Source organism: Papilio xuthus, unplaced genomic scaffold (assembly GCF_000836235.2).
Source record: "Papilio xuthus unplaced genomic scaffold, Pxut_1.1 DF826949.1, whole genome shotgun sequence".
NCBI lineage: Eukaryota > Metazoa > Arthropoda > Insecta > Lepidoptera > Papilionidae > Papilio > Papilio xuthus.
Window position 1 is genome coordinate 3,512,477 of NW_013531700.1, and position 72,089 is coordinate 3,584,565.

General features: G+C 33.1%; 3 protein-coding genes across 3 annotated transcripts; all 3 read right to left on the reverse strand.

Moving 5' to 3' along the window:
* Positions 1–13,999: 13,999 nt before the first annotated feature.
* LOC106120676 (succinate dehydrogenase [ubiquinone] iron-sulfur subunit) lies at positions 14,000–15,022 on the reverse strand. The gene has a single exon (XM_013316045.1). It carries the CDS (start codon positions 14,917–14,919, stop codon positions 14,047–14,049), a length of 873 nt encoding a protein of 290 aa, XP_013171499.1. The 5' UTR covers positions 14,920–15,022; the 3' UTR covers positions 14,000–14,046.
* A 12,468-nt stretch (positions 15,023–27,490) lies between these two features.
* LOC106120667 (facilitated trehalose transporter Tret1-like) lies at positions 27,491–31,887 on the reverse strand. The gene is made up of 7 exons (XM_013316034.1): positions 31,728–31,887; positions 31,169–31,324; positions 30,193–30,395; positions 29,463–29,649; positions 28,697–29,079; positions 28,512–28,623; positions 27,491–27,975 (listed from the first exon to the last, which is right to left on the reverse strand). The coding sequence occupies exons 1-7, from the start codon at positions 31,771–31,773 to the stop codon at positions 27,695–27,697; spliced, it is 1,368 nt and encodes a 455-aa protein (XP_013171488.1). The 5' UTR covers positions 31,774–31,887; the 3' UTR covers positions 27,491–27,694.
* A 17,867-nt stretch (positions 31,888–49,754) lies between these two features.
* Positions 49,755–55,729, reverse strand: LOC106120586 (facilitated trehalose transporter Tret1-like; the record flags this gene model as incomplete). The annotated part of the gene is made up of 8 exons (XM_013315939.1): positions 55,424–55,729; positions 54,127–54,242; positions 53,051–53,206; positions 52,401–52,603; positions 51,839–52,025; positions 50,938–51,324; positions 50,540–50,644; positions 49,755–50,053 (listed from the first exon to the last, which is right to left on the reverse strand). Coding segments are annotated over exons 2-8 (1,392 nt in total), but the record flags the coding sequence as incomplete, so codon positions are not given.
* Between the last annotated feature and the right edge of the window lie 16,360 nt (positions 55,730–72,089).

Consider the following 72,089-nt stretch of genomic DNA (forward strand, 5'->3'; position numbering starts at 1 on the left):
AATGTATAATAGAAATCTTTTTCAAGAGCGTATTGTGAGCTACAATTCTTTTAGATTTAGAACATTGTAATTTAATTTGACTAAACACTTCTTAGAGCGTCGGTGGCTCAGGGGTCAAGCACTTGACTTGCATTCTGCAGGTCCTGGGTTCAAATCCTGCCATGTACCAATGTGTTTTTCGATTTCCGATTAACGTATGTACATTTATCAGACGTTCTTGCGGTGAAGGAAAACATCGTGATGCACCCTGCACATATCTGAGAAGAAATTCAAAGATATGTGTGAAGTCAACCAACCCGCACGGGGCCAGCGTGGTTGACTATGACCTAATCACCCTTAACTCAGGGTAGGCTCGGAGCCCTTCGGTGGGGACATATAGTGAGCTGATGATGAAACACTTCTTGTGTAAGATTAAAATATAACATGACTAAAACTAACTATAAAAACGGCTAAACACTTACGTATATTCTTCCGATGGTGGCACCGACTAGTTTCGAGCCCATCATCAGGATGAGTAGTACTGGTATTATTTCGCGGACGCGGCCCGTCGCTCACGAAAATACGTGAGTGTTTAGCCGTTTTTATATCAATTTAGTATAATGTCTCACGAAAGTTTGAATAATTTAATATAACATAACTCTTTTATTTATTGACATAGCTTGTATTTTTATGTATGGAAGAAGATATCAACGCTTTGTGATTAAAAATGTTTAAACAAGGAGATTGCCATTGGGGTATTGTTTCAAAGCCGTACTTTTTTCCTAAATGACAAAGGGTGTACTTTGAAAAATAGAACAACTAGAATATTAGGCACGTTTCTGACTTTTGCGCAGAAAGATGAAAGGTCAAATAAAAGATGGGGATGAAAATCGTTGAACAAAAAACAAATTATTTAGAGGTCTTTACAACTGTTGAGAGTTTACGCTTATATATTTTTTTTAAATACTAGCTGTCGCCCGCGACTCCGTCCGCGTGGATATATAAAAAAACTTAATGTATAGATAATTAAATAAAAAGCAGCTCTTAAAGGCATAAATTCGAAAAAAAAAATGAATAAATAGTATCCTATGTCCGCCTCCTGGCTCTAAGGTACCTTACCAATTTTCAGCCATATCGGTAAAGCCGTTCTTGAGTTATAAATAGTGTAACTAACACGACTTTCTTTTATATATATAGCAGTTTTTATTAATTTACTGATATTTCTAACACCATTTTATATGCTTGTGCTAGGACATGGTTAACGACTATGTTAAAAACAATCAGAAAACTCTATCCTGCCCATAGGCTCTAGAATCTTACAAACATTACACTAAAATAAATCGTTAAATAAACTTTTAATCTGCTATTTAAACTCGTCGTTTAATAAATTGATCTATTATGAAGCTATATTTCATTTTTTTGCCAAACTTCAAGCATAATAGCATCTTTTTCACGTCATGTACATCGAAATACCCTTATCAATCATAGTCATCTCATATTCGGCCAACCCACAGCGTGCTTGATCATTATATTGTTTACTACGTCAGTGCCATATTAAATAAAACATATGGAATTCATAGCTAAACAGAAAGACATACTAACCGTTGCTTTCTGAGACCAAAATCTCTAAAAAAACATACCGTCATACTTGTTATTAACGAAACAGAGGCATTATTATGTTTTAAATATTATTTTGGTCTCAGAAACTTCTATTTATACTATTCTTTTATTTTTATTGATACTTCAGATTTTGAAAGGCTGCAGATATCGTCATAGTACGACGAATGTAAATCTAGAATACAGTCTGGAAGAAAACACTGGTTACCTATGATGCTGGAAATGTGGGCGATTCTCGTATGATAAGTTTGATTTACAAATTTACTTGATAACTACGCAACGATTCAACACGTCTTATTCAAATTTGGCATAGACAGAGAACATTGTGTGGATAAGATACTTTTCAACTTTTTTTAATTAAGTGCAGACGAAGTCGCGTCAAAAATCTAGTTATTCTGTAAATCTTAATTATATTTTCTTGCATGAACAAAATTAACAAATCAAGTTTTAAGGTTGTGAAAATATTTTAAGGTTTTTTTTTCACATACGACGAGTATTGTAAGGTGTGAGAGTAAGTAAGCACTTAAAAGTCTACTTAGGCAGCACTTTAAAAACTTAAGCCGACACCGAGGATCAAACTTGCTTAGGTTACATTGCATTAGGTTTTTACTAAAGTAATGGATGTTTTAAGTTCAGTAACAAACTTAATTCTAAATGTTTGAAATAATAAGCACATATGTCATTTGTATTAGAGCCATATTAGTATTTCTATTTTCATATAGTTTTCAGTGTTAAATTATTCAAACTTTCGTGAGACATTATACTAAACTGATATATAAACACGGCTAAACACTTACGTATATTCGCGGACGCGGACGCGCTCACTGTGTGCGCGACGGGCCGCGTCCGCGAAATAATACTAGTACATCCTGATGAAGGGCCCCCGATGGGCTCGAAACTAGTCGGTGCCGCCATCGGACGAATATACGTAAGTGTTTAGCCGTGTTTATATATCAATTTAGTTTTCAGTGTATAAAATTTTCCGTAACAGTATTTCTTGTATAATACTTCGAAAGTGCGGCAATGCTTTTTTTTTATAAAGGTGGCAAACGAGCTAGCTGCCACCTGAAATCGCTGAAATAGCAAAGTGACCGTTACCCATAGACATATGCCATTGCATATGCGTTGCCTACCTTTAATCGACGGAGGAAAGGATGCACAGAAAGAAATTATTTTCCTTCTATGCATCCTCTCATCCGGTAAGTCCACTTCCACTTCCCATCCTTTCCTTATGAAAAGGGTGGGAAGGGAAAGAAGACTAATGCATCTGCAATTCTCAATAATAAAAAGGCATTAAATATCTTTTATAAACTTATGGTAGAGGATTTCAATGCCCTCTTAGTTCTTTTCATAAAAAAAGCTTCCTGCGACTTGATAAATGCTCCCCAAGCTACTCATCCGTCTTCATTGTTCAGCTCATTAATTTTACCCAACAATTATAAAAACCATTAGTGTGAATAGGAATACCTCTCTTAAAGTAGAACACAATTGAAGTGTTCTTACGTCACCGTCCGATCATGAATGACGTCTATATTATGAAATATGTTCGTTCATAAACTTATACTTTCTTTTAAACCATGCCCTGCAAAATTGCTTACGCAGTTTGACTGCAGGTAATTTACTTTATATAAACTTAGGTTATAAATTATTAAATTAGGTTATATTAGTTAACGTAAATTGTTAAAACGTATTTTATAAGTGTTTTCAATAAACTTTTGTAATTTACCTAGGCAAATTGAGCGACAGTACCAATAGAACGCTGTCATATAAAGCCTTGTATCTTTATCTTCCATTTTTAAAATAAAATCATGCGTAAGTGATGTATTAGGCCCTTTATACACTAGGTCAAGTAAATCTTAGAGAAGACGCGATATAATGTTATAGAGGTTCATGCGACATTTATTTTCTAGTCGCTTGCAACCTGTTTTCCAAGATCGGCATGAAAAAAACCGCTGCAATTTTCAAGATAGCAAAGTAACATTGTATGTAAGGAACGCCCGCACTGCAACATAAGGGTACAATATGAGTTTCAAAGATTTGCGTTTCATTATACGCAGGGGCTAACTAGACAAAGTTTACTCATCGCGTCGATCTACAACATTTTAAATTTACAGACCTGATCTATTTAATTATGAAATATTATAATCGATAAGTTCTTTACATAATATGTAACAAAAAGCATTCAAAATAATCCAAACTAAATGAAAACAGAATTAACATTGAAGAGCTTTTTTCACTTTGAATAAGCTTTAAGTCAAGTTGTTCAAGACAAAAGAAATCTTAACAACTTTCACGTAAAAACCTTTAGCACACAAATATTAACAAAATTTTGACGAGATTACGCCCTTTGTAAAACTAAAGCAGGCTTAATACAACTGACGACAAAGAAATTCTCCACGAAATATTTCTTTTCACAAACTTCTATAAAGGTTAAACTCGAAAACGTCTAATAATTTATTTTTAACTAGCGGTGACCCGTGACTTCGTCAGCGCAGACAAAAGTAATCTAGTATAGAAGTCGCACGCAACAGCTTCTCTTATTTTATCTCTTATCGAAAAAGCTATTGGTAATAATTTATCTTACTAATATTGTAAATGCGAATGTTTGGATGAATGGATGGATGTTTATTAGAAGGTATCTCCTGAACGGACGAGATCTCGCTGAATTTTTGCATAGATGTAGAACATAGTCTGGACGAACACGAAAGAAGGAGTCGCGGGAGACAGTTAATCTGTTTCCGATATTTCCTTAAACGCTACAAATCTGTTTGTTAAAGGCCGGGGATATCTGAAAGTTTATATGTGGACACTGTCAACTGACCATTCTCGTTACTTTCCCTAATTAGCATATTTTAATTGAAGGACATGGATACGAGATTAATGCGGGTTCACGAATTTTCATACGTTTAAATAGATTGTTAACTTTTATTACAAAGAAGCGAATCATAGATACGTCTATTAAATATACAATTACAACTTAAACTTAGATGTACAGATTTTTATTTGAAACTAAAGTAGTTTGTAATATTCCTTCCTAACCTACCTTACACTAAAAGTCCGGTCAAAATCGATCCAGCCGGAGATTACCCAGAACAAACGCGGCCTTACAGACGGTCAGTCAGACAGAAAATTAAAAAAAAATCATGTTTGGTGCAGTATGATTTTTTTATGTAACATACAGACACGTTTTTTTTTTATTTTTTACATATAAAGAAAATTACAATTATTTTTTTTATTAAAAATTAATTTTTACAATAAAATTTTCTTATAAATTTTAGGTTACGTTGATATAAAAGTAATGTTTTAATTAATTTGCCGCTTATTATGTTTTTCAACCAATTCTAATTATAGACAGGATATTCCGAAAATACTTTCAAACTACGTAACAACCACAAGTAGCTATTTACAAAGTTTGTTACGGATCCAAACAAATTTCCAATATTAAAGTCTTCAAGAGCGTCGGTGGCTCTGGGGTTAAGCACTTGACTTGCAATCTGCAGGTCCTGGAGTCGAATCCCGCCATGTACCAATGTGTCTTACAATTTTCTATTAACATATATACATTTATCCGACGTTCTTACGGTGAAACAAAACATCGTGATGCAACCTGCACATATCTGAGATGAAATTCAAAGATATGTGTGAAGTCAACCAACCCGCACTTGGCCAGCGTGGTTGATTATGATCGGAACGTATAGTGAGCTGTTGATGATGAAAGTCTTCATACAAATCTATTGAAATTAAGACTATTGAAAAAACACCCTATTTTTATATAATAAGGTGGCAAACGAGCGAGCGGCCACCTGGAATCGCTGAAATAGCGATGTGACCGTTGCCCATAGACATACGCAATTGCATATGCGTTGCCTACTTTTAATCGACAGGATGCACAGAGAGAAAATATCTTCCCTTTCCATGCATCCTCTCATCCAGAAAGTGCACTTAAACTTCCCATTCCTTATAAGAAAAAGGGCGGGAAAGGAAAGAGGACTAAATTAGTCCTCCGGGACGCACACTCATCAGACGAAACGCGGAATTGCTTCCACTTGACGCCTGTCTTCTGTGTGGTCGTGGTATTTCACCGGGCGAGCCGGGCTAATTCGTGCGAAGATGTTAAAGCGGGCTCTACCACTGTTAAAAAACTCCTGGATAAAGTACTCGTAAGAATTTAATATGAAAGTGAAGATTTTCCTTAAGCCTAGTCCTTTCATCTCGGAAAATATTCGATAGCGTAAATGTAATATTGGCTTACCTTTATTTGGTAATATAACGTGTGTTCAAATATATTTTATTTCAAAGATATTTTGCCCCGAAAATGTAACTCAATAACTTTTTTTTTTCTTCAGATAAACAAAAATCTAATCTTCGCAGATAATAAATGTAACATCGGATGAAAATTAACTTTATGATATACCAAAAATGCTCGCTTCTCATTCTTATAACAACAATTATATTTCGAAAGAAGGCATTGAAGCTTGATCGTTTATGACGTAATCAAGACCTTTATTTTGATATCAATGTTACTAATACTACTCATGGTTGACTTCTAATATTAGTGTCAGCTGTCGCCCGCGGCTCCGTCCGTTCTGAAATAAAATAAAACATAATTAGTAGCCTATATGTTGTTCCTGACTATATTCTATGTATGCCAAATTTCAGCAAGATCCATGCACCCGTTCTGCAGTTACCTTCAAACAGACATCCATCTAAACATTCGCATTTATAATATTAGTAATAAGTAAGATATTAGTGTATACTTTCATTGCCGATATTTTTAAAGACGACGGAAAATAAGTAGGATGGAAAATAGAAAATGAAAATATAAAATAGAATAGCGAAATAATAATAGCACACACTGTTTGACCTTATGATATAACATATATATATATATATATTATATCATAAGGTGGCAAATGAGCGAGCCGCCACCTGAAATAGCGAAGTGACCGTTGCCCACTGATATACGCAATTGCATATGCGTTGCCTACCTTTAATCGACGGACGAGAGGATGCACAGAAAGAAAATATTTACCCCTTCCATGCATCCGGAAGTCCACTTCCACTTCCAATCCTTTCCTTGCAACTGCTATTTTAAATAGCAACAAAAAAGAAAGAAAAAATACATTATGTTCCAAAAGTAAAAACGTATAAAAAGGTTCCGTATGTGTTGGCAACAATTTTAAAATTGCGAAAAAAAAAACAAAACTACTTCAACTTTTTAACAGTGATAAAAAACAAAAATGACTGTTTCTATACAGTGTAAGAATTAATTTATTTTCCTCAACAACAGTATTTTCTTACGACTATACCACAATGAGGTTCTGAACGTTGCGGAAATTGCGAAAGATACCCCGCGGGCTTCCCATGTCCTTTTTTTATCGAATACAGATTTTGTGTAGATTATTCCAACAAAAGGAAGTTGTTTTATGGAATGAGATATTCACACAAGAAAAAAGTTAATAAATAGCAAACAAAATACAACTTAACAATTGTCTTTACGCTTTTATTTACCTTGATTCATTTCGGTGTAATTAGGAATGTTTACTTTAAATAATAAGTCAATTTTGAAATAAACCGACTATAAAAAAGTGTCCTGTACTTTGAAGAGAAATCTATAAACTTCGTACATTTTAAAATCGGTGAACTATTTTAGGTTAGGTCATCAAAATAATGCATTAAAATTGCAATGCAATATACGTCTTAATGAGTCTCATAAACTATACTCATAATAAATTAAATATTAATACAAAGTTATAAAGTTGCGTGCTCTCACAAAATTAATCACTCGCTTTACTAAATTCAAATCGCTTTACCCAAAAGACCGCGCTCTAATTTACTTTCAAATAAGTACCAAAAGACCAGGATTTTATCTTAAAAGCCAAATACATTATGAGTAGATTTACGTGATTAAAATACCAATGATTTAACGGCTTAGTTTTAGTTTTTATTTGTTATAACAAGAAAAAATATCTTTCACGCGCAATATTATATATATATTCGAGTAAGTATTGCAAATTATCTTTATACCTGATCAAAATGAATAGCAAAGAAACTACTAAGGTCCTCTGCTATTCATTTTTTGTTTGGCCATCAACATTTATGCGTCGATAAGAATCATTAGCATCAAGAGAGTTTTATCTTCGTAAGTGAATTGTGTTCGCTCTCACGTGACCAACGGCCGAGGCAGGTCCCATGATCACTCATTCTGTCCATCAATGGAAGCTATCCGTCATTGGAGACGCATTACTTACGACAATCGCATTTTTCATCACGTTCTTGTAGTTTTTTTTTCGGATGAAAATACTTACGTTCTATAATTCACGTATAATATGTTCGCTAGATAAAATTGTTTAGGTGACAATGGTTTTAAAGGATGCATTTTGGAAGTTGCCTCCAAACTAAATTAGAATATTGGATTAACAGCATAATTCTAATTATGAAGGGCTATTTTTGTTTCAACTTTGTGCTTGCAAATAACATTTATATATCGATGTTAATTGTATAAATATATACAAGTACTAATAAAATAATTAAGACCATTTCTTGAATAACGTAATACGTAAAGCCTCATAATCACTTATGTCCATATAAGGCCCTTAGTACACAAAGCTATGCAAATCTGGAACACTAGTTCGATCCTTCCGTCACTAGTATCGCGTAGCTTGTCTGTACATATAACATCCGCCATCTTGAAAATCGCGACAACTTTTGCAGTAACAATCTTGACAAACAGGTAGAGAGCGACTGGCGTCGCGTCGTGATGAGAACAAACTGTCTCGCATTGTGTAAGTTTCTTAGGGACTAAATTTGCAGGATATCGGAGATTTTCATAGCCTTATGTACTAAGAGCCTAAGATGGCTTCGCGAGATGTCTTTGCAAATCCCCGATTAATCAATGTCGTGCCCAGACGAGCGCGGGGCTTTACGCGAAGAGGATTGCGATAACATACACACTTGTATTCCTGCAAGAATTACATTTGCTATTTAAAATACAACACAGATAAAATAAATTAACTGATTAGATTGATATTTATGGCTATAAAAGTAGAGGAAGACCGAAGAAAATCTAGTAATAAATACTTATATAACTCACAGATAATGTAGCCTTTTAAAGGGAAAAAAGTTTTGTAATTGGTCCAGTAATTCCTTTTTTATAATTAATTTAGAAAAGATAGATAGATAGAAGACAGAAATAGATAGAAAGTATAGATTAGTAGAGATTGAAAATGGTTGTCATAGAGTAGGTTACATAATACTTAGTCTTACAACTCTTATGATATTTTCTTGTATTTTGGCTGACAGTCACAATTGTAAAAAGGGGAACATAACCTAAAATGGAATACAGTTCAAGTTGCCGTTTCAATTTGTCTGCGATATATTTGCATCCGACTGAATGGAGATGTAAGCAAATATTTCCCCAATAAAAGCCCTAGTGTCGGAATTAATCCGCAAATTGATATCTAGGCCACTGACGGCTTTCAGATTTAGATCGGTCTGGACATTTCTACAAATGGTAATGTCTAAAATTATCTTTTGCCCATTTATAGATGAAGTAGTGAGTATGCAAAATGCAAAAGAATAGAAGCAGGCGATGATTTAAATTTTTATATCAAAGTTGAAGAGAATGCTAATATTAAGAACAGCAGTTACATAAGTTTATGCAAAAATGTAGATCGAATCTAAAACATGTTGGTACTTTTAGAAATTATTAGTTACAATCCTTTCGCGTGAATGACGTGCTTTCGTTACAAAGTCCAGTGTCAGAATGAATAGTGAGGGGACATAAACGTTGACATTTTAATAAGGCTTAATATAGTGTTGGGTCAATACACTGCCACATTTTCAGATTTTCTTCCTAACAGTACCTGCACCGGATTAACGTTTAGCAGTTTTAAATCTAAACTTTTGCCAGTTTATAAAACCAACTTGCCTTACGAAAGTTTAAATGGAACAGTAGAGAGAAATGAGTAAATAAACTTTCTAATATTATAAAAGCGAAATTATGGATGGATGGAAGTATGTTAGAAGATATCTCCAGACCAGCTGGATGGATTTCGCTGTAATTCGGCATAGATGTAGAATATGTCATAGAAAAACACATAGACTACTAATTAAGTTTTTTTTTTTAATTCTGAGAGGACGAAGTTTCGAACGACAACTAGTAACATTATAAGTAATCCGCATTTATTGGAAATTTATTAATAAATTAATAATTATAAAAATTAATAAATATTATAATTAATTAATTAATTATAATATTTATTGTTTTTTTTATTGAATTATTAATTAATTAATAATACTTCTAATTAGAAGTAGAAATGAAATATACTATTATAGATTCTCATATATCTTAGTTATAATATACAGTTATTTACCATCTGGTACTCGAGTCACGAACTAGACCGGCCAGTGTAACCGGGTCAGGAAAGTTAGTAAAGATTGCAAAGCAACGAAGCATGCTATGAAATTTTAATTCTTTAAAACTAACTAAAATCAGACACTCCACAAATGAATAATAATTCAATGACTATTAGATTCAGTTTCTTGATCGGCTTGAGGGGCTCGGAGCCTACCATAAGTTAGGGGCGACTAGGCCATAGTCAAGCACGCTGGCCAAGTGGGGGTTGGTTGACTTCACACATATCTTTGAATTTCTTCTCAGATATGTGCAGGTTGCATCACGATGTTTTACTTCACCGTAAGAACGTTGGATAAAATGTACATATGTAAATCGGAAATAGAAAAAACACATTGTTATATGGCAGGATTTGAACCCAGTGCCTGCAGATTGCAAGTAAAGTGCTTGTATAATATTAACTCATAGTCACCGACGTTCAGAGTTGATATACAAAATAGAAATGACAAAATATTTTTTTTTGACTACGGTAATTTTCACAGCTTAAAAATCGTACAAAACCACACCCATAAAATCAACTTTAGATTCGACCGAAAAACATTAGGTAACTTCTTGGTCAGACGGATAAAAAAAATTTTATATCTATTTTTAAAAGGGAATACGAAAGAAAACAACATATTTTAGTACATACATATGTTTCGCGGAAATTCACTGTAACATTTTAGCGCACAATAAACACGCTTTTTAATATACTCTAGTGCGACAATAAAGTAGTAAGCAAATATTTCAACAAATGCTTTTGCCTCGCCAAATCCGCAGGCGCTATGTAGGTCACTTGCAAGTTTCTCATTCATCCTGAACTTTGTGTACACATTTGTATGAAAAGATTTTATAACAACAATAGAGAAACGCAATTTGTAGACAGACAGCTTTTTATAATATAAAATTAATGAGTAGTTTTCAATAAATTTAATCAATATTAAACTCTATCAATGTAATCTGTTTAATTAAATAAGGTTCCTTTTATTTTTATAGTTTTTAATGTTCTTACATAATTTTTACTGTGTTCAAACTACTAAGTAAATATAACAAAATAAGTACAAAACATTATGAAAATTTTAAATAACAGAAACGTAAGGATTTTCCCAGACAAATTCAAAGTAAATCTGGATCAAATAAAAAGAGAACAAACAAAAAATCAAGCAAAAGTACTTAGGTAGGGAATCGCGCGTGCCTTTGCAGAATTAATCACTCCCTTCTCTAAATTTAAATGTCTTCAACCAAAAAGGCTGCGGTTTTATTTACTTTCAGACGCCAAAGAGAGCAGGATTTTATCTTTAATGGTCCATATTTTAAGATAGAAAAGCAACCATTGTTTGTTTTATTTACGCTTGAAGATCGCATCAATATTATTTAGAAGAAAATATTTATTTCATGTCTTTAAGAATCATAAATATTATTTTTATAAATTACAAGATGGAAGAGTTTTACTTACTAGCTGTCGCTCGCGACTCCGTCAGCGCTGAATAAGAAAAAAACTAAGTAGCCTATTTGTTCTTCCAGACTATGTTCTACAACGTCAAATTTCATAGATTCATTGAGCCGTTTAAGCGCAAGACAGGCGACTTTGGCGATCTCTTGTGTCGGAGGCCAAGACCCACTTTAGGTCGATGCACCAGCGGTGTAAGTATAGAGCCGTTTCGGTGATCTAGCTTTCGCATTTATAATATTAGTAAGATGAATTATACATTCACCTATTGTATGCATGACTCAATGTTCAGAATTAAAGATATTAGAATCCAGAAAAATAAGAATTTTTAATATTATATTTGGTACGAAATGTCTTTTATTCATTTCTAGAATGTGAATTTACTTTAAAAAAAGGTGCTTTATTATCTTTAAAATGGATATAACTAAAATATTTTCTTCTGCTTTTAACTATTCCGTTGACTATATTAAAATGAAATCAGAAATGGATTCTAGTCATAACAATAACATAATTTTAAGAAACTCAATATTAATTTAGGTTGTCATAATAAAGTAATATTAGTTATGAATAAAAGGTATTTTGAGAACGTTATTCAATTGAAAGAATAAAATAAACTCTATTTACTGAGACACCGAACAAATCGCCGAGGGCGAGTCCGAGGTGTTGACAGCTAAAAGCTTTTTAAGGTTTGATAAATGTACCCGGATTCACTTCGTTTATCTTCATTGCATTTCTGACAATCACGTTTAATAATCATAGAATGATAATATTGTAAACTGACGTATAAAAAGTATATTGTTAACTGGCAGTCGCCCACTATTCAGTCCGCGCGGAATTTAAAAACAACTTAAATAGTAAAGTATGTGTTCTTCCAGGCTATATTCTACATGGGCCGCGGACGAGAGCGAAAGCGTGCCCGTGGCCCCTTTCCGATGCGTTGGAGGAACAGAGAGGTTTAGTGGGTATGCCTCGCTATGGAGGAGAATCCCACATAACTACCGCCTCCCCCCCGGGGCGCGTAGTATGCATAAAGCATTCCTCTCTGGAAAAAAGGCTATATTCTACATTTATGCCAAATTTTATCAAGATCCATGTAGCCGTTCTAGAGATAACTTCTAACAAACATCCATCGAAAAATACAAACAGTCGCATTTATAGTATTAGTAAGATTGTTAAATGCAAAAAATCTGACTAACTTAAAATCAAAATATTTTCAAGTTTCTGAATTGTATTTTTTGCGTAAAATGTTCGCATTTATAATAGTTAAAGAAAACGGTTGAAGCAATTACCCTACTTTCATTAACACCTTATTTTATTGCGAAGACTTTTATGTCCGCTTTAATGACTGTCATGGTCTGCCCAAACGAAGTGTTCACAACTTACAAACGTAGTTTTATACATGCAACTATTTTGTTTTTTCTTAATTAAAAAAAATGTTTTTCTTAGGTATAATCTCAAAAACGATAAATGTGTTAAAATGTTCATTTTTTCAGATATTTTTTTTACAATTGCTTCAGTCTTTTTAAATATGAAAGTGCAAACGTACGGCGGAAACTCCGATGCGATATACGCCCACAGTCATTGGCAATTGAAACTTGAGTTGTAAAAGTATAAATTTGATTTGGGAATTTGTGTTTTGTGCTTAGCGCGTGTTTGATGATGACAAACACCAAGAGTCTGGAGCAGCAATATTTTATTTACAAAAATGTCAGGTTTTTAATACAATAGAAACAAAAGAATATCGACGATAGGAGACATTTTTTCGCCGGATTTCTAAAGATAAAGTAGATATAGTAAATTAGAAATATATGTTTATATTAATAAGTTACCTTACCACATAATAAAATATTGTAATCAGTGAAAACTAAATAAATTAACATCGCAGTCTTCTCGGTAATTATTAATATTTCAGTCACGATCTAGGTACGAACTTCCAGACTATAATTACGTACCGAACCAGGTCTGGAGTATAAATTCGCAACAGTTGCATGAAATTACTATATTTCTTCGTTTACATAATACGCGATGGTAATATATATTATACTAATACTATCTTATAAATGCGAATGTTTGGATGGATGGATTTTGTTTAGAAAGTATCTCCAAAACGGCGGCAAGAAAATCTCTATAATTTGTCGTAGATGTAGAGTATAGTCTGGAAGAAAATATATGCTACTAATTAGGTCTTTTTTTAGTTCCGCATGGTCGGAGTCACGGGCGACAACTAGTATAAAAATCTAATTAGTTACATTAGCTTCTTAGTTTTACTTTATACCAGCAGAAAGTTAATCTTAAAGCTGATAAAAACATCTTTAAGAATAATAGTTAAAATCGTATTTAAAGATTTCACCAAAAGGAAAGTGTTTCAGTATTTTAACTCTGTTGTATTTTAAAAGCATCTTGCAGCATCTGAGAAAGGTCCGGTTATTTATGTAAACTATTTTCGTCTCACTGTTAGACCCTGCATACATTATTTAGTAGTTTTTATTACTTAGAGTGCTAGATTAAATTAAATATAGTAACAAAGTAAACAAAGAAATTAGAAAAAAATGTTTAAAGACAAATAATTTATTTCCAACAAAGTAATACTTTCAAAACAAAATTATCATTTAATTTTACATTTCTGTGTCCAATCTCCAGTGCTCGCTAACTTCAATGGATCCATATCTGGATTCTCTTTCTTTTGTAAACCAGAAATTAATAGCTTGAGCTTCGCTATCGCATGCGCTGGATGTAGACCTTTCGGGCAATCTAACGAACAGTTCATGATAGTGTGACACCTAAACGCCTTGAAATCGTCGCGTAAATCTTTGAGTCTTTGCTCGGTATCCTCATCTCTAGAATCTATGACCCATCGGTAAGCATGCAACAAAGACGCCGGTCCTAAAAACCTTCGTCCATTCCACCAATAACTTGGACAAGCAGTAGCGCAACAAGAACACAACACGCATTCGTACAAACCAATCATTTTTAAATTATCTCTTATGCTTTGTGCGTATTGAAACTGTCCGATAGGTCCTTGAGTTTTCCTAATAATATACGGACGGATACTATTATAGCCTTTAAAGAAATGAGCCATATCTACAATCAAATCTCGCATCACATACATATGTGGTATAGGGTATAAATTTACTACTTTACTTTGGGGTATTAGTGTGATACAAGCGAGACAGTTCCTGCCTTGAAGGTTGACAGCACAAGACCCACAAATACCTTCCCTGCAGGAGCGTCGAAAGGAAAATGTCGGATCCATATCTTTAATTTTAATCATTGCATCTAAAAGCATTTTACCGCAAGTACTGACGTCCACATCGAATGTTTGAATAGTCGGTTCTTTTCTAGTGTCGATTCCTTCAAAACGATATACTTTGAATACTCTTCGTGGGCCAATATCTTTTTCTGCGGCTGCCGGTTTGTGAGAATAAAATATTCTGCCGAACCCACGTAACTCACTCTGCCATCTGTATATACGCAACATGATTAATAAATTATACTAAATTAACAACACTTTATCATTTCTTTGTATCAAAAACACTAATATTTAATATTTGAATTCGTGAAATTGAAATGTCAATATTAAAATTGACAATAAATTTATTCATAAATATATATTATAACAAACTCGCAATTTTCTGATATTTTATTTAAATTAAAACTTTTTAGTTCTATTTATAAAAAAGTAGTCTAATCTGTACAAAAAAAAACATTATTATTGTCGTATGCGACGCCGTCTCCATGGAATTTAATAACATCTCAGTAGCTTATGTGTTCTTTCAGACTATGTTATATATGTAAGCCAACTTTGGTGTTCAAGTTCTGGTGATACCTTCAAACAAACATCCATCCATTCAGCTAAACTTTCGCATTTATAAAAGTAAGATAAATAACCATACCAGTATTACCAGTACCAACCTTCACCCGTTCTGGAAAATTGCGATATCACGCTCTACTGGGATCGATCTATTATTACGGATAGGACTATTGCTGCCAATAGACCCGATATAGTAATAATAGACCGGTCTGAGAGTTGTGTAACGTTAGTCGATGTCACTATTCCACATGACGAGAATCTCGTGAAAGCTGAAAAGGAAAAGTGTTAAAATACCTAGATTTGGCTCACGAGGTTACCGCCATGTGGCGTATGAAATCGACTACCATTATTCCGATAGTCGTATCCGTAAATGGACTGATAGCGAAGAGCTTCGACCAACATCTCAAGAAGCTCTCGCTACACAGTTGAATTAAGGGTCCGATACAAAAGGCAGTTATCCTACAAACCGCACGCATCGTGAGAAGGTTCCTGTCTCTGCAGCCCTGACCACTGGTTGTTTGAGTCATGGGATTCCGCAGTCGGTGGTGTTCTGTTTTTAGATATGAAATGTATTATATTAAAAATATGATAAATAAATGTATATGTACATAAATAAAAAAGCTAAGCTTAATAAATCTATATGAAAATCCCTTGAGCAAAATCTTCCAAAGCAACCTTTAATACATCACGTAAACTATAACTTTATCAGTCTGATAAACTTATTTCATTAGATATCAAAGTATTATCTGAATCTTGATAACAATTAAGACGGTGTATAATCAAGATTTGAGACACGTAACAATATAGAACTTATTTAATCAAATTTCTTATTAAAAACTTTGAAAAGAAAATTAGTCTGCTAACTTCAACTGTAAAGTATTTTTAATATTTTGCAATATTAATTTATGTCTATATAAAAAACCCACAATTTTCCCTTTGTTTTTCTTCTTCAAAGGCAAGGCGGCGAAGCAATTGAGAACTTTACATTTAAAGGGGTTTTGGTTGAGTTCACGCTTGCTCATTTGTTTAGATAAATAATTTTACAAATTAAAGTAAATTAAGACAAATATAAAAGAGTAATATTGTTATAATATTTAAAATTTTGGATTAGAGTACGTGTTTACATAAAATATGTAAGTGCCAGTTAGAAAGTTGCACAAACTACAACCTAAGTATAACAAACTGAGAGCCTATCGTGAATATTCGTGAGAAGGTTTTCAGGTCAGGATATCGACAAAATTTGCATAAGAATTTGCATGGCACCTGGGCGTAAAGTACAACAAACCTCATACAAAGTTATATTTGGTCGATGAAATTACGAATACGAATGTCGCAAACATTCGTGCTAAACCCTCTACTCTCTTTATATTCATTCCAAATTGATATTACGATTTAAAAAAAGAAAGTAAATCGAAGACAATTCGACGATTTAAAGAATTACAAGGAAACCACAAGAAATGGCTTCTCGTCGTCTGTTTTCCTTTTCGTTATTTATTCATGCTATTACGACAGTGATTGACAACTCGTTTCCTTTTCAGAAGAAAGGACTACGAAGATGTAACGTAATACACTTATAAAGACCCATACAAAATTAAATAAATAAATAAAAATTGTAATACAAATGACAATTTTAATTCAATTACATTTCTACAATTATAATATTTATTCAATTTTTTTTTCGAATTTATGCCTTGAAGAGCTGCTTTTTAATTAACTTACTAATATTATAAATGCGAATGTTTAGATGGATGTGATGTGGATGGATGGATAGTCATTATAGTAAATATGTTAAAGAAACTAGAGATGTGCCAGGCAGTGCCTCGACATATCGAATAGTCTTATTAAATTTCAGGATTCATGGTTGAAAAATAAATAAGAAGTTTTATTTTTATATCTAAAAAACAAATTTTATGTAAATTATTCATGAGTTTATGAACAGTGGAATGTCGCTCGATGAGAAAATCTAAATAACCCGGGGCTGTGCTTGTTTGCGCGACAATATTATGAGTTTCTAAATTACGATTATAAATGACAATGTCACATAAAATTGATATTATGGGATCCTAATTATATTTTATTCTTCAAAATGCGAATTTCTTTTTCGTGTTTCAAACGATTATTTTAGAAAGAAGTTTTTTTTATAACAGAAGGGTACAAACGAGCTGCGGGAACACCGAGGTGTTCAACGACGCCCATGGACATCAGCAATACAAGAGGAACCGCAGATGCGTTGCCGGCCTTTTGTTTGAATGGTATTGACTGCTTAAGAACTCTGCGATGTTACAACACCGTATCTAGCTCCATTTAATAGCGTAAAAGCATGCTCCTTTGAGAGTTAAAGTTACAGCGCATTTAAATTACCTATTGATTGAGTGCACACTTACCGCAAACTATTTGCGCCACCGAATCCACGATCCACTGCGAATTGTCTGCTCAAATGAAACCGCAACTTTCAACAAAGCTTCGACTAATCGAGCTTGAATAAAATTAGATCTACATGTGTCTGTGTGATACTCAGAATGACAAAATGCCGAACGAGGTCCATCCAGGTTTAAATTTATTGATTATGAAAATTTTAGTAGGTATGAGAATCGACTAATATCTATTTTTTAATAACGCGCCACCGGCGTCAAGGGCGATAGGTAGTCTTACGAATATTATAAATGCGAATGTTTAAAGGGATGTATGTTTGTTTGTTTGAAGGTATCTCCGGAACGGCTGGACGGATCTCACTGAAATTTGGTATAGTTGTAGAACATAGTGTGGAAGAACACATAGGCTACTCGTTAACTTCTTTTTTCTTCGTTTTTTAACTTCATTTTTCTAATTAAGCGCGGACGGAGTCTGTAGCGATAGCTAGATTTAATATAATGACCTCTTGGCTATAAGAATTAATTAAGACTTGGTTAACTTTGACTTATGCTGGTATTAATCTCAGATGCCTTGCTTCTAAAAAACCAAAAACAGAGAATTAATTATTTTATTTTACGGACCTTTGTACAGCTTTAGGCAAGTGTCACAGGAAGTCGTGTAATAGACAATTTCCTGCAGGACTTTTCATGACACAACAGATTTCCGTTGATCATTTCTTTGTTGTCCAACAAAGAACTTCCTGTTCTAAAATACTCAGATTTTGTACTTAAATAACAAACTTACTAAAAAAAAAGAACTTAATAATTTAAAAGTGATTATTCTATACTTATCATTGTATATAACATTTGTTGTTTTAAGAGAAATTAACACAATTTAAATTAATTAAATTTTTCATATGTTTAATACAGAACTATTATGAAAAAACAGTTTTAAAAGTCGTCTTAAAATTAAATAACTACTTAAAAACTAGCTGTCGTCCGCGATTCCGTTCGCGCCGAATTAAAAAAGATATTTAGTATATGTGTTCATCCAGATTACATTCTATACCAATGCCTATTTCACTGAGATCCGTTAATCCGTTCTCAAGCTACCTTCAAACATCCATCCATCCAAACATTCTCATTTATAACATTAGAAAGTTAAGAAGTAAAGTGTTTTTTTTAGAAAATACCTAATACTTTAAAACAATGAAAATCCAATAAACTCTTAAAAGCGTGGTATGTCGATGCTAAATAATTCTGCAGAATACAGCAGGAAGTAAATATGTTTATGGAGGAATCTTGAATAAATAATACATTGAAAGCTCCTGAAATAAGATCACAATGATCTTGGATTTTATTATTTTAATCAGATCTCTTACTTTGTTTATGATTTTCAGCATTCATTTAAACTTGTATCAACATGAAAAAATATTTGTTAGCTTCTCCAATGTTCTGTAACGAATTGAAAAAAGTTTCACAAGCTGCAAATATTATCATGAAACAAACAAAAAAAATATTAATTACTTTGTAAAATGAAATTTGTGATTTTTTTCGTAGCATAAATTTGCCTACAAAACTCTTACGAGTTTTCAAATTAACGTTTTAATATTCAGAGTTTCGAACATTTCCCATCAAATAAATACTTGTTTATGTTAATGTGAACAAACGACATTATTTTCTTTACAATTTCAAATAAATTTTCATTATGACAAAAAAAAATTAAGTACTAAATTTTTTATTATTGGTCTACGTCCTTTTGGCGCAGCGAGTTAAGCGTAGCAAATGCGTAGCTCATGTGCTACGCGACTAATACTTTGTAAGGTGCGATTTAACCGGACGCGCAGATGGTAAACGAGCAAACGGCCTGTGTTGCAAAAGAAGACAGCATTGCTCAGTAATAGTTGTGTTATATCGAGTGCGATTTAATAATCCCACTGGTTAGATTTGCATTGTCAAAACCACGTAAATCACTTGTAAAATTAAGATAAAGATGTGTTTATAGCAAAAATAAAAGCAGGGAGATATGATTAGACCGGTTCAGATTTTAACAAGTAATGGTATTTGAGGCGAAGTAACTTCTTCAATTGCGTTAATTCGTTGAATTAAACGATACTTTATTATCTGTCGTATAAATAACGCGGTCCGAAATCAATTCAAATTGCGGCCTGCGTGGGGCGGGCGGAGCGCGAAACGCCGTAATTGTGGCAATTACGCTCACGTGAACGCCTCGAATAAATTCCGAAACGTCGATAACAAACTTTATGAGACATCAACAAAAGTAACAAACTAGGTACGAATGCTCGTAAACTTACCTTAATGTTATTGGGTCACCGGTTTGTGTGCCACGGGAAGTGTTAATAAGTTGTATGTAATAGGTACGAAGTTAGTTTGAATAAACTCTAAAAAGTCGACTACCCTGTACAAATACAACATCCGAGAAGTCTACGAATCCGACGTATTCAACATTTGAAAATCAAAAAGTTTAGATTTTAATGAAATAGACATTCATATACGCAGAAACATGGGTATATATTTCTGGATATGTCCTCCATATATGTCTGAAATCACCCTATAAAAATCCTCCGATCGGTCGGACAAAAGTAAATATTTACTTTTATTCCTTCCTTCCTTTTAATCTAAAGGTACGATTTGACTGCGACATTAATACTGTTTGCACTTATACGTAGTTTTGTGTATATAATGTCTTAGTCTAATAGTACCTTAATTGTTATTCTGTGACGTATTTTTCCGTTCGAAACAGCCTATTGGATTTACCAAAAAATATACCATTGTTCCTAATGTTCATTTAGCCACTGCCCTCGGGACACGTAAGGGTTGTATAATGGATCTACATCCTTCAAACTAACGATCTAAATTGCTGATTTATTTATCGTGTATTTTATTATTTTCGTGTCTGTTTTATATTATCTATATTTATAGTTTGGTATTAACAGAATACTTAAGTTTTACATTATTTAAAATAATAATGTTTATTTTTACTAATAATTTAATTGATGGATAACTTAACTAACTAGTTACTCGTGGCATTAGTTACTCAACTGAGTGCATACTCATTTTACAATTATATAATAGTTTATATGGTATCGTTGTTAAGCTGTAATATTCTTAGTAAAATCTTACTAATGTTATAAATAAGAATGTTTAAATGAATGGATGGATGGATGTTTCTTTAGGTATCTCTAGAACGGCTGAATGGATCTCAATGAAATTTGGCATACATATAGAACATACTCTGGAATAAATAATAAAGTAAATAACACCTACAAAACTAAACGACCTTATTCATTTCAACAATTAAAGAGATAAAGGATACAAGGAATAATCTTTAATACGATATAGTAACCATTTCCGACTTAAATACTGTTAATGACAGGGGTTTCTATGTCACGAGAGTTAAATCTAGATCTCATTAAGGGAAGAAGTATGTTGTGAATAAGTTACATAACGTACTAAGTACATATTATAATTATGTGACTAAATTAGAATTTAAAAAAAACTTAACCATAACCACATATTTATGCCAAATTTCATCGAGATCCTTTCATCCGTTCTACAATTGTCTCCTAACAAACGTCCATGTATCCATACGTCCAAACATTCGTATTTTTAATATTAGTAAGAAGTAATATTTCTTCCTGTTTCTTTGCTCTGCAAAACATTATAATAATTTGGTTGCGATTCCATTGTTTTTTGTTGCATATAAACGTAAGTTTGGATTTAGAAAAAAATCTGAACATAATAGAATTATCTTATGTTTGATAACGTAATATCAAAGATCTCATCGTGTTTTGATTATCTTGTTAAGATAAGTGTACGTAAGGGAAAACCGTTGAACCGTAAAGTTGCTACTCGTTATGCGATAACTCAATTACTGAGGCTCGTTCTTGTGAAAAACTTGCCTCTTCAAATATTTTATCAAAGAACCATTACGGTATTTAGTATTTATCTTATCGATACTTCAAACTCTATCTATTTATATTTATTGTCTATGTATAAAGGATTTTATTAAAGTGTCATCTTGAAAGTTTGGTATTATTTTAAACTAGCTGTGTCCGCGACTTCGTCCGCGTGGGATATTGCCTGAGCTTCGCGCGGTACTGGACAGTATTTGGACATTGCAACATTTCTTTTTTTTTCTAAAATAATAGAATTATTATAAAATAAACGTAGCCTATGTTACTCTTTAACATTAGCTACCTGCCAGTAAAAGTCCCTTTAAAATCGGTCCTACCACTTCAAAGATTAGCCGGATCAAACAGACAGACAGATAAAAAATTTGGTGTATGTACCGTACGTATATTCGTCATTTACATGTATTAAAAATTATTTCAATATTACAAACAGACACTCAGATTTTATTTTTATGTATAGATGAAAGTAAATAATGAGAAAATAAATCATTGTAATACGTGAAAATTTAGACATTTACTTAAGAGAATAAAAAAATTAAAATTTCTACATTACTTTATACAGGGTCTGTTTTTTTTTTTTCTTGTCGTTTTTAGTTTTGTCAAATAATAACACCTTTAAGCCTAACTTTTTCTTGATTCAATACGCTCTCAGAGGCAATCTTCAAATCTGTTCGCTCTTTCATCTCGCGTCTCGGCACGAATTGAGTAAAGTAGATACTTTTTAGATGGAACGTGCCATAAATGTTGAAAACCTTATTTATTATTTGAATACTTTGTAGAATTGATAGCTGTTGTCTCATATTTGTTTTTGGTTTAGATTTCTTTAATGTTTTTTTCCTTTTTCCTCTCGTAGAGCTTGTAGTTTGTATTCCTAGGATTTATTTCGTTTATATATTAAAAACAATTTATGGAATTAAACAAAAAAAAACTGAGTTAGTAGCTTATGCGATATTTTAGAGTTTGTTTTAACATAATTCGTAGCCTATATAATCTTCCAGACTATGTTCTGTCTTTATGTATGGCAAATTTGATCGTGATCCGTTGAACCGTTTCGGAGATATTATCAAACAAACATACATACACCAATTCACCTAATCATTCACATCTTACTAATATTATAAATGTCAATGTTTAGATGGATGGATAGATGGATATTTGCGATAGATGTTAAGAATAGTCTGGAAGAACACATAGGCTACTTATTAAATTTGTTTTTAATTCTGCGCGGACGGAGTCGGGGATATCAGATAGTATATAATATTAGTAAAATTAAAAAGTAAAGTCTGAGTTGATATATTAACACGGCTATACACTCACGTATATTCGTCCGGTGGCGGCACCGACTAGTTTCAAACCCATCAGGGGCCCTTCATTAGGATGAGTCCGGCGTCGTCGACGATGTTGATATCTAAGCGTAGGTGATGTTGTTGTTCAAGTCTGAGTATTTTTCTACTTTTGAAACAAAAACACACACACATTAAAATTTATTTTATAATCTAGTTATGTAAATATACTCTTAAATATCTACATGGTGAATTTATATACTCGTAGTGGACCCCATTAAGAGTATCATATAATTGATAGGCACTTTAACGCGCCACCCCAAGGGTACAATCTACTCTGCATACGATAGGTATGGACGTAAATATTTTAAGAGGGTTTTGATGAAACCATTTACTTTACTTATCGATATCCTTTTAAACCCTCCTATGTGTTTATGGTCAAATCTACTTACATATTCAAGATCCAATCACGGGAGGGATACCCTAAAAAGTTCCTTGAAATAATAAAATATTTAAAGTGCTACAAATGCGAAGTAACGTAGTCGAAGGTGTTGAATTTGCACTTTATTATAAGTAGTCGCCCGCGACTCGGTTCTCGCGGAATTATAAAAAATAATTACAATTTGGTATCGTATGTAATCTTCCAGACTATTTTGTACATACTTTTAGATAGTATTATATAGAAGAATAGTGAAGGGACATAAACGTCGACATTTTAGTAAGGTTAGCGGCAATACACTGGCACATTTTCGAAATTTTCTTCCTATCAATATGTGTAAAATTTAATCGAGATCCGTTAAGCCCTTCTATAGATAACTTCTAATAAACATCAATCCATCCATACATCCAAACATTCGCATTAATAATGTTCGTCAGACTATACTTATAAATTAATTGTCCTTTAGATCTGAACAAGTTCAAAAAATATTATTATTTATTCTATAAACTCTAAATTTTCTTCTTAACCTATGTTTTTAAATATTAAAATGAAGTTCATTGACTTCCTATAGACACATCAATCAACTGGAAACATAAAACCGCAACACCAAAGATCTCTATGTATCGTAAATATTATTTACTCTTTCAACGTTTTGCAAATTTAAACTTTAATACGTTACACCAAGGTTTATTTTCCATTCTATATCGATGACAGTAACGTTGCAAATATAGCGTTAGCTTTCTTTAGATTGAACAAGATTAATTCGCCCTACTCATCATAATTTATAGCTTCGAGTATCATTTTATTTTGTATATTCAAAATTATGGTGATGAGAATGACTGGCAGGAAATAAAATACAAATTGCTATTTTTGTTTTACGTAACAATATACCAAGATACTTTTAGTATGAAACTCATTATTATTTGTGACTAGCTGTATCCATCCATCTAAACATTCGCATTTATAATATTGGTAAGATCAAAGAAATTGAAACACTGAGCTTATAGAGCGGACATTCGCAACATTTCTCTAGTAATAATACCTTAAAAAGTTTGCCGTTTAAAAAATATACACGAAATTAAAAAATACAACTCTATCTTACTAATACTATTAATGCAAAAGTTTAGATGGATAGATGAAATGTTTGTTAGAAGGATCACCGGAACAGCTCAACGGATTTAGCTGAAATTTAGCATAGATATAGTCTGGAGGAACATCATCATCATCAGCTCATTATATGTCCCCACCGAGGGGCTCGGAGCCTACCCGAACATACAGGCCACTTATTACGTTCTTTTTAAATCCGTGCGAACAGAGTTACGGGCGAAAACTAGTTAAAAATAATTTAGCTTGTCATCAAATCAAAATTAATACGACCTTCATCATCCCCAAACAAATCGGATCAATTTAAATCGCTACCTCCTTCTAGACTGTGGCACGGAGATAATAAAATTAAATCAACCCTAGCTCCGGAGCCGTGTAATTAATTTGATACCTCCACTTTGTTCCTGTTTGTCATCGAATTCGATTAAGATTATCAAAATTATTGGCATACACGACAAAATCAGCCTTCCTTATTTGATCTGACAAACTTTTTTTATAATAAATATAACTTTATAGAATCAAAAACAATTGAATCCTCGTTCTATTTTCAACTTTATAATTGGATATTTTAGATTGTTGCTAAAATTATGCTTACAATGAAGGCAATGTTTTTAGTTTTGTCATGTTTATGTAGTCCTTAAAAATATTACGTTTTATAATTATCAGAAGCAGCGCATCCTACCCGGGTCAAGGCAGTTGTCTTCATTTGGATCTACTTCGGTCTTTTATAATGTAAACCGAAACGTATATCAAACTAAATTATGATAGCTCACTAGCGCCCTCCTGTCTTTATAATAAGTGTCGTAAGATTCTTTTCATACTGTAGCTGTGATGTCATATTTTTTCTCATATCGTTTTCTATGCTCTAGGTTTTACATATTTTCTGACAGCTATTGGGCTTCTCGCCTTGTGCCAGATATCCTTGTTTGACTATACAGCACTAAAGGAATATCTAGACCCTTTTTTAGTATTTACAGGAGGGCGCTAGTGAGAAGAGAAGATAAATTTAGTTTAATTTATACTACCGGGTGTGATGTTCTTCGACCTATAGTTTTCTTAACATATTAATTTCTTCTTTTCTGGCAAGACCAATCGCCATAGCAGCGTTCTTTATCAGCACTGATAAGGTTTTCATTATAAAAAAAAGAATTCAAGTATAATTGATATATAGTTTCAGCTAATATTACAACATTTTCCGCTAAGAAATGACAATATTGCATCATTCGTGATATTGCAAGACATCATAAAATTTTATTCCCAGATCTAGTGAAGGAATGACTTAATTTAGTGGAAAGTTCTTTTGCTCGAGTGGTATTTTATTGCGTCGTAAAATTGAATTTTCTTTCTTTTCAACTGCTTTAAAAGCAATATACTTTCATTTGTGAAAAAAAACATTGTTCGCGAGATTTAGTCGTAAGAAACTTTAGCTCTAAAGAAAGTTATTGAAAAAACAATTCGTAAATATTGATTTTTGTCAGTATCTTAAAAGCCTAAAGCTCACACAAAACTAATGCTAAATTAAACAACCGATGTACCTTCTCAAATAAGGAAATATAGAATGTTATGGTTTTTTTTTCTTTTTAAATCCCCATAATAATTCGTTCAAATTGTCAGTCGTGTACTAAAGAATGTACCAATTATTTTTTTACATAACTCCCTTGAGTCGGAAAATACACTAGATCGTCCAATAAACGTCCGAATTATATTTGCCAATCTAATTTGTCCGTCCGTCTGACGTAAATAAATCCAGCGCGGGTCACATGGGGAATTTTTATTGTTTGATTTACGCATCAAAACGTACCAGACCTTACAATATAGGTCAAATATATTACTAGTAATTGTATAAAAAAACCTTGTATCAAAAAAACATTTACTCAGAGTTTAAATCTATTTACCGTGGTGTTCCGAAACCAAAAATTCTGTTTAAAGTATGTTTTTATCTCGTGGTTTGTTTAAGATAACCCATGGATGACGATAAGTTTTATACAGATATTTTGGTTTCAGAAACCAGCGCTTAATATTAGAAGTCTACGATATTCTTGACATATATTAAACTTATAATAAAGGTCTTCTTAAGTAAGAAAATACATACATAAATTAGAATTAAAAGGTGCACCATCAAGATGATTTAAGTCATAAATTTTATTTTTAAAACTAAATTTCATTAGCAGGTGTCGAGCGTCGTAAAACTGATTTTATTACTTGCTCTAAACGAGGATAACTAATCGAATGGAAAAGTTATTAAACAGATAGTCATCTTTATTACGCAATCTACCAGAATCCTTTGACGTGGGCTATCAAAACCGTACATTCCCAAGAACAGCATAAACAGGATCTTTTTAGCTAAGGCATTGGTTTGAAATGAACCATTTTAACGTTGAAGTACTATACTGAGTTTTCATACTTCTACGTTTTTTCTTCATTTAAGGCCCTTTGCAAACAAGGTAACGTAAATTTATGAATTCCAACGATTTTAGTCGCTAAACAACATACGTAATACAATGTCACAAATGTTCGTATAGAGCGCGCGTCGTCGACTTTTCTGTCATTGTCAAAGACAGGCACACAACCTTGCACACAACAAGTCTAGCAACATCTTAAATATCTTACTTCTTACTAATCTTACTATAATGTTTAGATAGATGGATGTTTGTTTGAAGGTATCTTCGAAACGGCCCCACGGATTTTGATGAAATTTGGCACCCATGTAGCCCATAGTCTGGAAAAACACATAGGCTACATATTAGGTTTTTTAATTCCGCGCGGAAGGAGTTGCAGATGATATTTAGTATCTAAATATAGGGATCTAGATCTTTGTTAGTCCCCTCAGTGATTTTCAGCGTATCTTGTGAACTATTAAAACATAAAACTTAAAAACAATTATTTAGAGCCGTATTTCCAGGGTCGTAGGTGTCGCAGTGTTTAAAAGATGTTCACTGGCCGTTAAGAAAGTAAGGAAACATGTCCAAAGGAAATTGATTGTTATCTCGCTTCTTTTCAAACGATTTTACGCTTAAACTTTTAAGACACGACTGAAAAGGATTTCTCTAAGGTATTACACGTTTAAAATGAAAGCTTATATACGAAACTAAAAAAAACCTTAATTACAGCAAGTAATTTTATTTACAAATACATTGTTTACATTCTTCCTAATAAGTTAAATGTCAAAACAAAAATCACAAAGGTAAATAGCAGAATATATCTACGTACAAAACTTGTTATTATTATATTAAAAAGTCTAACCACATATTAACAAGCCTTTAAAAAAATTACTACTAGGACCCCATAGGCCTAGCCTAGATTATCAGCTGGCGAGGCCCTTGGTATTAATCATTTTACTTTCTGTCCAGCAATAGCAATTTGTATTTCATTGAATGTCTTCCCCTTTGTTTCTGGTATGCAGTAAAAAGTGAACAAACAACTCAATGCGCATACAACTGCGAAACACCAATAAGTCATTGCTGGACCGACCGCAGTTGTTAACGCAACCAGATATTTGGAACTAATGAAAATGCCCAAAGCAGCAAACATTATACTGATTCCAGCGCCAAGTGCTCTCGCCGGACCATCAAATAACTCGGCTACTAATATCCATAGTAATGTTCCTATACCTGAAATAAATTACATTTTAATGTATAAGTAATCATATACCAACCCGCACTTGCCCAGCGTTGTTGACTATCGCCTAGTCACCCCAAACTTAGGGTAGGCTCCGAGCCCCTCGGTGGGGACGTATAGTGAGCTGATGATGATATAAGTAAACTAGTTATCGCTCGCGCTTACGTCCGCACAGAGTTGAAAAAAAATATATTAATAAGTAGCCTATGTGTTCTTCTAGACTATGTTCTATACGTATGTCAAATTTCATTGAGATCCAAGAAATTCAAACAAACATCCATCCATCTAAACATTCGCATTTATAATATTATTAAGAAGTCAGATAAGTTAGTAAAAATGTTATCTAGTTTAGACTGTGGAAAATTCTCGAATTAGTCGATTAAAGATTTAGTTTCAAAATTTTATATCAATTTGCCTTTAAAATTAATTATTTATTACTCTTTGCCATCATCCATTCATCCAAAATATCATTTTAAGCGCAATATTTCTTTGATTATTTTATTCGAATAGAGATTAAATTTATTCTTACCAGCGCTATAGCAAAAAATTACCAAAAACAATGATATCAAAGGTAAATAATTCATAAAACCAGAAATTTCATTCCCGTTCTCTTTCACTTTAAAAAATGCACCCAAACCAACCTAAAAAACATAAAAAATCATAAAAAATAATGTAATTATTTTATTTTAAATTCACCAAAACCCAAACTCTTACCATTCCTATAAGAATACCAGAGAATGATATAATTAAAATGTGTCTTCTTTTAAACCAATGAGTCGCTGGAGTAGAACAAAAGCTAGCGAACAGCTGTATCAAACTCATTATCACTGAAGCCACTTCTGGCATTACATTAGTCTTTGTAGATTCTAAAATCGTTTGCAAATAAAACGACACAGCCGTGAATCCAACTATTTGAGTTGAAAAAGCAAACACCACAGATATAAAAAGCGATTTTATGAATACTGGATTCTTTATTAATTTCACTTTATTAACTTTTTCATTATTCATAGACGACGCGTACGTAATTATCTCTTCTTTAGCCACTTGTTCCGAGACGTGAATTAATTTTAATACTTTAATTGCTTCGTCTGTTTTTCCTGAAATCAGTCCAAAATGTTCAAAATTATTATTATAATCTTACTAATATTATAAATGTCAATGTTTGGATGGATGTTTGTTTGTTTTAAGGTATCTCAGGAACGGCTGAACGGATCTGGCTGTAATTTGGCATAGACGTAGAACATAGTCTGGAAGAACACATAGGCTACTTATCAAGTTTTTTTTTTAATTCCACACGAATGGAGTCGCGGGGGACAACCAGTCTTCTATACCTAGTATAATATTTTAAAATAAAGTTTAATTTACTGGTTTTTTTACATTTCTGGTCCATAATGGATAGTTTGGATCAAGAATAATCAATTAAATCACTTTCTATTATTATTTTTTTAATAAAATTCTGGTAATCTTAATAAAATCTCACCTTTAGAAAACAAGAAATATGGACTATCTGGTAGAAATAATATCGGAATACTAGTAATCAGGTTCATCACAGCAAATAATATACTAAATGTGGTATACGACACGAAAGGACCAATCGACATCGTCAGGATACAGCCTATTGACGAAAATACTTGGAGAAATGTGCAGAGAGCTCCACGTAGGTGTTTCTGTAAATGAAGGAATATTATTAATTGAAATAAAATACACTGATAAAGAAAATGCTTTAAAAATTCTAAGAAATGAGCAAACATGAAAAAAAACAAAATCAACTACAAATCTTACTAATATTATAAATGCTAATGCAAGAACGGTAAAACGGATCTCGATGATATTTGGTATACATACAGCACATTGTTTGGAAGAATACATTGACTACTGCGTTATTTTTTAATTCCGCGCGGACGGAGTCGCGGGCGACTGCTAGTAATCAATATTGTAAGATGGATTACGATGTCCAGATCACTGGTCTTTGGAGAATACGTTCGTAATATTTAGAAGACACCGTGAATGATTCAATGTTGGATAATTATACAAATAGAAAAATTGCAGATTGATATCTTCAAAAAAGTAAGCAATAACTCTAGTTTTGCGATGACAAATCTTACTTAAATTATTAATGCGAACATAGAGGCTACTTGTTCAGTTCTTTTTTTAGAATTTCACGTGAACGGAGTGGCGGTTAGTTAGTATTTTTATAAATATACACTCACATCAGCGATTTCTGATGCATAAACAGGAACAATTGCGAGCAAGAAGTAATCCGCAATACCAATGATGGCGCGCCCCAAAATCAATACCCATACATCCTTAACGAAGATAAAAAGAATACTCATTAACAACTTCGGAATACAGGTCAGTATCACACAATACTTTCTGCCAATATAGTCTTGTAACATACCTAGAAGACTGAGTGCTGAAACAAGAATCTTACTTAGTACTTCTTACTAATATTATAAATTCGAATTGATGGATGGTTGGATGTTTGTCGGAAGGTATCTCCAGAACGGTTAAACGGATCTCGATGAAATTTGGCATACATGTAGAACAGACGGATTCACGAGCGACAATTAGATTAAAAAAAAAAACTTTTAATCATAGCAATCGCTTTCAACTCCATTTTTACAATTGGCGTGCCTCTTACAAGTTGATGAAGTGAGAGTTCAATGAAGGACTTTCAGAACAATAGCTTTGAAATCACTCGTTTAAGAACATTGAATTGCATACATCATTGCAGATCGGTAGACATACGAAAGCGATTTGCCTTTATTGACAGGAGACTGATTATTCTGTCCGTAACCAATGAATGCAGGCAACACACAATAGGTTTTGAATTACGGTTTTAACGTTACAATTATAAACCACAAGCATGGCCTAGTTTTATCCTTATTTCCTTACTTTTTGTTTAATGTTATAAATACTAAAGTAACTCTGTCTATCGCGATTTCGCGCCAAAAATACTGAACCAATTTAAATGAAATTTAGTACACAGATAGCCTGAGAAAGTACATAACCTAATTTTTAATGCGAATAACTAATTTTAAGGAGGACGCGTATGGAATCGCGGGCGACAGCTAGTTATCACACACGGTAGGATTTTATTTTTTGCATGCAAGGTCAAAAGAGTCATACAAAATCATATATGGCATTCGTTCATCAGAGTACATTTATTGATCAAGAAAAACTTACTGAATATATTGCATAGTGATGCGATTGAAACTATCCATGAACCCTCCTCGTCGGTGATTGGTCGATGTAACGGCGTCTCTGTTGCGTTCCGAAGTTTGACAAGCACTGGCGATGACCATGACAGACTCATGCCAGTTGTTATTATGGTCAAATTCACTGCAAAGCAAAATATTTTTTTATAAAGCACTCGCTTTTATTATATAATTCAGAATTAGCATGAACTAACTAGAGGAAATCCGACTGTGGCAGTGTATTCACGCAACACTAGCCTTACTAAAATGTCGTTTATGTCCCCTCACTATTCATTCCAATTGTTTGACTGACACTGGCCTTTGTAACGAAAGCACGTCATTCGCGTCAAGTGATTCTCAACTAAATGTCTAAAACTAAAAAGCAACATTTTTACCAATTTGAATAGTAATTTTTAAATCAAGAATCCGGAAATTGTTAATCAGCCTATCATGAAAACTGCGAACTTATTCGTAACGTTTCGTAAATTTTCTTGCTAGGCCCCCAAGTTTTGATTCCAATGTTAAATATTATAAAGCTCTATACTTACCTACACCTATTATAACAAACTGTCGAAATCGAGGTGATTGAAACATTTTACTCTAGATTTTTTTACGATATCTTTGTTCTTTAAAAAACTTCTAATATATGTACGTAATTAAAATACAACCACTTTTTCTTAGTTCTCTTTACAACTGGATAACCATTCGCATTATACTTATGCACATTATCTTTGTTTGATTAAACTTTTATAATACGTTTAAGGTGTTTATTTGCAGCTTAAATATGTATAGCATCGTATCAGCGGTTGTATTCTTATATTACGAGGATAGAATAATGTCAGACATAATTTCATGTGATTATTTTAATTATTTTACTAATGTTTAGATGTATGTTTGTAAAAAGGTATCTCCAGAACGGCAGAACGGATTTCAATGAAATTTGGCATACATATATAACATATAAGAGCGTACACCGTCCTTAAAGGTCGGCAACGCATCTGCGGTTCCTCGGATCAAATAATTTTACGCGATTCGTTGTTCGTTTGCCCCCTTCTCCTATAAAAAAACATGGTCTGGAAGAACACATAATCTACAAATATGTTTTGTTTTTAATTCCGAGCGGACGGAGACGCGGACGACAGCTAGTATTTAAATAAAATGAATAACGAGAAACCTAACTACGAACAATGAATGTTAACCAAAATCGGCTAAGCCGTTTAAGTTTTATTTGCCGTTTTGAAATTATCTTTACTGATAAGTTTCCACTGTCGTAACTTCGTATAAACATGTTGCCTCTTCAAAGAGAGGGAGATAATTTTAAACACAGTGTAACTACAGCATTAACCAAAAATCACATAATCACGACAAAGATTGTGTGTTGTTTAAACATATTTATCTGAGATAACTATATCTCAGGGCAATGCACGTAATCACTTATCTATTTTAAGATAATCTAAATAAAATCCTAATAAGAGATAATTTAAGAACAAGTTTTGTTTACTTTAACAATATATGTATTAAGATTTACGATAACAATCCAACCACCTTGGAGGCGTTGCAAGTCTAATTCGAGTTAATTCTCCAACATCGTTGCAACTGTGTTATAACATATTGCGATGATATTCGTCAAATTCGGATTAGTCGTTTACGCCAGTGGTTCCCAAACTTATTTTGTCTACTGCTCACTTTGAGTATAAATATTTTTAGCGCCATATTTTCACATATTTAAAAACCACTATAACTTCAAATTAAATTAATTAATTATTGTGACGTATATATGTATATTAACGGAGAATTCTAAACAAAACTTTTACTATTGCAACTTGAGACCTGCAGCGCCCACAAGGGGGCGTTATCGTCCACTTTGGGAAAGACTGGTTTACGCTATAGGTAACAACGTGTGAACATACGAATCATGGGTAATATCCTTAATCACTGGGGTATAGCGCCGCCCAAAAAAAAACTAAGATAAAAAAGAATCGTGTAAACTTAATCTAAAAAATGACATACAACACCAGTCGAATGAAAAAAGAATTATGAAAATCGGACAACTATGGGCGGATTTATCGATAAACGAAAAAAAACCTAACAGACGAATTTGGAACCTTCTCTTTTTGAAGTCCGTTAAAAATTTGATTTGTAACAAATTTCCTAAGCATAAGTAAAACTAGTAAATTGAGATAAACAACGTTGTGTAAGGGTCTTCAATCCAATTATCCTGTACTCACGTTGTTAAAGCTCAAAGGAAATTGATTGGCAGGAAAATGGGAATCAATATTTTGGTCACGTAACATACACTGTCAGTACTAAATATCGTAAAATGTTAAAAATGTAACATTTAACTTACTAATATTATAAATGCGAACGTTTACATGGATGTGATGTGGATGGATGGATGGGTATTTGAAGATAACGGCTGAACGGATCTCGATTAAATTTGGCATACGTATGGAACATAGTCTGAAAGAACACATAGGCTACACTACTTAAGTTTTTTTATATATCAACGTGGACGGAGTCACGGGCGACAGCTAGTTATTAATAAAAAAGACTAACATTTCAGCGCGTCGACTTTCGCGCGGAATTAAAAATTAACTTAGCAACATATAGGGTCTTCCTATGTTCTATATCTATGCCAAAACTCAGCGACACATTCATCAAAATATCATAAATAATATTAATATGATGTTATCAATGTTGTTCATTTAATATTAACGAAAATTAAATAAAATACTAATACTAAAACACTTCATACATCATTTATTAAACCTTAAGAAGTGTTGCTTTTACTTCGAATGTGAAATTACCCCATCTCGAGTTTACATTATCCAAACACGTATAAAACATCTAGTCATCCTGCTCATTTTCTTTAAAAACAACAGAGATGTTTTAGTAATAGAAATACTTGTTTATAACACGCCGGTTTAATTCATAACACCTAAGGTACGATAAAGTTTATGTTCTCTAACGAACGTCACTAACGAGGTAAAACCGCAGCTAACATTGTTTTGGCTTAGAGGAATCTGTGGTCTGAAATAGCAAGATTTGAAATGAAATATTTAAAAAGTTTACCTTGTGTTCCTATTAAAGGTATTCTTCACATTTCAAACAGTTCATTTAAATGCAGATGTACTATGCACAGTGGTCAACTCCGGACTACGCACACGCGGTATTGAAAAGAAAACTTAATTAGTAGCCTATGTGTTGTTTAAGACTATGTTCTATATTTATTCAAGATTCGTTGAACAGTTCTGGAGATACCTACTAAGAGATTTTTAAGAAGAAAATCCGATACTGCCTGTGTATTGGCGCAACACTAGCTTTACTAAAATGTCGACGTTTATGTCCCCTCACAAATGATTTCCGACATTTGACTGGGTAACGAAAGTGCGCGCAAAATTCTAATTAGTAATGTTTAAGAAATATACTTACGTCGCTGGCGCAGGCGACCGGGACCTCCGAAACAAGAGATCGCCAAAGTCACCTGTCCTGCACCTTCTCCTGCCAGTCAAACAAATATCCATTCATCTAAACATACGCATTGTTAATATAAGTCGAATTAACACGGACAAATCTTAATATGATAATAAATGCGATTTTTTGGATAGAAGGTATCTCGGGAACCGCTGAATTTGATGAAATTTGGCACACATATGGAACATGGTCTGGAAAAACAGGCTACTAATGTTTTTTTAATTTCACGCGGACGGAGTCGCGGGCAACAGTTAGTATAAAAAAAAACAAATACCCATCAATGTAAACATCGCTTGTAACTGTAAATCTATCGAGCGAGGGAAGCAAGCGTAAATTACTTTCGACGTGCTCCCTACTAACAAGGATTTATATGTTTTAAGGCTGTATGTTACGGCTGAGAGTCTCTGTTATACTTAAGGCTTAACTGGTTAATTATAACATAATAATGTTTCATAATAAGGCTATAATATTAGTATTCGTCCGTGTTACTAAACGTCGAAGAAAATATTCAATAAACGTTTAAAGAGACAGTGTTTCGGGACGTTATACATAACGCCTTTGTTAAACACTAGCAGTTGCCCGTGGCTTCGTTCACGGGGTTTGAATATTTTATTTATTTATTTATTTATTTAAAAACTGCATAGCATCATTACAGTATACAACCAATTTGACACTATACACACTTTACATAACAGTTTACACGATAACATATTTTATAATAACAGTAAATAACACATAACAATGATAAATAAAAAGAAAAATACATAGATAAACAGTGCAAGAATATATAAACGCGTAACTAAACATCAATATTCAAACGTCTTCCACACATCTGTACGCAGCCTCTGTGAATTTCGACTCGCTGCAACTAAATAAATCTATATCTCTAGATATGATATTGATAACCTATATTGATATATCTAGTAACAAACATAGCCTATGTCACTCGAGGGTAGTGTACCTTCACAACAGTGAAAGAATTCTTCAAATCGGTTCAGTAATTTCGGAGCCAATTCAATGCAAACAGATATTTTCTCTTTATATTAGTATAGTTAAATATATAATAGTTTTTAAAGTATTTAATTCGTTATCTTTAACTATTATATAATAAATCTTATTTATTGTCAAGCTGCAAGAAGTTTTACTTATATTAACAATATTTTCATAATATTTAAAAAAAAACAACTGAACTCCTTATTAATACCCCTTAATTCAATGATAACATCATTCGTCAAAATCGGTTCCGACATTTAGGCTAAAGATCACAATTGAATTGACATACATAAAAGTTACATTACCCACCTAACCTATTTATGAATCTCTCTATGAAACATATATTTGAAAAACATAAATAACGATGGTTTAAAAGGAGATTTTAGTCTACGAAGTCCATTATAAAAATGTCTATTGCCATATATTTCTTTGCAACATTTGTTGTAACCATGTTAACATCTTGCTAATATTATAAACGCAAATGTTTAGATGGATGGATGGATGTTTGTTTGCTGAAAGGATCTCGACGAAATTTGACTTGCATATAGAACATAATCTGGAAGAACACATAGGCTACTTATAAACTTTTTTAATTCGTGCGGACGGATTCGCGGGCGATAGCTAGTTTGAAATAAATGTCGCTTTAATGTTACCACTTTGTACATGATATAGTTGGAAATGTCGTACACATGAAACGTAGATGTTTCTAAACGACTGAGCACAATTGTACAACTTATTTCTTTTTTAAATGTAAAGAAAAATTTAATATGGCACTTACAGTTAAATATTTCCTTAGTGTAGATTTAGTTTCAAAAATGAACTTAAGGTTAGTAATATCAAAATTGCGTAAGTTTAGACGGATGGATGGATGTTTTTTTAGAAGGCATCTCTGGAATGCCATAACGAATCTTGATGAAATTTAGCACAGATATAAAACACAGTCAGGAAGAACACATCAGCTACTTATTTAGTTTTTTTTATTCCGCTGATATTGGAGTCGCACGCCATATCTAGTGTTCATACATCCGAGGCGTTTTATAAGAAAATTCTTATCAAAGAAAATCTATTCCATTTTGTTCGTAACACGTAGACTGTATACAATAATTTTATAGCGTATCATCTTTCCTTTTGTTTTTCATTTCGCAACGACCTATTATCATAGTCATTTTCCTCGTAGAAACAAACAAGAACTGCAAATCAGCATGACTCGGCATTTATGAAACATAACAAGTTTGTTTTGATTACTTCTAGTTATTACGTAACGTACCTAAGTACAAGAAAATGGAAGAATTTCTATTAAATCAGGTACTAGCTGTCGCCTGCGACAATGTTCTACAACTATGCCAAATTTCACCGAGATCTATTGAGCCATTCCGGAGGTACCTTCAAACAAATTACCATCTATCCATCTAAACATTCGCATTTATAATATTAGTAAGGTTAGGAAGAAAATCCGACATAGTGCTGGTGTATCGGCGCAACACTAGCCTCAACGTTTATGTTCCCTCACTAATCAATCTAATACGTGACTTGGTAAAGTAAACGCGCCATTCGCGTCAAAGGGTTCTAACTAATGTCTAAAAGTAAGTAAGATTATAAATTTAAATCGGAGCGATATGAAAGATACGAATACAGATTTTTTGAATCTATTTTTTGTACGAATCAAATCTAACCTACATTTTTAACAATAAAATTGAAAACAGTAATTCCAATCGGATGAAGATAATGAGAAAAAATCTTTTGAAATGGAAATTCAAAAGTTATTGTTTCAGTTTCATTACGGTTGGCCCGTGCTATGACTTCGCAATATTCCGTCTGTATAAGCTCTTAAGCTTTGCATTTGATTCGACTCTGCAATTCAAAATCTCTAACAAATTCTCGTTGCCTTAAAATGAAACATTCACAAATGTACAGTTTACATTTGCATTTCCTATGCAGATATCAATTCATCTGATATTAAACTAAGATAACTTTAGATTGAAATATAATCATAATGAAACTGAAGAACAAACGTATTAAATATAAAACTTGTTGGTCTCCACGAATTAATTTAATTACTAGCCTATATGTCCTCTCGGGCTATATTCTACATCAATGCCAAATTCAAGCGAGATCTATGCAGCCGTTCTGGAACTACCTTCCAACATAAATCCAAAAATTCGCATTTATATTTGACAGTCTAGTAATAATATCTTCAGTAAATTAAAAATACAACTTAAAAGAACAAAAAATATTTCAAAATCGGAGCACCAGGGGCGAAGTTACTCGGTAACACACATAAAAAACATATAGACGTATTGATAACCTCCTTTTTGAAGTCTGCTAAAAATAAAGATAATAAATATCTTATCCTAAAGTATTATGTTTCTTATAAATTAACTTATTCACACCTTGAGATAGTGTTAAAGCTCATGGATTCAAAAGATGTGAACATGACGTCACTAAGTCGAAGCTTTTCCAACGCTCAAAGCGCTCCAAAGCTTCGACTTAGCGTAGTCCGTACAGCAAAACCGTAATTGCAATTGCAGGAAAGGGAAAAGATTTCCCACAGTGCAGATGTAATTAAAAATTTCCTTTATTTTTTAATTAGTTGATCTAAATGTGAACAGAATCAAAAGTGAAAATGTCAAATGAATTTGTTAAAAATACTGATGAATTCAGAATTTCAAGGTAAACATTAAATCAAGATTTGTTTTTAAACTATTAAATTATTTGCTTATATAGACGACTCACTTAATCCTTAGATTTATACTTACACTGGCTGTTGTCCGCGGCTCCATTCGCGCGGAATTAGAAAAACATAAGTACCATGTACTCCCAGTCTATGTCACTTCTGTGCCAAATTGTATCTACCGTTTGAACTACTGCTATACATTGACTTTTAACCTATTCTGCATTCACTATACTGGAGTATAATTATAATAAAGCAATATAACTATCTGCGAGAGAGGTATGGTCACTTTACTAGGTCAGGAATCGAAATGGCTGACATCCTTTCTAACATCTGCTTATATAAACAAAAGATCAACCGTATCCATTGGTTATTCTGCAATACCCAATCATTTTGGATACCCCGGAAATGACAACAATCCATTTATCTAAACATCTATAATATTAGTAAGATGTAGATGTGATTTTATATAGTATAAATTATTAGCTTATGTCTTAGTTTAAATATATTTTAATTTTACATATGAATTAAATAGGTATTTCAATTTGCAACATTAAGAAATTTACACTTAAAGTGGTTCCGGTCAAATAAACTTTATTGTCTTCGATTTAGAAATAATGTAAGATGTATTCGTTTTGAAACGAACTATCACAAGTTTGTAGAAAATAATACACATCATTTTGACCATATTTTTGTGCGTTTAAGACAGTAAATACAATAACTTCGTGAGGGCGTCGAAAAGTTTTTGAAGTGTTTTTTTTTAATTTTATGACCTGGTAACACAGACCTTTAGGTCATATCTTATTTGGAAAATGTTCATTACTTTGGGTTCACTACACTTCACTTTACTAAAATTCGTCGTTTTGAACACTGTTAACAGCATAGGGCTGACACAGATTATAAATGATGATTAATATGATAAACGTTTTTTTTTTCTTTTTCGTTTCTTTTTTTTCTCGCTGATGATGGCTTATGATTATCTATCTTGTGATATAATTAAGCGTCAATAGCCTAATGGTTAAGACCATTCGACTATTGTCGTGAACCATATCCTAGCACAAGCCTAGAGCTTAGTTGGAATGAAATAAAAAAAAAACATATATGAATTCGAACGTGTTATGTATTATAATTTTATGGTACAAAGCGTTTCAAACACATCAATTTGAGCCCCATGCTGATATTGAAATTTGATATCGCGATGTGATCCAGGATAAATAAGTTGTCAGCGGAGCGGCAAAATATTCGTTCACCGTTCAAAATACTTTTCAATACATTTAACTTGATATAAAATTGTACAAAATAAAATGTTACGCCATATGTTTCAATGTGAAAAAGAGATTATTGTAAATGAAAAACAAACAAAATTATTTTTTTAATTTTAAGCTAATTATATTATTTTTATTTTGAATAACTGGAGAAATCTTCATCATCATCATAATCAGTCTGGATTTATCCACTGCTGGATGTAGTCCTCCCCCATCGATTGCCACAATGCCTGGTCTTGTACCGCCCGCATCCAGTGCACTCCCGCAACCTTGTCCAGGTCATCGGAGAAATCTTACTTCTTATTTATATTATAAAAGTGAATGTTTAGATGGATGGATGGATGTTTGTTTGAAGGTATCTCCAAAACAGCTGGACGGATCTCGATGAAATTTGGCATGGATGTAGAACATAGAACATAGTCTGGAAGAACGCATGATACTAATTAAGTTTTTTTTTATTTAATTCCGCGCGGACGGAGTCGCAGGCGACAGCTAGTACATCGATAAAAAGAAATTTATTGAGATTGTTCTTTTTTATTTCTTTACAATTTAGCAGCATTTAAATTTCGCACTGTAGAAAAGATTAGTAAGATACGATTGTGTGTTTTCTTTGTACAGTCAAAGTAACCCAAGATACCATTAGAGCTTTCAAAGCGATCTATTTTGTTTTCTCATTTTACTTTGTAAAGGAGAAGAAGGTAAAGGAACATTTTAAAAGTGTACAGAACACAAATTTATATTTCTTTTTTTAGAATAAGATTGTGTTTAAGCACTAATCTTTCTGATTTATTCAATATAGAACTACACCAGGGGTTACCAACTTGACTAGATCAAAGGACTGTTTACAAACGAAGCCCTGTGCGATCTACCATTTACAAACTTCTTGAAATCTAAATGTTACTAATTCAGTATACAATTAAGTTGTATTTTTTATTAAAAGGGAAATTAAAAAACTGCTAATTATCCTTATCTATTCTTAGATTATGTTACTAAGCTTTAACGTACTTATATTTTTGTCTTGTTATGATGGACTAGATTAATAAACTGATAAGCATTCGACCGATTGGTTACCCCTGATCTGTCACTATATATACGTCAATATTACCTTATATTCAATGGAAAAAGTAACTTAATTATTTTAAAATAAAATGTATTGGCTATTGATAGAACTAACCAATGGTCAAGCAAAGGAATAGGGTCCTTTTATTAACCTAAGATCAATCGTAAACATCTTCAATAGTTCGATTAATATCCCTTCCACTTCAAATCACTCGAAAGCATCGTCCACTAACTTTGTAGGACATAATGAGGTATCCGAAATCCAAGTAGTTGATTTAGGATTGCCAAGAGCTATATATGTAATTCGTTTTGAACATCTTTACAAAATAGAGAAAAGAGGATGGCTCCTATTCAAATAAGTTTGGTAATAAGATTAAGAAGTATTATTATATACTATAGTAACTGTGTAATCTAATATTATAAATGCGAATGCTTGGATGGATGGATGGATGGATGGATGAATGTTGGTTGGAAGGTACCATCAGAACGGCTGATTAGGGCTCGACGAAATTTGGCATACATATAGAACATAATCTTGAAGAAAAAATCGGCTACTTATTATATATTTTTTTAAGGTAAGGAATAAATCTGACAAATAGTATAAAAAGTATTGAAAACAAAAGTTAAAGTAAACATATTTATTGAATAACTACGAGTATACATACAAAACAAAAAACAAGGATACTTTATATAACTTTAAGATTTCTTAAGGTGAATAATACGGACGAAGTTGTGATCGTACTTTAATTCTGTTTGTCTCTAGAAGGTTCACAAATAAATAATTCAGTAAAACCTGGAAAAGGAAATGTCGCAGTATAATAGATCAAAATGTTAACCAAAACACCAATACTTCTTACAATTTTATTAGAGGTGAATATTATCTTTTTATAATAATATACTTACCTAAATAATTACTGTACTTTTTATACAAAAAATTATTAACCTTTAGGTTGATTATTTAACCTTCACTGTTATTTTATTCAAGATCCATTTAATAAAAATATTCCATAAACAATTTATATTTTAAATTTCCAATAACAATTGAAGACTTCTTCGGTAAATAGGTTCATAACTTGTTTTTAAAAACAGTCTCGTTAACGCATCTGAGGCACTGAAGCTGCGTGAGGGCCATGGTCTGGGTCTGGGTAAATTTCCACGTCTGACTTTTTTAGGATTGTCCTCCGAGCTCCTAACACTTACAGCCTTCAGAACGCGTCCGACGTCATCCAGCCTTCTTATCTTCGGCCTAGCACGTGCATCCATTTGGTTTCCAACAAGCGTTTATGTTTCGGATTGGCCAGTTTATATATTTGGTATCGTGGTTTAAAACAATCTATTTAAGGTTTATCATTAATAATTGTTATCATTAGTCATTGTTATCATTAAAATTTATCATTAGTTTATGCGTTGTATTCAATTAGTGACGTGATAGAATCTGCCTTATGTATAAACAATGAGCTAATCAATATTAAATAGGCTCAGTCCATTAACGTACAAGTATTATAATCATATAAGCCGATTTCGATTGAATCATTTTCGTATCCATTAAACATGTAGTCAGAGCGATGTTAATCATTGCCTTAACTCTGATAGTTAACGAACCGTACAATTAACTTTAGCCCACAAATATGTATATTATAATAACCATACTTAATATTATCCAATTACAGGATGAAATTAACCTTTCCAATGTTAAAATATCTCTATTTTTTAATAAAATGATAAGAAGTGATTACATCTATATATATTAAAAAAGTCGTGTTAGTTACACTATTTATAACTCAAGAACGGCTTTACCGATATGGCTGAAAATTGGTGAGGAGGTAGCTTAGAGCCAGGAGACGGACATAGGATACTATTTATTCATTTTTTTTCGAATTTATGCCTTTAAAAGCTGCTTTTTATTTAACTTACTAATATTATAAATGCGAATGTTTAGATGGATGTGATGTGGATGGATGGATGGGTAGGCAACACTAATTAAGTTTTTTTATATATCCACGCGGACGGAGTCGAGGACGACAGCTAGTTTTCATACAAATGTTTCGACAGTAGAGATAAAAATTATAAAATTAATACACCAAAGAAAATACATAACACATGTAAGTAAACGAATCGCTTCGTCACTTGTTAATATACTACCAACTAAATATATTAAAAGACTGAAAGTACTAATAAGCATATAGTTAATATTAATACAAACATTATTCAGTAAATAGTTAACTATGTCGATTAATTACACAATATAAGTTATTTAAGTAATTAAGCAATATTTTAAGTAAATTCAATCCGAAATATCCCCGGGCCGGATGTAAATAAGGTTATCGTTTTCACTTTGTGGCGATAAGCCGACCTCATGCCCTACTTAGATCAGAAAACTCGACTATATGTCATGGGGTTAAGCTATAATTTAATCTAGCTTTATTATTACACACTAATTTAATATTCAATAATAAGCTTTTGTATCTACAAACCTAATATTTACCTAAAAAAACTTTGTAGTTTATTGAAAATACCAATTAAAAAAAAAATTAGCACTCTAGTTGTATTTCTCTCTTAGAATATCTTATCAAGTCAATTAAATTATTTTTACCTTAAATTGTTATCTTTCTAATATTATAGATTCGAAAGTGTTGATGGTTGGATGTTTGTTAGAATGTATCTCTGGAACGGATCAACGGATCTTGATGATATTTTGCATAGATGTGAAACATAGTCTGGAAGAAAACATAATCTATTTAAGTTTTTTAGTTCTATGCGGACGGAGTCGCGAGCGGCAGCTAGTTTACAAATATTTGTCTTCAACACTAGAGTCTAAAGAATTGAACTCCAGTATCTAAAGTCTGCAAATTTAGAGTCTAATTTTAGAAATACAGTCTGAAACGTTCCAACACTTTAGTCAAAATCCCGGTATAAATTTGTTAAATGCTGTCCGTAAATCCGTCTGTAATTGCTACAATTTGTGGTCCGTAATCTGTTACACAAACGTAATAATCGTTGGAGTTCAAAACAAAAATTAGGAAGTTTTAGTTGACATTAAAACATAACTTTAGTGATTACTTTGATTGTTGTTGATAGTTTGATAGAAGGGAACGCTTTGTTAGGGTTTTGTTTGTTTCTTCTGATAGTGATATTGTTCAATTACAATAGATTAAATACAAGTATGTTCTATGCTTTTTATTAAATTGAATAAGTTTATTATATTTTCTCTATGAGCTGGGCTGGTGTCCAAACTAGCGGGATACCCCGTGAGATGGATCACCAGGCATCCGCACCATAGTCCACAAACTAAAAAAAAATTGCATACTGAAACATCTTTTTTTGCGTCGATCAGATATAACCACGGCAATGTTTATTAATTTTCTAAAGACTCCGTCCACGCGAAGTTAAAAAAACTATTGGTCGCAGCGTAATGTTATGTAAAAAAAGAATTTTTCAAATCGGACCAACTGGACTCACGGTTCCTGAGATTAGCGCGTTTAAACAAATAAACAAACTCTTCCGCTTTTTAATATTAGTATAGATAAGAATAATGACGAATACGTGCATCATCACATCACATTCAGCCTAAACTTGTCCACTGCTGGACGTAGGCCTCCCCCATCGATTTCCACAATGCCCATACATAAAATAAATAAACAATAAATACTCATACGTGTATATATGTATTTAATGTATACATTTAATGCAGCTGACTGTACCGTATAGGTTCTGTATCTTAGTCAAATTCTACCATTAATTTAAAAAAATAAATACTCATATTTTGAGTTAATAACTACGAAATAGTAGTTTATAGTCCAAATATTTATGTACTATAAACTAAAACTGTTTGTGACCTAACATGACCTTAATAATGTATTCAAAATTAACGATTATCTGTACCGGCCGCAGCTGTCGGTGAAACAATAACATTATGTCAGATGGTTGATTTATATTGTGTTTAATTAATACAATAATGTCCTATCGTATTTCATCTCAAATTACCTTTTTAATACAAACATTTATCACGGGAAATAAAATATAACATATTTATATCTTAGTAATCGTTATTTTTTTTAATAGCAAATGCCACGCAGCACGACATAGTTTGCAATTCTTCCAAGGTGTAATTCTATTTTATTTTATTGCAGAAGAAAACCAACAGCGTAGTAAAATGTAAAATTAACATCCAGTACTTATAAAACAAAACAAGGCCAATAATAGGTTTTCCAGTAAATTAAATTTAATAATAACAAAGATAATTCTTACGATCATCGACGACGATCGAGTAATAAAAGTTTTCAACCCTTGGGTCTCTAAGACTTTGAAGAAAGGGCGTGAAATATCAATATTTATAAATAAATGCATATTTTTTCCATTATCTACTTAGGTGGTATCAAATAACGAAATAGATAGATGTGAATAAATGGGGAATCTCTTTATTTTCGCTTGGTACGACTTTGGGGGATCGGGAATTAATTTCCCACACAAGGGCGTGGTTCCGTGAAAATATCGCTATCATATCGTATGTCGTTACGTCACCGCAAAAACAACTGAACATCGGAAATATAATAACATATAATTAAGTAGTTAAATAACAAACAAAAATCTTACCAAGAACATTCTCTGACATGAAGCACCAACATCATTGGTGAACAAATAAACGTCGAGATTATATTTGCCAATCTAATTTGCCGATGAGTCGTCCGGCTGACCCAAATAAAATTTATGTAGGTCACACGATACATTTATTCGGCATTAGACTACAACAGAACATACTATATCTTCAAATATGTTATTAAATACAATGTCAACTAAGCTCTTGTATTATGCTTGGTTGATATCAACTAGTCAAATGAGGTGCAAACCCTATACCACGTGATCGGAAATCCGTACCCTAAAGCATTAGGCTATTGGGGCTTAGTTTTAATCTAATCTCATCTTACTTATTGTAACCTCTTACATTCTATTTAGAAAAATCGGCACTGAATACTTACTTAATATTTTTTTTTTGGTTTGTTAATTTTTTTTTTCTTTGTTTATACTTCCTGTTTGTTTCGTATCAATGTTGTACACCTGTTATTATATAAATTTAGAGTTTTATAGTGTGTTATATTGCATTATTTTTTTATTATTTATGGTATCCTTCATTAAAACTTAAAACCATTTCCACTAAACATATTAAGGTCCTCTTTTACGTAATCTACATTTATGGTAGTATGAACTCACTCTAAGCATTAGAAGCCCGACCGTAAAGTGGTATTGTTATCAAAGGCCCAAGATAAGCCTTAATTTACGCATGTTTAGGCGAAGGGTGAACCTTTACTGTAAATTTAGATACTCAATTGATACTGTTGTGTACAAAGATATACTAATCTTACTCAATCACTAAGTTTATTTGTATGTTAGATTTTTTTTATATCATAATTTAACAGTGGTAGAGCCCGCTTTAACATCTTCGCACGAATTTGCCTGGCTCGCCCGGTGAAATACCACGACCACACAGAAGACAGGCGTGAAGTGGAAGCAATTCCGCGTTTCGTCTGATGAGTGTGCGTCCCGGAGGCCTAATTTAGTCCTCTTTCCCTTCCCATCCTTTTCTTTATAAGGAAAGGATGGGAAGTGGAAGTGGACTTTACGGATGAGAGGATGCATGGGTGCAAGGTGGCAAACGAGCGAGCTGCCACCTGAAATCGCTAAAATAGCGAAGTGACCGTTGCCCATAGACATACGCAATTGCATATTCGTTGCCTACCTTTAATCGACGGAGGAGAAGATGCGCAGAAAGAAAATATATTCCCTTTCCATGCATCCTTTCATCCGGAAAGTCCACTTCCACTTCCCATTCTTTCCGTATAAGAAAAATGGTAGGAAGGGAAAGAGGACTAATAGAAATTTTCATTTTAGACATTTCTTTTTTTTTATTTAACAAAAATTTATATATTCTTTCCTACGAATTTTATTGACATAATTTGATAAAGTTCCACGTCAATTCTATGAAATATAGAAAAAGATCAAGTATCATCGTTACAAATAATATCATTTGATATTATCTTTGTTTCTTTATTTTGCTATTCAATTTGGTGATTTAACAGAATATCGTTATAATTTACTTTGTGCTCGTAATGTATTTGTCCAATATTTTATTATTTAATATAACTTTATCGAGAAATAAGACAAAATGTGAATCATCTTTGACTTTTAGCACAAATAAAAGGAAACAACACGTTTTTTTGTTAAAACACCGGTACAAAATTGTATCAATTTTTTAGAAAAGTTTTTTTTGAAAGTGTGGAAAAGTTGAAAAGACTTAAATATAACATAACTTTTTGTTACTTGCCATTTAAATAGTCAGCTATAAATTACAATACTACCAAATTATTCTCCGTTTCAATTTGCATTGTATTTTTGTTGTGCGATCGACTAACGACTAAAAAAGCATCGTTCGAATGTTCATTCACATTCGTTTAAATTGAATTTGAACGATGGCTTTTCATCGCGTTACATTTTATACAAATTTACAACGTTGAAGGGAATATTTGACTGTCCACGGATCATCCTGTATTGTATTGGTGCGAAGCCGTGGATGGACATAGATTTGACAAGAGACGTCAATGATACAATGCTTGGCCGAGAAGGGGTGCACCCCTTATGAGGTTGCGCTTCAACAGAATCTGGACCGTGGCAGTTCGTACGGGTTGGTGATCGGATTGAGGCTTGCCTCTCCACTAGCCAACTTGCAGTTCGTACGGTGCGGTGATCGGATCGAGGCTTGCCTCTCCACTAGCTACCTTGCAGTTTGTACGGGTTTGTGAACGGATTGAGGCTTGCCTCTCTACTAGTCAACTTGCAGTTCGTACGGGTTGCTGAACGGATTGAGGCTTGCCGCTCCGCTAGCCAACTTACAGTTCGTACGGTCCGGTAAACGGATCGAGGCTTGCCTCTTCACTAGCCAACTAGCAGTTCGTACGAAGAAGAAGAAAATATAGTGTGGAAGAACACATAGGCTACTCACTAACTTTTGTTCTAATTCCACACGGACGGAGTCGCGGTCGATAGCTAGTGTGCATGCATTACTGATATAAATTCAAATTTCCTTAAGTTAACAAATATCAAGTATCAAAACGATATCGGATATTTCCTACAGTTGAATACATGCACGTAAGTAAACATTTACTGTGTCGAGACGATTTATGTTAGTGGCTGTCTATGTACCGGACAGTGATGTATTGATCACGTATTCCTTACACATTTTAGCTATACACTAAGACGAATAATGACTTTCTATACTGCAGTGTTGGCGGCTCAGGGGCTAAACATTTAACTTGTAATATACATGTGGTGGGTTCGAATTCCGCCATTTACCAGTGTTTTTTTTTTGCCTTGACATTAATTTGTTACTCAAATTTTTGTTCTTTGTATGGAAATAATATTTTTAATGATTGATTTCACAAAATCTAAAAAAAGTGATTTTTTTGTACATCATACCAATTCAAAAATAATTTACATATAAACTTACATAAGCGCAATAAACATTAGCTGGCAAGCTAATTATTATAATTATAAAAGGAGTCTAAATTAAACTACTTCTTTCTCAATAGAATAGTTACAGTTATAACTTTTTAAAATTAAAGTGATAAAGTTACAGGAAAGTTAAATGGAAATTCTCGATAAGGTAAATATGAAGCGAACTGGAAAATAAGTTATCAAATTGTTTAAAGGGTAAAAGTTTCAATGCAAAATGTATTCGCTTACATCAATTTAATAATGATGCATAATATGTTGTTTGTTAGAAATCGTTTCTAAGTACGAATTATAAATAACTAGCTGTCGCCCGCGACTCTCTCCGCGAGGATATGTAAAAAAAACTTAATATATAGATAAAAAGCACCTCTTCAAGGCATGAATTCGAAAAAAAGAATAAATAGTATCCTATATTTTTCGTAGTTTAAATTCCTTACAAAATTGACACAGTTTTAATTGGTCACATAAGTCAGATGTCGTCCCATATTCGAAGCATGCTGGGTTAAATCAACGTCACTCTCACGTGCCCAGACTTTCATCTATCAACGTCCGCTGTGATAACAGAGAATATTGTAGTAAGGGACATGCATGCAGAATTGTACAAGCATTTGCTTTTTTAAATTTTAAATCGCGTATATATGGCATATTTTCACAGAGTCTAATTAATAGTATAACTAATTAATGAAAAAAGCATATGCAAAAGGAAGCTATCTACTAATACTATTACAATAGTTCTTAAATTACAACTAAAGTTAAGAGTTGCCGCTATAAAATGGTAGTAATCATCGTATCTTACATTAGAATCCACGACTTTCAAATCTACATTGGGATTTTTTAATCTTATCTAAGATATGATGAGAATTCTCATAATTTTTAATCTATATATATAAAACTTAATTGATGTTCGTTAGTCTCGCTAAAACTCAAAAATGGCTGATCGGATTTCTTATCTTGGTCTGGAAATCTTCGTGGAAGGTTTAAAAGGTGAGAAAAATTCAAATAATTCCCGAGAACTAATTAAGTTTTATTTCTTGCCACACGAAGGAAGTCGCGGGCGACAGCAAGTTTGTTATAATTCTTTCCATCAATTTAACGTATTAAGTATGTCAATGATAAGTAATTTCGAATATCTGAGAATGATTGACCTACGTAACATGAAATACAAGCGATGAATTCATAATGGTTCCCTTGTGGGATGTCGAAGCGTATCCAATCTAATTACAGGATTCGGGTCTGAGTTTACCCGTCAAAGAACAATGAGGCTCGGCGATGCGGTCCTAAACGATAGGTTAGCCATTATTCTGAGTAATTACAGCGGATCAATTAATTAAACTAGCCTCTCAGCCTGCCATGTTCGGGTAAATTTCAATATTTAAAGTTAAAAACCAAAATTTTTCGTTTCTTTTGAATGCTAGCAGTTCAAACCCTAATATACGAAATTAGCATGCTTTCTACGGATGCTTTTAATCCAGTTTACATATATATAGATAGTAAGTTCAATATGCTCTTTATTTTGAACTCCGCTTTATTAATGTTTTATTGTCGCAGCGACGTTTAGGTCAAAATTTAAAAAAAAGTACGGCTTTTGGAATATTTTATTTATCATTTATTTCATTCTTTTTATTTGTTTCTCTTGCTTCTTCGCCGCTTAATGCTTTTTGTATTTCATTGAACGTCTTTCCATTTGTATCAGGTACGCAAAAATAAACATAAATGCAACCGATCGCACAAACGATACTAAAACACCAATAAGTCAACGCTGGTCCGATGGCCACGGTTAATAAGGGAAAGAACTTCGTGGTTATGAAGATACAAAATGATACAAACACCATAGCAATTGTAACTCCTAAAGCTCTACCAGGTCCATCAAATAATTCTGGTATCAACACCCAAAATAAAGAACCTATTCCTGAAAATAAACGAAAGAATTACGACACTAATAAAGATTTCTGCCCAATGTCGTCATCATCATCAGCTCACTAAACGTCCCCACCGAGGGGCTCGGAGCCTACCCTAAGTTAAGGATGATTTGGCCATAGTCAACCACGCTGACCAAGTGCGGGTTGGTTGACTTCACACATATCTTTTGAATTACTTCTCAGATATGTGCAGGTTGTATCACGATGTTTTCCTTCACCGCAAGAACGTCGGATAAATCTACATATGTAAATCGAAAATCGAAAAACACATTAGTACATGGCGGGATTCGAACCCAGGACCTGCAGATTGCAAGTCAAGTGCTTGACCACTGCCCAAGGTATGGTGAAAAATTAAAAATCACTCTATGATCCCTTTTAAGGCATAATCAAATTTGAACCCTTTGTTCTCTTAAAGCAGAAAACCACTAGATTTTACACCCATCACCAGATACGTAAAACTTAAGTATCAATATTACCTGCACTATAACAATAAACGACTATTATCAGTGATATCATTGGCAAGTAATTTAAGAATCCTATCACTTCTTGCTCCTCAGTTAATTTGAAAAATAAACCCAACGTCGCCTGAAAAATACATAGAAAACTGATAACTACTGAGTTTTAAATTTTATACACCTAAATAAAAATATGTTCCAAGATTGTTATCCCAATTTAAGTTCCCTTCCTCTTCTCGTCCCTTTTTTATAACGAAAAGATGGGAAAGGGATGGGATTTGATCTTTCTGTGCGTCTCCTGTTGATAAACTTAGGCCACGCATTTGCGATTACGAACGTCTATGGGCTGCATTCGCCACGTGTTTGTAATTTTAAGATAGGTTAGATTGGTACCATAAAAGCATTGAAAATTAAAGATCTTACCAATCCAATGAAGACTCCAATAAGAGATGATAACAATATATGTCTTCGTTTCCATCTATCAGTTACAATCGCTGCACATAATGCTGCTAAAATTTGTATCAAACTTATCACAAGCGATGCAACTTCTGGCATAACATTTGTATTTGTCGATACTAGAATCGTTTGTAAATAATATGATACGGCATTGAAACCGATAAATTGTGTAATAAAACAAAGGACTATCGCTATCCCAACTGATTTCAGAAATACTCTGTCCTTTAGTAATTTAACTTTATCGACTTTTTCTTTGTTAACCGAAACTGAGTACATTTCAAGTTCTTCTTTAGCTGATTCTTCAGTATCACGAAGTGATGTCAATGTTTTCATTGCTTCATCGATTTTACCTAAAAATGATAACATATAAATATTATAAATCAAACTTTGATTTGCAATTGCGTTAATTTTGTGTATTTAAAAATATACAATTTAACGTCATTCTTGGTCATTTATTGGTTTCTTTTTTAAATCAATTACAAAACATTCAGAGTCGGTAATGAAGAGGTACTAAAACATTAAAATAGTACAGTCATATTAAGTAAAGTGCGTCGGTGGCTCAGGGGTCAAGCACTTGACTTGCAATCTGCAGGTCCTGGGTTTGAATCCCGCCATGTACTAATGTATTTTTCGATTTCCCATTTACATAAGTACATTTACCCGACGTTCTTCCGGTGTAGGAAAACATCGTGATGCAACCTGCACATATCTGAGAAGAAATTCAAAGATATGTGTGAAGTCAACCAACCCGCACTTGCCCAGCGTAGTTGACTATGGCCTAACTTAGGGTATGCTCCGAGCCCTCGTCGGGGACGTATGAGCTGATAATGATGATGAACCTTAGCTAGTGTACAAATTTCTTACCTTTGGAATACAAGTAGTAAGGACTATCAGGCAAGAACAAAACTGGAATTGCCACGAGAACGTTCAAAGCAGCAAAAATTATACTGTACGTTGTATATGACACAAATGGACCTATGGACTTCGTCACAGCTATGCCCAATGAACTTAACATCTGTAGCAAAGTGCCGAGGGATCCCCGTGTTTCTTTCTGCAAAGGAAACTAATCTTTACCTTTCTGTCTTTATCCTGGTGTCTAATCTATACATTTCTATCCACTGATTTATCTGAATTCACTTAATAATTCAGCGAAAATATTGTCGCCAGTACAAATTACAAGCCCGAATGCTGAAGACATATGAACAGTTTATCTGACTAATAAATGTGAATGTCTGGATGGATGGATGCTTGTTAGAAAGTATCTACAGAACGACTTCATAGATCCCGCTGAAATTTGACATAGATGTAGAACATAGTCGACGACTTGACGGAGTCGCGGGCGATAACTAGTCTTAGACTATGACGACTTATTACATTTTTATGTATTATTATAAATACAACAAAACAATATTAGCATAAAACTCACATCAGCAATTTCCGAAGCGTAAATAGGGACAGCAGTAAACAGGAATAAATCCGCACAACCAATTACAGCACGGCCTAGTATCAAAACCCATGCCTCTTTCGCAAATATAAACACGATGCTTATTAATATTTTAGGCAGACATGTTAGTATCACGCAATATTTCCTACCAATACGATCTATTAACATGCCTAGGAAGCATAGAGCTGAAAATATATATCGCTTTGTTATGAAACGATACACAAAAACATATTCTTCTGACTTTATTGACACTAATCTAGACATGTACAATGATTAATTTACAAGATTAAGCGTTGGTTTCCGAGATCAAAATCTCTTTATAAAACATATCATCATCCCTGTCTATTTGTTTCATCTTTGACAAAACACACATGATAATGTTTTAAACGGGGATTTTGGTCTCAGAAACCCCTGGTAATAGGAGAGTTATATTTATAGCTAGTATTTATGACCCACTATCTTTGTTTTTAATTCATTCATTTCAAATCTAACTAATCTGAGTAGTAGCTTTGTTTTATCTTGTATTGTTGTCTCTGTTTTGTCAAAGATAATGACAAGGATGACAATATGTCTTATACAGACATTGTGGTCTTAGAAACCAACGGTAAATAATATTTCGATAAAAATCTTACTGAACGTGTTACATAGCGCGCCCACCGAAGCGATCCATGAACCCTCTTCTTCAGTAATGGGTCGATGTAATGGCGACTCTGTTTCATTTCTCAATTTGACAAGAATCGGTGAAGGCCACGCCAGACTCATACCGGTTGTGATCACGCCTAGATTGACTGAAATAAATTAATTCACTATTAATATTAAAAGACACATAAATACTATGAACGAAGCGTCGGTGGCTCAGGGGTTTAAGCACTTGACTTGTAATCTACAGATCCTGGGTTCGAATTCTGCCATGTACCAATGTGGTTTTCGATTTCCGATTTACATATGTACATTTATCCGACGTTCTTATGGTGAAGAAAAGCATCGTGATGCAACCTGCAAATATCTGCGAAGAAATTAAAAAGATATGTTCAAAGTCAACCAACCACGGGGCCGCGTGGTTGAAAATTGCCTAGTCACCCCTTTTTTTTAAGAGGGGGAATGCGTTACGCATACCGGGTGCCTCGGGGAAACCCACTCCGGTTATGTGGGACTCTCTCCACATCCCTAAAAGGCAATGGAGTCTACCCACTAAACCCCCTCTGGTTCCCTCGACTCACTGTTTACCGGGGTGTGGGCACATGTCAATAATCTTCGCACACACCGGTCATGGCCTAGTCACCCCTAACTTAGGATAGGCTCCGAGCCCCTCAGTGGGGACGAACAGTTAGCTGATGATGTATATAAAATACTATGATCGATTTAATAGCTAAATTCTTTGTAATTTTTATACATTTAACGATAGATTATTTGAAACGTATTTTTGGATAATAAATTAATAAAGAATAATAAAACACAATTAATAACTTTATCCGGTTATTAGTTATTGTACAGCTACACTTGAACATACAAGTACCAAAAGTAATCATTTCATAATTAGGTATTGTAAAAAATTTAGCTACGCTGTCCCGTTCTTAACGTCAAGTCTCGCATTACCCCGTTTTTTACCTAAAGGCTGTCTTTTGAATTTCAAACTTTCCTCGATAAAAAAAATCTATGCTAATTTCTAAGAAATAGAAATATCATTGTTATAATAGAAAATACTTACCAATTAAAACTAAAGCATATTGTTTGAATCGAGGCGCTCTAAATATTGGCAACATATTGAATAATTTGTATAAAAATTATTTATATTCCTTATGTAAGTTTATGTTTCGCTGTACACTGCAATATAACTTGATATTAATATAATTTATTGGTAAAATGTTTTGCGGAAAACGGGGATTCCTTGGTAAGTATATCAAAGTATCTGTCGCCAGCGACTCCGTCCGCGTGGATATATAAATAAACTTAATTAGTATATCCCATGTGTTCTTTCAGACTATGTTCTATACGTCTGCCAAATTTAATCGAGGTCCGTTCAGTCCTTATAGAGATATCTTCAAACACCCATCCATCCATCCACATCATATCCATCTAAACATTGCAATTTATAATATTAGTAATTTAAATAAAAAGCAGCTCTTCAAGGCATAAATTCGAAAAAAATGTATAAATAGTACATGTCCGTCTCCTGACTCTAAGCTACCTCCTCACCAATTTTCAACCAAATCGGTGAAGCCATTCTTGAGTTATAATTAGTGTAACTTACAGGACTTTCTTTTATATACATATATAGGTGTCGTGTCACTATGTTAGTTACCATACTACTCCGAATGCTAGACCAATTTTTATGAAATTATATGCATATTCAATAGCTCTGGGACTAGACTTCTCTTTATTTTTTTAATGGCGTGCGGAAGGAGACACAATATGAATGTGAAAAAAATAACTATCAATTTTAAAACAAAAATATATATTTATTAGATTAGAATTCAATCTTATTAAGTATCCCGATCCATAAAAATAAGCTAAGAACTAAAATATATACTTACCAAGTAATATAAATATTTAAATATCTCAAAGTTTTATTTAATATTTTTATTGTAATAATTAAAAATAGTAACAAAACACTATAATGATAAAAGCAACGACCACATAAATACTAGGAATTTCCTCGTATACCTAAAACAATGACTCTCTTAACTCAAGAGCCAGATTATTCAGTTAAATAACGTTATCTCGCAACTTACGTTTAATGCTAATTTCACTAACCATTATCTATGCTTACTAACAATCATACTAATATTATAAATGCGAGTGTTTAGATGGATGTTTGTTTAAAGGTATCTCCTGAACGACTAAATGGATGTTGATGAAATTTAGCACACATATAGAACATAGTCTGGAACAACACATAAGCTACTTATTAAGTTTTCTTTTAATTCCGCGCGAACGTAGTTGCTGGCGACAACTAGTATCTTCTTATATAGTTGTTTAAATTATCTTAGTACAAGAGTACATACCAAGTTGTTAAATTCTAATTTTCACTAAACTCCAATGATCATAATATTATTCCTTACAATCATTATAAAAAAAGGACAATATGTTTTTGTACAATTAATTCGATAGTAAAGGTCCACGGTAAGAAATATGTCACCATAAACACATCGATTATCGTTTTCTTATATTTTTCACAAATTCACTATTATAATATTAAAATTACAAAAGCTTCCACTTTCTAAATCCAAACTTAAAGGGTGATTACTTTAAATTCACTCGTCACAATAGCTTTGGTTAAGTCAAATTAATTTATTTTTAATTTATTTATAAGAAAAAGGTAACGTTATAATGAAACTTGAAACTTAAGTGTCATACAATCAAGCAGTGTAGAACAATTACATATATTATTAATGCGTAAATATAAGTATTTATACGTCATAAATGTACAAAGAAATAATTATCTTCTACATATGCCGCTTATAAAAGATAACAATTGCCCGCGACTTCGCTCTCGAGTAATTAAATTTCTTACTAATATTATAAATGAGAATGTTTGGATGGATAGATGTCTGAAGGTAACCGGCTGAACGGATCTCGTTGAAATTTGTCATACATATAGAACATAGTCTGGACGAACACAGTCGACTAATTATGTTATTTTATTCCACGCGGACGTCGCAGGCGACAGCTAGTCTATAAATAAATATAGGCCGTGTCACACGAGGATAGTGTAGTTTTTTAACAGTGAAAGAATTTTTCAAATTAGTTTATTAGTTTCGGAGTTTACACAATGCAAACAAACGGACAAACAGTCATATGTTTCGATTTTATAACATTACAAGCGGTTTCCCGCGATTCGTCCGTGCGGAATTAAAAGAAAACTTAAGGAGTAGCTTATGTGTTCTTCCAGACTACGTTCTACATCTATGCTATATTTCAACTAGAACTGTTGACCCGTTCCAGAGATACCTTCAAAGAAAAATCCATCCATCTATACAAACATTTGCATTACTATCAATATGATTTGGTACAGACAACATAAAATACAGCGCATATCATTTTTAAATCTGCATCAAATTACTGCCTTTTAAAGAAAAAAATCCTGAATTGTATTTTATTTCAACAATACCTCTTATATTAAAAAAAAAAAAAAACATTACAAAATATGCTGATTGTAAAAGAGATATTATGCTATTGACTTAATGCATCTTTTGTTTAATAAAAATATAAAATTCTCAAGCAAGAAAACAGTCTAATATTTCTACACAACAATTAAATATATAAACGAGACATGAATAATTACTTACAATGTTGATAGATAACTATGTATATAATTTATGTTTGTCTAAGATTGCGTAAATGTTGACATAGTATCTGTTAATCTATATGTCCTTAAACACGTATAATCTTAATAATAAAGATAATAGTCCTACTATGAACAGAGATATTTACTTCTTACTAATATAAATACGAATGTTTAGATGGATGGATGTTTGAACGTATTTAGATCGAACGAAAGTAGAACGGCTGCATAGATCTCGATGAAATTTGGCATACATAGAACACAAAGGCTACTTACTAAATTTGTTTTTTTTAATTACGCGCAAACACAGTCGCGGGTGATAGCTAGTAATTAAATAAAACATACAGACAAATTACAAAACTCAGTCTTTTTGAAGTTAAAAATTATCGTCGTCAAAAAATATTTTAATAACGCGCATATACTTTCTTTGTTATTATATTCCAAGCTTGTTTATTTAAATAGAGGTCTTTGTGTACATTGAATGTAAGCGATAGAGTTTAAGTGAAAACCCGAGGACCTTTTGTGTATTCTTGTTACCCTCATCACGCTTATTCTGACGTGTTCTTAGTTGTGTGATTTTGTTTTAATGAACTGAAACCATTGTGAAAAGTTTTAATCGAATACCATATATTAAGATCTACTTAGCTAGACGTTTAATTGACCCAAACATAAATACTTTTAAAGATTTATCTTACTAATATTATAAATGCGAATGTTTAGATGGATGGATGGATATTTGTTTGACGGTATCTCTGGAATGGCTCCACAGATCTCTATGAAATTTGGCATGGATGTAAAACATAGTCTGGAAGAACATTTAGGCTACTAATTATTAGTTTTTTTCTTAATTCCGAACGGACGGAGTCGCGGGCGATAGCTAATACAAAATAAAAATGTAGTGTCTGTTTACTGAAAAAAAATCATATTTTATATACATGACATATGTTCGTTGTTGATAGCGAAAAACAGATTTTTTTTAAACTTTTGTCCATCTTGCCTTCGCAAGGCCATAATTTTTACGGATAATCTCCAGAACGACTGGACCGTTTTCGACGGGACTTTAAACGGAAGGTAGCTGATACCTGCGGGCATATTAAAGGCTTCTTTTTAATTTTAATTAAGCTTAATTAAACTTGTTTTTATTTACTTTGATCAGGTTACAATTGAACAGTGGTAGAGCCCGCGTTAACATCTTCCCACGAATTGGCCCGGCTCACCCGGTGAAATACCACGACCACACAGAAAACAGGCGTGAAGTGGAAGCAATTCCGCGTTTCGTCTGATAAGTGTGCGTCCTGGAGGCCTAATTTAGTCCTCTTTCCCTTCCCCCTTCCCTTAACCCTTTTTCTCATAAGGAAAGGATGGGAACTGGAAGTGGACTTTCCGGGTGAGAGGATGCATGGGAAGGGATCTTTTATTTCTGTGCATCCTCTCCTCCGTTGATTATAGGTAGGCAACGCATATGCAATTGCGTATGTCTACGGGCAACGGTCACTTCGCTATTTCAGCGATTTTAGATGGCCGCTCGCTCGTTTGCCACATTATGAAAAAAAAATTAAAATGGTTTATTTTGATATTTTTTTTTCAATTTATTAATAATATTTTAAAACATTTACTGAACAGAGCATGCCAAATATTTTCAAACAAAAGATATTAAAAATCAAAATAATCGTGATTCACACGAAATTCAACAAAAAGCCGTTGTATTGTCAAACAAAGCCCGACAATGGGCAATTTCCTGTTGGAATTTTCCATACCGCTCTTCAAAATTCAACAATACGTCACTAATTTAGTATTACTTTGTTAATGTAAACAACTGATTTAATAAATAATTAAATAAAAAAATCAAATATTATACTGCCATATTGATACAACATCCATACATACAATCATCTGCCCATACATCTCATGTATGTAATCATCTTATATATTTAAAAATCAAGCATCAATTTGAGAGCGTCGGTGGCTTAGGGGTCAAGCACTTGACTTGCAATCTGCAGATCCTGTGTTCGAATCCCGCCATGTACCAATGTTTTTTATTATTATTTTTGTTAGTATTGCTAAAACTTGAGAACAGCTGAACGGGTTTACCTCATCTTGGTCTTGGAAAAGTTTCGTGGAGGTCTAGGAAAGGTTTAAAAGGTGAGAAAAATTTGAATAACTGCCGAGAACTAATTAATTTTTTTTTTCATTCCACGGGGACGGAGTCGCGGGCAACAGCTAGTATTATATAAAATTCGTGTAACAATGTTACTTATCATACTGCTACCAAATTACTTGGCAGATTTAAATTTTATATGCATATTTACTAGGTTTGATAATCGGCATCTATTTTTTACTCCGACGCGGACGGAGTCGCGACCTACAGCATGTCTATTTTTCATCAATTCTTTTAATAGAAAAAAAATTAACTAAAAACATCAGTTAGTGTTAAGGGCCACTATAAGTTTATATGGGTATATTTTATTCCAAGAAACAAAATTCGTTGAAGCAACCAATGCTGTTTACCTTCCGAAGGGTCTTAAATAAATAATTCAGTGGATAGACCTCAAATAAGAACACAATATACTTTTATTCTATTCAAATGTAATTCTACAAAAGCCCAAATATACTGAAGGTATTTTTTTCTGCGTTTATTTTCAAACTATTTCTATTTCTCAAAGATCTTAAAAAAAATTATTGTGTTTTTATTTTGGTATAAACAAAACGATACGAGTTTTAGCTGTTTTATAACACAAAAATACTATTTTAATTAACAAGGAAATAAATAATAAAGTAATTTATAAAAAAATATTCATTTATTTATTACTGATTATCGCCCGCGACTCTGTCCGCGCGGAATTAAAAGCAAACTTAATTAGTTGCCTCTGTGTTGTACCAGACTATGTTCTACATCGACACCAAATTATAGCGACATCCGTTCAGCCGTTCCAGAGATACCTTCAAACAAACATACTTCTATCCATCCGTCTAATCTTTAGTATTTATAATTTTATACATTTATTTATCATATTCTTAATAAAAAATTATACAAAATATATTATATTAAAAATAGAGCACCACCGGCTGCGGAGTCCCATGACTCCAACAACCAGTGATCAGTTGCAGAGACAGGAACCTTCTCACGATGCGTGCGGTTTCTAGGATAACTGCCTTTTGTATCGGGCCCTTAATCCAATCGTATTTATAATATTAGTAAGATTTTTATTAAAACCGTACATAAAAAAGAAACTTGACATAATCGAAGCTGTCTTGGATCTAAAAGATAAAAAAAATAGTCTTCTAAATCAGATATCATTGGACTTGTTTTTCAACTTTTATTTCGCAATATCTGAGACAGAAAGTCGCAAGTATTCCGATTATCTTGTTAAGATAAGTGCGCTGTAGGGAGAACTGTTCTACCGTAAAGTTTGTAGTCGTCGCTAAGCAAACTCAATTACGTTCTATCACATTTAAAAAAAGTCGAATGAAAATATATTACTAGAAAATGTCAAGATTTATATTCTAATTTGTCAGCTGAATATTTATGCTAGTAAAGTTTTAATAGATTTTTATTCTACTAATATTATAAATGCGAAAGTTTAGATGGTTTGTTACAAGATATTTCCAAAATTGATCAAAGAAACTCGTTGAAATTTGTCATAGACATAGAACATAATCTAAGAACACTTAGGCTGCTTTTTAAGTTTTGTTTTTAATTCCGCGAAAGTAATATTTTTCTAAACTAGACGTATCAACCAAGTTAACGCTAAATTTAACAATAAACAATCAGATTTACAAAAAGTATTTGTTCATTTAAAAGTAAGTGTAACTGAAAGATTTTCACTATCTCAAAGGCCGGCAACGCATCTGCGGTTCCTCTGGTATTGATGTCCATGGGCGTCGTTGAACACCTCGGTTTTCCTGCTGCTCGTTTGCCCACTTGCTATAAAAAAAAAATCATCATACTACAACTGTTTATAAGTATTAAATTTTAGAATAAAATGAAACGTAATAAAAGAAGCATATAATACAGTCTAAATATGTTCTTAAGCCAAAACCAAAGTTAAAAGGAACATCAAAGTCTAAATAGATCCATGCATCATACAACATTGTAATATAACCTTAATGGAGCTTTTACTTTAATTGAAGATAAAAAGCAAAATATAATAAGGAAATTTTGTTATAGGGGATAAGTAATTTACTTTCGGCCTCGAGATTAAATTGATTATCTCTAAAAGGTCCTGGAACGTGATGTTAATACATAATAAGACTCATCTTAGAGAATTTGTAATACATTTGTCAAATATGAAAGGTTAATAGTAACCAAAGAGGTTAACTGAACTCCCATCCAAACAACTCCGACCTAAAGGTGATATCCACGAGTTGCAGTGGCGGTTTAATAAGTGATAACATCACTCTTCAGATCCGATTCAGTATTTCAAGTAATGTATAAAAGCTAATTGAATATACATATTTTACTTCTTACTAGTATTATAAATGCGTATGTTTGGTTGGATGTTTGTTAAAAGGTTATGGATCCCTATAAAATTTGAAATAGATGTAAAACATTGTCTGGAAGAACACACAGATTACTATAATAATTATTTTTAATTTCACGCGAACTAAATCGAGGGCGACAGCTAGTGTAAAAAGTGCAGTAATATTTCCTTTTACTTATTACGTAACATCCTAAACTAGAAACTTTGTTATATTTCTATCTAGATTTATTAGTAAATAACTTTGTATTAGCGAAATTGTTCCTCTCTCGGAATGTACGAAGTAACTTTCAATGTTCGACGAAGTTGTCCCTGTCAGTTGTGCAGACATTGACGAATTGGAGCACAATTGTTTTGCGCTCGATCTTGCTTCATGTCGTACAATACTTTGTCACACCAGGCTTAAGTATTTTATATTTTTGTGGTTACTAGCTTTTGCCTGACTCTTCGTTTGCGCAAAACGTGAGGATCTTATATCTCTTGTGTTACTCGAAACTATATGCTTTATCAGTGTCGAATTTCAATAAGATGTAGTTAACCGTTGATGAGTTATCGAGTAAATATGTCAATTAAACATATCCCACGGCAATTGTACACATTTCGGCGATCATATGTATTCTTTGAAACTGCGTTCTGTATTTATTCCAAATATCAAAAAAGCTAATCGACATCACAGGGACAAAGAATTAGTATAGCTATTCAAAGGGGGAACGCTGCCAGTATCTTCGTAACCTAACCTAAACTTGTTTTAACATTTTAGTTAATTATTCGTTTATAATATTTTATTTAATATAATAGATTTAGTAATTTAATAAACAATCTGTAATTCCAAATTTCATAGAGGTCCATTAAGCTGTTCTGGAGATACCTTCTAACAAACATCCATCCATCTATCCAAACGATGTGATATAAAATCGGGTTCAGCATGAGTTTATTGGTTGACAAAAGTTTTATTCTCTCAACAATAAATTTATATTACCTTATCAAAATGTACCTTTATCTAGCAAGTAAATAAACCTTTTTAATCATCATCAGCTCACTATACGTCAACGCTGAGAGGCTCGGAGCTTACCCTAAGTTAGGGGTGACTAATCCATAGTTAACCACGGTGGCCAAGTGCGGATTGGTTGACTTCACACATATCTTTGAATTTCTTCTCAGATATGTGCAGGTTGCATCACGATGTTTTACTTCACAGTAAGAACGTTAGATAAATGTACATATGTGAATCGGAAATCGAAAAACACATTGATACATGGCAGGATTCAAACCCAGGACCTGCAGATTGCAAGTCAAGTGCTTAACCCCTGAGCCACCGACGGTCCTATTTAATCACTGTAAAGTAGTAAAATAAATTCCAGCTATCAAGCTGGAAGGTATCAACCTTCACGCGTTTTTGAGAAAAAGGGTCTTGACAGACAGACGGACGGACAACAAAGTGATCCTATAAGGGTTCCGTTTTTTTCCTCTGAGGTACGGAACCCCAAAAAGATGCTATATAGAAGCCAACATTAATAACATAGTAAGAGATCGTGGACAAAGTTTACTAGTAAATATAACTTAGGTTACAACTACCATAAACTTGAATTACATCGTATTCGGCGAACGGTCACCTAATACGAGCTTATCTGAACAAATGGCTGAGCTTTTGGCCAAATACGCTATAACCCGAACTCGACTTAAGTTCGAGCTTTTATAAGCTTTCGTTATATGCATATTAAAGTAAGAATAAACATTTTAGTGCAACTAACTTTCACTTAGTTGCTTTTCTACATTTAACAACACTCATATAATCGAACACATTACGAACACGACGTTCTTACGGTGAAGGAAAACATCGTGATGAAACCAGCACATATCTGCGAAGAAATTCAAAGATACGTACGAAGTCAACCAACCCGCAGTGGGCCAGCGTGGTTGACTTATGCCCTCTTCACTCCTTAACTCGGGATAGGCTCCGAGTTCCTCATTCTGTATAGCCGATGATGATGATGTTCGAATATATTGTTGTTATTTCTAGCAACCATAAAGATAGTTGGACGGTGTTATATGACTTTATTCAAGTTAAGATTTAACGTCAGTGTACCATAGCCCATTACCATTTACCAGAGATTACCATTTCTTTACCGAGGATTTTTTTTGTATTAGGTATAATATATTTTAATTAATTTTTATATTTATTACTTACGTGTAAATTTAACAAACTTCAACTTTCTTTTATTTAACAATTTTATATCAAAGCGTAAAAACATTTCATTACATCTAAGATACGGACAAGAAAATCTCGTTATGAGGAAATGAGTATAATATAAATCAAGCAACCCCATCCTCGTGAGCTGAAACTTATTTTTCTCATTACCGCCGAGTCAGTTATTAATGACAATTGTTGTGTGAAAGCAAACTTAAATATAACTTGTTATTTGCTGTAAATTAGCACAAAATGCTCACGTAATATCTTAAAGTTTTATGAGTGTTATTGTTTTGAGAATTGGATTTGAATATATAAAAAGTCATAATAACTAAACTAGGCTTCGGTGGCTCAGTGGTCAAGCACTTCACTTGCAATCTGTAGGCCTTGGGTTCGAATCCCGCCATGTACCAATGTGTTTTTCGATTTCCGATTTACATATGTACATTTATCCGACGTTCTTACGGTGATGGAAAACATCGTGATGCAACCTGCACATATCTGAGAAGAAATTCAAAGATATGTGTGAAGTCAACCAACCCGCACTTGGCCAGCGAAGTTGACTATGGCCTAATAACTTAGGGTAGGCTCCGAGCCCCTCGGTGGGGACGTATAGTGAGCTGATAATGTTTAATAACTAAACAGATTAATTAGAAGTATATTTTAAAGTTCAATTACTTTGGTATTGAAGTACGTTAAAACTGAAAGTGTGTAGGCAAAACTGATAAGTAAAACGGACTTTTTTTAAAGCCTGAGAAGAGTAACAAACAAAATTAATTAACAATTTAAAATTTTTAAAAGATTTTTAAATTTTTTTTACTGTTGTACAGATTTTTTTTTAATTTACTCCAGTACAAATTGCACACAAATAAACAAGAGGGGAAACAAAACAAAGAATAACGTGTGTAGAGGTTTCTCAAATCCAATTATCGTGGCTGCGCTATCATTGTACTGAGAAATTTAATTAGATAAAGGCATACTAGAAAATGAAACTCCTAGCCTTTGTGTACCTTAAATATTTATTTTAATCCTAAACAGGGTGATAATTATTTCGCGAGTATAATGATGTGGCGACAGATGAAAATATATGAAAAGTAGCACATACTGTATCTTTATAGGAAAAGGGAAAGGAAAATGTTTGTAAACATTTCCTTTGTTCATTTCTTCTTCATCTTTCTCAGCCATAAGTCGCCCACTGCTGGGCATAGGCCTCCCCCAAAGATCGCCACGATGACCGGTCCTGTGCTACCTGCATCCAGGATGCAACCTTGACCAGGTCATCGGTCCATCTTGCGGAAGGCCAGACCACGGTGCGTCGATCTGTCCGTGGCCACCACTCTAGAACTTTGCCTCCCCATCGACCGTCCATTTTACGATTGTAAAATGTAAAACATCATTTAAGCTTTTGTTCTTTCATTTGGAATTCGTAATTTTTGACTAGGTTATATTAATATTGAATGTATAATAAACACGTGGAAGAATTATTAATATACCGAATAAATAAAATTACACAAAAGATTTCTGAAGGTGTCAGAAGAGCGTCTTTATTAAATTTAATACCTTTATATCGGACGTGGGGTGTCGTACAAATTAATTAAAAGGATATTAATAAAGCCAGACGTTGGTGTTATATGGTAGTCTTCGTTATTTAATGTACACCTTTCTTTACATACTCTTTATTTTATATGTGTAATTGAATAACACAATGGTATATAATTATTCAGGAGTAAAACTGATACGTAAATTAATATGAAATAAATTTTATATGCATTTAAAATAATGTGTCTAATAAATGTTTTCATTTTTGAAGGAGAAAACATTTCAATCGTTTTTCGTTTTAATTTGTGGAACGTCAGACTCTTATCTCGAAAAAGAACAAAACACATTTGTACAGCCTGCAGACATCCAACGACTTTTTACTTCTTTCTTCGACAATTTTTTTTTTGTATCCTTTTCAAGGAATGAAATGACGTATAAATTTCGAAATTTACGCCTGAATATTCATCACATTGTAGTTCTGTATGGCCTCAGTTGGCAAACGAGCAAGCGGATTTTTAATTCGCCAAAATAGCGAAATGAAAATAGCTAAAGACATCTGCATTTGTAGATGGTATACCTATTATACTTATGGGATATTTAAATTGACAGAAAAAGGGACGCTCAGAAAGAGGATATTTCTATCTCCTCTGCCAAATACAGCTTTCTCTACCATCCCTTCCTTTTAAAGTAAAAAATATAGATAATTATGTTATTTACGAATACATTTCTAATATCTTTCAATAGACTTCGTTTTAGGACTAAATTAATTGTTAAATTACTGCCTTGAAATTTGAAATTGTAACTCATAACTTGTGTGATTTCATAATTCTAAAATATCATTCCTAGCCTAAAAAAAACATTTCTAACTGCAAGCTCAACGGGCGATGTGAGCCTTTGAACACAGTTTACTTTGAGCGGAGGCACATAGCTTTAACATTTTAAAGGGGCTTTGATGAAACAACGGCATTGTTTAACAAGTTCTCTAGTTAGGCCTTTTGCAAAGTTTGCATGCTCAAATTGTTAATAATAATGATCGAGGAAATGTTTCAGGGTTGCTTAATAACTAAGCAATTACATGCACTTGAATTTACTATTACAAAATAATTGTTTTCAATCATAGTTTAGTTGTTAATATTCTAAAATCTAACTAATATTTGTCACCACCTAAAGTCAAACCAATTAGGATGAATTTTAGAACTAAAATCTATACTAATATTATAAAGCGGAAGAGTTTGTTTAAACGCGCTAATCTCAGGAACTACTGGTCCGATTTGAAAAATTCTTTTTTTGTTGGATAGTCTATTTATAAAGGAAGGCTTTAGGCTATATAACATTACGCTATGACCAATAGTTTTTTTAAGGACAATGAATTTTTGTGTGTAGTTTTTTTAGTTTAAACTCATGGTTACATTACATAATGTGTCTTATCATATTTGAATATTATACACACTTCTGCATTCATTTCTCAAACAATTTAAATGCTTCTTGGGAAAGTTAACAAAGTTATTATAATAAAGTCCCTTACTTAAACACTAAGACGTGGCAAAGTAACGTCTCAGCATAAAATGTTAGAGGATAGTTTAAGGTGCACGTTGACACTTTGTTAAGTAAAAGATAAGTGAACAAAAATTACCGTATCCGCAACACCTTAGAAACTGTAGACGCGTTACCGGCCATTGAGAAAGATATGCTCGCTTGAAGGACCCTAAGTCGTATTGGTTTTTATATACCATCGAGAACAGAACATTACATAACGCGACTTTGCGAGGCAGGTAACTTTGAAATCTTATCGTTGAGGTACTCCAGCCATCCTAGGTGTACATGGTATCTGGCAGTCAGGCGACTTTTAATAAATCAAAACAATTTGAGAATAATGTAAATAAACACTGACTGGTTTCCTTTAAAAACTAATCAGCAATAGACAATTTTGAAACAAACGTAAAATCTCTCTAAATCGGATTTGTTCTGTACAATTTTCTTTTGGTGAAAACCGTTCTGATGACATTTCATACAGTACAAAACTTCCACAAATTGAGGGCAACAGCGCCGTACTGTAATGCTAATTCACACGAGGGTAGCAGAAAAATAGGACAGAGTAGTACGACAATTGTTTGAAAATGCCAAGGCAAAACAACTGTTTTCATTGTGAGTATGCATACCATCAATGGCAATACTGCACTGTCTTTTGCTCTGGTTCAATGTTTTCCCCTCGTGTGAAACTAACATACTGAAATATTCATAACATGACGCGAACTAGACACACTGTTATTACGACTCAAGCACACAGAACACAAGTTTTGACAAATATATACAAAAAATCTTACCGTGATAGAAATTGCCGTAACTCGTGTTTTAAAGCTTATTGCTAGCTCGAATTTTTCACGAAAAATGAGAGAGATAAAAATTTATTTTTGAAAAATGTAAACTCGAGCGTTAGAAGCGTCGGTGGTTCAAGGGTTAAAGCAGTTGACTTGTAATCTGCAGGTCCTGGGTTTGAATCCCACCATGTACCGATATTCATTTATATCTACTTTTATCGGACGTTCTTACGGTGAAGATAAACATCGTGGTGCAATCTGCACATAACCGGGAAGAAATTAAAAGTTATGTGTGAAGTCAACCAACCCGCACTGGGCCAACGTGGTTGACTATGGTCTATTCATCCCTAACTTAGAATAGGCTCCGAGTGGAGACGTATAGTGAGCGGATGATGAACGTGAACTCATATACGAACATGGTTGTAAAAACCTCAGCGGAAAAAATAAGGACCCTATAATTCTCGTCAAAATCGGTCTGACTATTTCGTAGATTGTCCGGAACAAACACTGAGCTGCCGACAGACGGATCGACGTATGGACTTGTTTTGAAACATCATATTTACATTTTCCTTCAATTACACGTAATATGAATTAGTGCAAAAGCAGGCAACTTGTTGCAATATTAATGAAAGACGAAACGTCAAAGCGTGAACAGTTGTTTTGAAAGTATCTTACTAATATTATAAATGCGAATGGATGTGAATGGATATATGTTTGAAGAGATCCGCAAAACGGCTGAAAAGATCTCTATGAAATTTGGCATACATATAGAATATACTCTGGAAGAACACCTAGGCACTTACACGAAGTCACGGGCGACAATTAGTATGTAATAAATTATCGTTACTTTTTATGAGTTGTATTAGTTACTAAAATAAAAGAAGTTGGAATTACAATCTCTACTTATTCTATTATATAACTGGGAACAATATCTTTCATTTGAGATTTTTCATTTACAACTAAATAAACTTTTTGATATAAAATTATTACAAAGAAGATCATTAGTGGAATGTCTTTGTGACATTTTAAAAATGTTTCCGCGGACCGCTTGCGGTGATCTTGAAGCAAGAATAAATGACAAAGTCACCTTTTAAAGCTTTAATGGCTACGACGGAAGTTCTTCACGTCCTAATTTCACGTAGATAATGAATGAGTGGAAATTACATTTTTAAAGATGGCTCTTATAATGATTTAATGTACGATAAAAAGTACACACATAAGGATACAAGACCGTAGGTTTACAGGACCGTAAGCTCTATTTATAGCAAAAGTGATAAACAAGAAAGGTGCCACCTTATTTCGCTATAATAGCGATATGACCACTGCCTATAGACTAAGTAAATAAAAAGTAGATTTTTCAACTTAACTTTCATGTCCGCGGAGAATTGAATAATAAAAATAGTAGCCTATATTTTCTTCCAGACTGTTCTACATGTATGCCAAATATCATCGAGATCCATGAAGCTGTTCTGGAGATACCTCCAAACATCCATCCATCTAAACATTTGCATTTATATTAGTAAGAGTAATTAATTTTTTGTTCGATAAAAGTAAGTATAATAGGAACAATCTTTACCAATCAAATCTGATTTAGTGGTTTTCGTAACAAAACTTCTTTGTTCTTACAAAGTCTTTACAACTTAAACAACAAAAACTTTTACACTTTGATTTATTACTCACGTGATCTTTTAAGATAAACGGTTTCATCAAAGTTTTTTGTTTAGAATTGTGCAAAAAATTTAGAAGCTCAAAGTACAAAATAATGTTAATTTACAAATAAAATTTATCTGTAATTAAGGAAACGATTTCATCAACCAAACTAAGGCTCTTACAAATTCCGCTGTCGACGATAAGACGATTAATGTTTTCAAACAAACCTACAAATAAAATACAAACACCGTAATATTCTGAATGACAAAGTGTTCGTCTGTTTGTTACGGTATATGCAAGGACTACAAAACTTTGTTATAAATTTGAATATACAGAACCATAGAATTGTTTAGACTTATAGATGTGTTGACAGGATAACAAAAAATAGAGGCGATCGGTCCAATCGGAAACACCCAATGTATCAAAATTCCATCTGTTATTGTTGAAATAAATTCAAACGATATCGCGTCGACGAGTTAGTATAAAATTAATTATAAATTCGTTAGGCACGAAGCAACGGTGTAATTCATCTTAGAGAATATAATTACTCATCTTCATCACAAAAGCTTTAGGTGTTCTTACGAAATACAGATAAATAATAGTTTTTTTTTTAATTATTTTAGGGCGTCGAGAAGTGCCAGCATTATTTGTTAGTTTGTTTTTAATTTTATAAATGACAGCCAGTATCAGTTGATCTTTCGAGTCTCTTCGTTACTTAAATAACGTAATTAATACGATTTAAATTAAGAATGCTTTCTTCACTGTATTTTCAATCTCTTTGCTTACAACGTTTTTTCGCTTGAGTGATTTACAGCAACAAACGAGGAAACAAACAAATTTCATTGCTTAGTAAATTAGATTTTGCTAATTATAAATAATACTTTTAATTTACTTAAATTTATTTACATTTTAATGAAATCAAATTTTGTTTCATCTTACAAACATTACATTAAGTAACTTATACTGTTTGTTTTACTTTTTAGTTAATTACACATGGGTATTTGTGTAAACTGATATATAAACACGGCTAAACACTCACATATATACGTCCGGTGGCGGCACCGACTTGACGACCCGTCGCTCACTGTGAGTGAGCGACGGGCCGCGTCGACGAAATAATACCAGTACCACTCATCCTGATGAAGGGCCCCCAATGGTCTCGAAACTAGTCGGTGCCGCCAACGGACGTATATACGTGAGTGTTTAGCCGTGTTTATATATCAGTTTAGTATAATGTCTCACGAAAGGGTCTTTGTGTATCGTTCATAGGGTTTTATGGTTAAAAGCTTGCTTTATTTTCTATTATGTGATTAAATTAACTAACAAATAAGCCAGTTATTTATTACGTTAATATTTATTTGTCTAAAAGCACAGAGTATTCAAGAAACTGGAGTGATTCCAAAATATTTTGTATGTTACTTTCTTTAGTTGTGGATTACATCATAGTGAAATAAATAAAACAAAATTTATATGAATGTTTTTGCTACGTAGTATACAGTTTATTACATGTTTTTATTGTTAAAGAATGTTACTTGTATAAATCTTATACAACCAATTTTTTTTGGTTGTTTATTCGTGTTACAGTAGAATAAATTGCTTAATTCAAGTGTCCTTTATTGCGCTGTGACGCCGCACTAGAGTCACTTTAGATCTAACAGTGTTGTCTAACCAAATATTTCGTTTAAGAATCTGTATCTTACTAATATTATAAATGCAAAAGTTTATTTGTATGGATGTTTGTTAGGTATCTCCCCCCCCCCCCCTTGTTAACGCTGGTGGCAACTGCCGTGAGGTTTTAGTCGGTGCAAGCCCGACATAACTACCCTTGTCCCCGCAAGAATGGTATGCGTAAGTCATTTTTCCCCACGATAAAAAAGGTATCTCCGAAACAGCTAAACAGATCTCGATGAAATTTAGCAGAAATGAAAAACATAGTCTGGAAGAACACATAGAGTACTCAATATGTTTTTTTAATACTGCGCTGAATGCACGGTCGTAGTTGCGGGCGACAGCTAATCAAAGAGCACGAAACAAATTTGTTTACTCTTCGTGCTTTTATTATTTGCCGCTTTATGTAGTTACATAAGTTCATTGACGGCATATAATCGTCACACGTACATGAGATATGTATATTCCATCCCACTGTTTATAATTTTTCATCCCGTTTTATTTATTATTTATAAGCGGTATCAGTTACGGGACTTTGATAATACACGTCAATTTCTTCGTCAATAAACATCCTTTGAGGTCTAACAGCGTCGTAATTGAATTCAGTCTCCCCTCGCATCACGTTATCGATGTTTATCTCAATTTACCTCACTAAATACGATTAGGCTTAACCAATGCTCCGTACTTGCAAATAAAGCTTTTAGAAGAACAAAATTTTTCATTGTAAATCATTGTTGTCTGTCTAAAACAAATGTTATAAAGAGACACAAGTATGATATATTCTTCCTGACACACTACAATAGTATTGAACCCATAACCAATAGAAAGCTGGTCAGGGAACCGTAAGTAAGAGTATATTTTATAGCTCTTTATGTCCATGTGCTGGTTGGTTGACTTCACACATATCTTTGAATTTCTTCTCAGATATGTGCAGGTTGCATCACGATGTTTTCCTTCACCGGTTGGTTGACTATGGCCTAATCACCCTTAACTTAGGGTAGGCTACGAGCCCCTCGGTGGAGACGTATAGTGAGCTGATGATGATGATGATGTCCATGTACATTTTATTATCTTCTTTATACATCTAACTAGCGGTCGCCCGCAACTCCATCCGCACGTAATTAAAAATGACATTAGTAGCCTATGTGTTCTTCCAGACTATGTTCTATATGTATGCCAAATTTCATCAAGATCTGTTTACAAGTTCCAGAGATACATTCAAACAAACATCCATCCATCCAAAAAATCGCATTTACAATATGAATAAGATTAAGGCTCCACAATACCCCAAAAGTAATATAAAATAATTTCAAGGAATTAATTATATATTCTGTTTTATTTGGAAGTATTTTAATTAAGCCTTCTTATGTAAGAAGAAAACGTTTCAAAGTTTCCATAAATCGGTTCAAAGCCTTGTTTATAAATCTTTAGCCTTTCGAGAATTCGATACTGAGATAGGTTAAAACGTTTAATTGAATCCTAAGACGAATTCAATTACAGTATTAAAATATAGTATAATAAATATGATCCGTTGATTTTATTACA

Coding starts and splice junctions, on each gene's coding strand:
- LOC106120676 (XM_013316045.1), bottom strand. CDS start 14,919: ATGTTGCGTATATACAGATGGCAGAGTGAGTTACGTGGGTTCGGCAGA.
- LOC106120667 (XM_013316034.1), bottom strand. CDS start 31,773: ATGTTTCAATCACCTCGATTTCGACAGTTTGTTATAATAGGTGTAG. Junction 31,325..31,727: donor GTTTGTTATAATAGGTGTAG/GTAAGTATAGAG, acceptor TTTGCTTTGCAG/TGAATTTGACCATAATAACA. Junction 29,650..30,192: donor ATGCATCAGAAATCGCTGAT/GTGAGTGTATAT, acceptor CTTCATTTACAG/AAACACCTACGTGGAGCTCT.